This window comes from Muscardinus avellanarius (assembly GCF_963383645.1).
Source record: "Muscardinus avellanarius genome assembly, chromosome: 1".
Lineage (NCBI taxonomy): Eukaryota > Metazoa > Chordata > Mammalia > Rodentia > Gliridae > Muscardinus > Muscardinus avellanarius.
This window is the reverse complement of record NC_137786.1, coordinates 233322364-233384867: the sequence shown is the minus strand read 5'-3', so window position 1 is coordinate 233384867 and position 62504 is coordinate 233322364. Positions and strand designations below refer to the sequence as shown.

The following is a 62504-nucleotide window of genomic DNA, read 5'->3' as shown; positions in this document are numbered from 1 at the left end:
GCTTTGGTTTCCAGTTTGCTAATAAAAGTATTTATTGGATCATTAGCCTTTATCAAAGGCATCTCTTCAAGTACCATATCTGCAAACCAGATAGTCATAAATGTCGTGTTTAGTTCTGAGACAGTTGTTTGAATGCTGAATGTTTGCTGCTTTATTCCATGCAGTTCTTCCTTATTCAGATTTACAGCATGTTTTGTTGTATGGGCACTTAAGCCCTGGTTTTTTAGCAATTTTATGTTTGAAAGGAAGACTTAAGGAGTTAAAACTGGCAATTTTCTGACATATGTAAAATCCCTCAGGTGGTACCTGAAAATAATGTTTCCCACTTCAGGAAGTGTATACCAAAAGTGTTAAAATGGCAAGAATGATTGCTAGTAACTAGAGTGTCCAGTAGAGTCGAAATGCATCACAAGAGCTCTCTTTTCCATGGTTTTCTTTGTGCTTTGAAGTTGGGCATCAGTTGAATTGGAGCCCCAGTAACAAGGTTAAATTGAGTTACCAACTGATCTCAGGGTTCCTGTGTATCTCATCTTTGGAATGTGTAGAAAACACATATACAGGAATTTGCTCTTTTTAGTGAAGTGAGAAGCAACTATGGCATGAACGTGTGATAAGTTATATCCTAAATGACCATGTCAGTAAGACTTGCGGTTTTCCGAGACCATTGTGCAGCCATGTGTGAAGTAGATAAGCTTAGAGCCTGTGGAGTTTGCCATTAATTTTTACAGCTGGATCTACCATGAGGTGAGATGATAACATCTGGAGTAAGTTGGTATCAGTCTTTCAGATAACATGTTTCTCTCAAGTTATGTTTTAAAGTTACATTTAAATTAGTATATTGTGACCTTTAAAGGGTATTGCCAGGGCATTTAAAAAGTGAATTTTAACTGCCAGCAGTGGTTGTTCAACTAACCTCTTTTTAGTGATGACTTTTAAAGAAACTTACCTTCCAGGTGTGAACCTCAAATGGACTGAATAACCCTGAGTTGGTTGCAGTCCCAGGAGCCTGATGTTAATGAGGCTGCCAGGATGAAATACTCCAGAACTGTTGGGGATCCAAATTCGGGTCTCACCCTAGCAGAACTGATTCAAGAACGTCACAACTTTTGAAGTCGATTGGCACAGATCAAGACCAAGATTTGGCCCTTTGTCTGTAATAAGTAGAGGAACTTGGTGTGAGTTAACTTTTTTTTTCCCCCAGCCATTGGTGTCTGGAGTTCCCATCATCAATGGAAGATTTAGAGAATTTTAGCAGTGATTTCTTTTGCTTTAGCAAGGAGGTTTGGTTAGGGAAACTACTGGAACTAGGGTTCTAAATCTGTGAGTGTGGCATGTAGATACACTGACCATTCCTTGAGACCCTACCCTTTATGACTGTCTGTTCTGAAAATTTACTAAGAAAGATTAAAATGAAACAGTGCACTTACAATAGTGTAGTTGGGCCGGGCATGGTGGCGTATACATGTAGTCCCAGAGACTCAAAAGAGTATCCATATAGTGAGATCCCCTCTTGTAAAAAAAAAAAAAAAAAAAAATAGAGCATTTGGCCATATTTGAGATCTCAACATCTTTTGATTTTTCTGGACCCCAAAATTAAAATTGTAGTTCTTGATAATGTATGTATGTCCTTCAATGGAGCAACGGTAGCCTATCACAGAGGTTGTTTTGCTTAAAAGATGGATAAGGAAGTGAAGTTGAATTTCTCACGAACACAGCAGTCTTCCACCTAGATTGCATCTTGTCCTATATAGAGCTATTATTAGACTCCTAGGTAATTTTGTGGGATGTAAGTTTGATGCAGTCTGACTTGGTTTTGTTTTTTTGTTTTTTTGTTTTTGTTTTTTTCTCCCCTGGAATACAGGACGGGACCAGGGCCCGAGCCAAGCTGCTCCCCAGGCATTGTGTAAGCCTCTTGTGTTGTGCTCTCTTTCAGGTAGGATAATTGCGGACTGAACCCTCGGGCTGCGGTCATATATGAGAACTTGCTCCGCGCGGTCCCCTTTGCCGGGATGTTTCCATTGCTTCATGTTTCAGTAAACAAAGGAGTTTGTGACCAACTATGTTTTCTTTCTTAATTTAATTCTTCTAAGTTGACTTTTCTTTCCTCCTGATACTAGTCTTTGTAGCCTTTCACTCTGTTCTTATATTCTCAGCCTGTGAGCAGCCCTAGGTAAGGATTATGCTGGCACCCCCTTTCTCCTGTACAGTGAGCCCCTCACACCTTGCTTCCCCTAGGCGTTGAACCCTTCTCCCTGCCTCCCTGCAGCATTTCCTTTCCCTTAAAATGACCATGTAGTGGCAAGCAGCCTTTTGCTCTTCTGTTAGCTTTGGACTCTAACATTGAAGCTAATCTTCTGAAATTGCTAGGACCATTGGGGGTTTTGTTGTTTTGTTTTTGTTTTGTTTTGTTGTCTGACTGTGATCGTGGTACAGCATTAGCTGAAATTTGGCCTTGTTTTAACTCCACTCCCATTTTCTAAATTTTTTTTGACAAATAAACATTTCTAACAGTTAAAAATATCTTGTCTATTTTTTGTCACCAGTATTTTCTTTCCTAATTGTACTCAAGCTAGCTACTGAATTCACATAAACGGATGGCTAATTTATGGATTTATTCACTTATTTTGGTGGTATGGGGGATTGATACCCCCAGCCCTATTTCTTTTTGGAACAGGGTCTCACTAAGTAGCTGAGGCTGACTGCAAACCCGGATCCTCCTGTCTCGGCCTCCCAAGTACTGGGTTTACAAGCATGCACCACCATGCCTGGCTTGGATGACTAATTGAGATGTAGAAGAAAGGAATCAGTGAAGTGAGTATTAAATATGGCTTCAGAAATAGGTGGTAGTGAGTTGGGCATGGTGGTACACACTTGTAATTCTAGTGCATGGGAAGCTAAGACAGGAGGATTACAGGTTCAAAGCCAGCCTCAGCAACATAGTGAGACCCCATTTCCAAATTTAAAAAAAAGACATAGCTGGGCATGGTGCGCATGCTTGCAATGCCAGTACTTTAGAGACTGAGACAAGACATCAGGTTTGAAGCCAGCCTCAGTAATTTAATGATACTGTCAGTAAAGTAGCGAGACTCTGTTTCAAACATTTATAAAAAGGGCCAGGCATGGTGGCGGTTCACAGACAGTCTCAGCTATTTAGCAAGGCCCTTTGCAACTCAGTGAGACCCTGTTTCAAAAAATAAGAGGCCGGGTATGGTGGCACATGTTTGTAATCCCAACATTTGGGAGGCGGAAACCGGAGGATTGCAGTTCGCAGAGAGCCTCAGCTACTTAGCCAGGCCCTTCACAACTCAAGTGAGACCCTGTTTCAAAAAAAAAAGAAAAAGACTAAAAAACAGGACAAGGGGTATAGCTTTGAATGCCCCTGGGTTCCATCCCCAGCACTGCAAAGAAAAAAAAATCTAAAAAGGGAAGGCCTGGGTTCAATCTCTAACACCAAAAAATAAAAGAATGAAAAGAATAGACATTTAAGAGCTAGGCCTGGTGGTGCATGCCTGTAATCCCAATACTTGGGAGGCTGAAGCCAGGCATGGTAGCAGAAACTTGTAATCCCAGCATTTGGGAGGCTGAGGCAGGAGGATTGCAATTTGCAGACAGCCTTAGCTATTTAGTGAGGCCCTTTGCAACTCAGCAAGACCTGCTTCAGAATAATTTTTAAAAGCTGGGCATAGTGGCGCATGCCTGTAATCCCTGCACTTGGGAGGCTGAGACAGGAGGATTGCACAGGTTCGCCAGTCTCAGCTACTTAGACCCTGTTTCCAAATAAAATATAAAATAGTCTGGGAGTATATCCCGGAGGTAAAAAGCCCCTGGGTTCCACCCCAAGTACCACCAAAGGAAATTTAAAAATAAATAGGGATAGGGGTATAAGCTTAGAGGTAGAATGGCCCCGGGTTCCATCCCCAATACTGCAAAAAAGCAAAACCCAATACTTGGGAGGCCGAGGACAATCAGGTTTAAGGCCAGGCTCAGCAACATAGTAAAACCTGTTAAATTGATGTAACAAATGGTATAAAATGGTAATTGCTGAGCCTGGCATGGTGGCAAGCAAGGTTATAATCCCAATATTTGGGAGGATCACAGGTTCACAGCCTCAGCTACTTAGGCTCTCTGCAGCTTGGTAAGACCCTGTTTCAAAATAATCAAAAATAGGTCAGGGGGTGTAGCTCGGAGGTCAAATGTGCCTGGATTCCATCCCCAGACCCACAAACAAAACAAAAAAATACCCAAGTTTAGAGAGATGGGCAATTTTTGTAATTCTTTGTGTTTCGAGACTGAAAATTTTAGCTGGATGTGGTAGTGGATGTGCTTGTAATCCCAGTACTTGTGAGGCTGAGACAGAATTACAAGTTAAGGGTAGCTTCAGCTATTAGGCTCTCTGCAATGTAGCAAGACCCTGTTTCTAAATAAAAAAAAATAAAAGAGGGATGGGGGTATAGCTTGGAAGCATAATGTCCCTGAAGTATAATCCAGTACCAAAAAAAAAAAAAAAAAAGATTGAAACTTTGAGAATATTTCTTTCTTGAAATACAACTAATTAGTATCCTACAGAGTGAATGTTTGCACAGAATGAGGCCCAAGGGGATGTCCCGAGTCCTGTTTGGAAGAGGGAGGAATAATACCTCAGGCCTTTCACCTCCTTGAATTACTTCCTGAGCAGTCAGCTGTTTGGGGCAGGGTTCTTGGCAGCCACCCAAGCAAGGTCCAGCCATAGCAGCCCCATTCTGTGATGCATAAGGGAAAATAAACCTTACCCTGATTATTGGGTACTGTGGATTAAACTGGGACATTCTACCTCCAAACTACACCCGCAGCCAATTTTTATTTTGAAACAGGGTCTCCCTGAAATGTTAAGGCCAGCCTCAAACCTGCCACTCTCCTTTCTCATTCTTTTTTCCATAGGCATGGCTTGCAAGCTAGCCCCACCCTGATTTAAATACCACTGGGGGGATAGGAGTGTGAGAATGCCCTGGGAACTAGTGCCAACAGCTCCCCTAGGGCCCAGGAGAGGCACAGTCCTAATGAGCTCTGCCTCATCTCTACTGGCCAGATTCAAGTATCAAACTCCAGTGGCCCTTAGGCTGAGACATACAGTTACTTTAGTACAGAGGAAAGTTTGGGGCGGGGCTGGGGATACATAACATAAGGGAATCTTCAGAATCTAGGTCACACAACCCAAACATGGAGGCACATACCTCTAATCCCAAGTATTCGGGAAGCTGAGGCAGGAGGATGGTAAATTTTAGGCCAGCCTAGGCATTTAAGACCCCATCTCAAAATAAAATTAAAAAGGCTGGGGTTGTAACTCAATGGCAGTGCATCCCTGGGTCTGATCCCCAATACTGCAAGAAAAGAAAAAGAAAATCCAGGTGAAAGGTACATAAAGGCAAGGAAATTGGTTATCATCTGAATGGGGAATATGAGAAAAGCAGCTGGTGGCGCATGCTCGTAATCCAGGTACTTGGGAGGCTGAGACAGGATTGCAGGTTCACATCCAGTCTCAGCTACTTACTGAGGCCGTCTGCAACTTAGACGCCATTTCAAAATAAAGAAAAAATAGGGCTGGGGGTAATTTGGAGATAGAATGGCCCTGTGCTCAATCCCTAATACTGCCCCCTCCAAAAAAGAGAAAAGCAAAACCCTGACAATGCCTCATTTTCATTGTCCTGAAAACTATGGCCATCTTTCTTTTCCCCTTGAAACCCCAAGTCTCTTAAACAGGCCTTTGCGAGGGATATCTACGGGGCTGCCTAATGCAAATGCCAAGGGAGGAGGGGCCTGACCCTAACATATTCAAAAGATCAATAAAAAGCCAATGTAGTTAGTACAGCTAAAGCAGAGAGAAATTTTGTTTATTCTAAACCAGGTTAGAAGCCACCAGAGGGTTTTGAGCTGAGTTACGACATCTGGTGTGTGTAATTTTTTCTTTTTTAATGGTGCTGGGGATTGAAAACACGGGCATTCTAACTGAGCTACACCCCCATCCCTATTTTTTTAAATCTTTTATTTTTTGCAGTACTGGGAATGAAAGCCAGGGGCATTCTACCTCTGAATTACACACCCAATCCTATTTTTTATTATTATTATTATTATTATTATTATTATTATTATTATTAGCATGTCTAGGGATGGAACCCAGGGGCATTCAACCTCTGAGCTATACCCCCTGCCTTAATATTTATTTATTTATTTATTTATTTATTTATTTATTTATTTATTTATTTATGGCAGGTCTAGGGATGGAACCCAGAGGCATTTGACCTCCGAGCTTACGGCCCCTGCCCTATTTTTTCTTTCTTTTTTGGGTGGTACTGGGGATGGAACCCAGGGGCCTTCTACCTTTGGGCTACAATCCCAGACCTATTTTATATTTTTTATTTGGAAACAGGGTCTCACTAAGTTGCTGAGAGCCTCACACTATAGTAGCTGAGGCTGGCTTTGAACCTGTGTGATCCTCCTGTCTCAGCCTCCCAAGCGCAGGGATTACAAGCGTGCGCCACCACGCCCAACTTTTTCTTATTTTTTGAAACAAGGTCTCACTAAGTTGTGAAGGGCCTAAGTAGCTGAAGCTGTTCAACCGCAATCCTCCTGTCTCAACCTCCCAAATGCTGGGATTACAAGCATGCACCACCACACGCCGGCTGGTTATTCTTTATTTTGTGGGGTGTGTGTGTGTGTGTTACTGGGGGTAGAACCCAGGGCTTTTCTACCTCTGGGCTATACTCCCAGACCTATTTTATATTCTATTTGGAAACGGTCTCACTAAGTTGCTGAAAACCTAAGTAGCTGAGGCTGGCTTCGAACCTGTGCATTCCTCCTGTCTCAGCCTCCCAAGCGCTGGAATTACAAGCTTGCTTTTGAAACAGGTTCTCAATGAGTTGCAAAGAACCTAAGTACCTGAGGCTGTTCGCAAATCTGGATCCTCCAGTCTCAGAGTGTGTGCTACCACGCCTGGCTTATTTTTTATTTTTGGTGGTACTAGGGATTTGGTAGAAATCCCAGGGGATTTCTACCTCCAGGCTATACTCCCAGGCCTATTTTATATTTTATTTGGAGACAGGGGGGTCGGGTCTCACTAAATTGCTGAGAGCCTAAATAGCTGAGGCTGGCTTCGAACCTGTGCGAGGCTCATGTCTCAGCCTCCCAAGCAGTGGGATTATAAGCATGCGCCACCACGCCCGGCTTATTATTTTTGAAACGGGGTCTTGCTAGGTTGATGAGTCTCACTACTAGCTGAGACTATCCTTGAACCTAGAATCCTCCTGTCTGAGCCTCCCAGTACTGGGATCACAGGAGTGTGCCACCAGATTCAGCTTGGTGTACTTTTTTTCTTCTTGGTACTGGGGATGGAACCCAGGGGCATTCTACCTCCAAGCGACACCCCCAGCCCTATTTTTTTTTTTTTTTTTTGGTGGTACTGGGGTTCCTGGAAGCCCTTCTACCTCTGGCTACACTCCCAGACCTATTTTATATTTTTTATTTGGAAACAGGGTCTCTTAAGCCAGCGAGGCTGGTTCCAAACCAGCGCGATCCTCCTGTCTCCGCCTCCCAAGCGCGCGCCACCACACTTGGCTAGGGAGGGACCTCAGTTGTAGAGATCGGGGTGATGGTGGCTCTTAACTGAGCTGCCAGAAATGAAGGTGGACAAGTAGAGCCAAGATTATCTCACAGGTTGGATGTGGGTTTGAACTCCAAGGTTTTTGCCAGAGCATTCGAGGGATAGAATTGGCCATCATCTAAGAAGAAGGGAATCCAATAAGGTTATATGGTAGGAAGAAGGTGAGAAGTTCAGTTTTAGCCGAGTGTGGTGGCTCATGCTACTAATCCAGTACTTGGGAGGCTGAGACAGGAGGATCTGAGGTTCATACCCAGCCTCAGCAACTTAGTGGGGCCCTCTGCAACTTAGTAAAACCTGTTTCAAAAAAAGAAAAAAGCTGTCTTAAATAAATCCCCCCTTTTTTTGGTGGTACTGGGGTTTCTGGAAGCCCTTCTATCTCCAGGCTACACTCCCAGACCTATTTTATACTTTTTTTTGGAATCAGGGTCTCTTAAGCCAGCACACCTGGCTTCGAACCTGCGCGATCCTCCTGTCTCCGCCTCCCAAGTGCGGGATTAGAAGCGTGCGCCACCACGCCCGGCTACATTGCCTCTTTTTTCCGGTACTGGGGATGGAACCCGGGGGCATTCTACCTCAGAGCTACACCTCCAGCCCTATTTTTTAATCATACCAGCCCAACAGGTGGCATTTGAACCCACTTGGTCACCAAGAGTAGGTGGAGAGGGGCATGGATTATGACAATAATCTGAGCTCTGAAGCCTTCCATATCAAGAGTCAGAGAGGGCCAGGTATGGTAGCACACACCTGTAGTCACAGTGCTTAGAAAAGGCTGAGACAGGAGGATTGCAGGTTTGAGGACAGCACACAATAATTTAGTGAAACTATTTTAAACTAAAAAATGAAGTAGAGTTGTAGATGTAGCTCAGAGGTAGATCGCTCTGGGGTTCAATCACCAGTGTCACAAAAAGCTGGGGAGGGGGGAGATAGCAGAGAGGGGAAAAGGAACCGAGAAGGAAGACCAAAATGACTATGCCCTAACTTTTAAAATTAGAAAAACTAAGCCGGGCGCGATGGCGCACGCTTGGAATCCCCACGCTTGGGAGGCTGAGACAAGAGGATCGCACGGTTCGAAGGCTCTCAGCAACTTAGTGAGACCCTGTTTCCAAATAAAATAGAAAATAGGTCTGGGAGTATAGCCCAGGGTAGAAAGCCTCTGGATTCAACCCCCAGTACCACCACCAAAAAAAAAAAAAAAAAAATTAGAAAAGCTAGCCGGGTGTGGCAGCTTACACTAGTAATTCCAGTGTTTGGGAGGCTGAGACAGGAGGATCACGGTTCCCAGCCAGCCTCAGCTACTTAATGAGGCCCTTTCCAACTCTGTGAGACCCTTTTTCAAAATAAGGAATTAAAAAGTAAGGCTGGGGGTGTAGCTCAGAGGTAGAATGCCTCTGGGTTCCATCCCCAGTCACACACACACACACACTAAAAAAATAAAAGTGGGGCTCGGGTTATAACTTACAAGAATCTGAGCTTGATCCCAGCACAGAAAGAACTAGGGAATCTTGCTTTCCCCTCCCACACCGCACTCACTCATTAGTGGCCTTATTCTTAGGGCCCTTGCTCAAGCTGTATGTGGCAGTTTGGCTCTGGAGCGCCCCCTAAAGGCGCACGTCGAAGGGTTGGTCCCCAGTGCAGCAAGTTACAGAGGTGGGATCTTGGAGCGTGATTGGATCAAGACCGCTCTGACCTCATCACTGGGTTAACCCATCACTGGGTTTATGAGTGGACTGTTGGGAGGTGGTAGGGCCTAGCTGGGAGGGAGTCCACTGGAGGTGCACCCTGGAAGGGTGTTTATTGTCCGAGGTCCCTTCCTAGCTCTCTGCTTCCCAGTGGTCATGAGTTCAAGCACCATTTCCACACTGCACCCTTCCACCATGACTTTGGCTTTGCCTTGGACCCAGAAACAATGGAGCCAACCAACCATGGACTAAAAAACCTCTGGAACTCGGCCAAAACAAATCTTTCCTCAAGTTATTTTCCTCAGGTATTTTGTCACATCTCCTAAGAGCTGAGAAACACGTTATTGGTCTACCTGGAGCTCTCCCCAAACACCTGTTTGGCATCTTATTCAAGTCTGCTCAAGTCTCACTTTTCTAGAGGCCAGCCCTTGCTTGCCACAAAAACCTGGGCATGCACGCACACACTGAAGCGCTTCCCAGCCTCTTAACTGTCCTGTTTTTCTTGGATTTGTTTGGCTCTTTTCTGTACTAGAGATTGCACCCGGGGACTGTACCTCCACGCTCTTACTGATTTGAAACAGAGCCTTGCTATGTTGCTCAGGCTGGCCTCAAACCTGTGTCTCCACCTCAGCCTCCCAAGGTACTGGGATTACGGCATGTGCCACCCCAAGCCAACTCTATCTTGTTGATAAAGCCGCGTGTGTGTGTGTGCATGTGCGCGCACGCATGCACTACTACTGGGGATTGAACCTTGAATCCAGGACATTCCACCTGTGAGGTGCACTCCAGCACTTTTTTTAAAAAACAGGGTCTGGGATGTTGAGGGCCTTGCCTAAGTTGCCAAGACTGGCTGTGAACCTGCTATCCTCCTGTTTCACCTCCCAAACACTAGGATTACAAACATGCTCCACTGTCCCCAGCTACAAAGCTTAATGCCTTAACACAATTTACTGTGTGTTGTTTGTTCTGGGTAGAATGTAAACTTCAGATGAAGAGCTTCCACTGGTTTGGGTCATGAGGACAAGATGGAGAAACCACACAACATTAAAGACAATGGGAGGGAACAAGAAATAAGCCTTAGTATTTGTGTGTATGCACACTAGGTGCTGGGATTTAACCCAGAGGAATTTTGCCATGAGTTACATCTCCAACTTTTTTTTTACGTTTTGCAGTACTGGGGATGGAACCCAGGGGTACCCTATCTCCGATCTTCAACCCCAGCCCTGTTTTTTATTTTGAAACAGGGCCTCACTAAGTTGCAGAGGGCTTCATTACGTAGCTGGGGCTGGCAACAAACCTGCAGTCTTCCTGTCTCGCCCCCCAAGTACCAGGATTACAAGTGTGCATAACCATGACTGGTTTTATTTTTTGTCTTGAAACAGGGTCTTACTAGGTTGCTAATAAACGTCTCACTAAATTGCTGAGGCTGGCCATGAACCTGCCACCACAGCCGCAAGGCGTGGCCCAGCTGTGTTTTATCTTTGAGCTATTTGTTCCTTACCCATTTCTTAGTAAAATGTTTCTAGTTTTCCATTTGCCACTTTGAAATTACCAGATTCTTTGTTACATAAAATATGTATTGCCAGCTGGGCATGGTGGCACATGCTTGTAATCCCAGCATTCGGGAGGCTAAGACAGGATTGCAGTTCAAGCACAGCCTCAGCTACTACTTAGTGAGACCCTGTACAACTCGGTGAAACCCTGTTTCAAAATAAAGAATAAAAAATAGGGCTGGGGATGTAGCTCGGAGGTAGAAAAGCCCCTGGGTTCCATCCACAGTACCGCAAAAAAGGGGGAGTAAAGAGAAGAGGGGGAGCCGGGCGTAGTGGTGCAGGCTTGTAATCCCAGCGCTTGGGAAGCTGAGAAAGGAGGATCGCACAGGTTCAAAGCCAGCCTCACCTACTTAGTGAGGCCCTCAGCAACTTAGTGAGACCCTGTTTCCAAATAAAATAGAAAATAGGGCTGGGGGTGTAGCCCAGAGGTAGAAAGCCCCTGGGTTCCACCTCCCAGTACCAGACAGACAGACAGACAGACAGACAGACACACACACACACACACACACACACACACACACACACACACTAGGGCTGGAGCTGGGCATGGCGTATGCTTGTAATCCATGCATTTGGGGGGCTGAGACCTGAGGATTGCAAGATTGCGGTTCAAGGACAGCCTCAGCTAATACTTATTAAGGTTCTTTGCGACTCAGTGAGACCCTGTTTCAAAATAAAGAATAAAAAATAGGGCTGGGGGTGTAGCTCGGAGGTAGAATGTCCCTGGGTTCCATCCCTGGTACCGCGGGGTGGGGGGGTGGGGGGGACTGCAGCAGGGCATGTGGCAATCCCAGTACTTGGGAGGCTGAGACAGGATTGCAGGATCACAGCCAGCCTCAGCTACTTCATGAGGACCTGTTTCAAAATAAAGAATAAAATATAATGCTGGAGGTATAGCTCAGAGGTAGAAGGCCCCTGGGCTCAATCCCCAGTATCGCAAAAATTCAATTTTTTTAGTCTAGTTAATATTTACCATGGTTTTCATTTACTTTATGATCAGTAATTCAGCTCTGAACTCTTCAAAGGAACACAAAAGTACATTATGTTCAAATACATCGTTTTATCTTTGAGACCTGTCCTCCTTTAATTAATTTCTCCTGCTTTAAGGCTGCTGTTTTCCAAGCCCACTGCGGAAAAAGTCCCAGGACCTATTACCTTCATCTGGGAAATCATTCCCTCAGCATGACGTTAAGAACTCTAGAGTGCTAAGCACACAGAATCCAGTGATGTGAAAGGACGCTAATACCTACAGTGCACACCTCTCATTATTCCATCCCTTGGGATCTATTTTTGTACCGATACAGCTCAAGGGTAGAGTCTGCTTCAGTTTAGCACTCACCTACGTCAACCCCAGTTTTGAGGATGCCTGAACAAACCTTTGTCAAAGTCAAGTCTAACAATATCAGTGTTGTGTGTAGCTGAGCGGTAGAGTGCATGCTTGGTTTGCATGAGGTCTTGGGTGCAGTTCCCCGTAGCAAAAACAGATTAAGCCTAATATCCCATCAAATCCCCACAGCACTCTCAAAGTCCTTTGACCCTCTCTCCAGAGTGTAACACCTTCTCTTAAATTGTACTCCACTTCGATAAATAAACCTTATTTCCCCTCTTAAAACAATATATTCTCCCTTAAAACAACTTCCAGAATACAGCCAGGCGTGGTGGTGCACACTTGTAATCCCAGCATTTGGGAAGCTGAAGACAGGAGGATGGTGGTTCCAGGCCAGACTTATATACTTAGGCCTTAACAACTCAGTGAGACCCTGTTCCAAAATAAAGGATAAAAAATAGGGCTGGGGTGTAGCTTAGAGGTAGAATGCTCTGAGTTCCATCCCCAGTACCACAAGGAAAAAAAAAAGAAATTCCAGAATGCTTTAAATCAGTGTGTTGAATTTACTTGTCTCGCCAGGCATAGTGGCACACACTTGTAATCCTAGGGTTCACGGCCAGCCTCAGCTACTTAATGAGGCTCTCTGCAACTCAGCAAGACCATTTTAAAATGAATTAAAAAGCCAGGCGTGGTGACACACTCTTGTAATCCCAGCATTCGGGAAGCTTAGACAGGAGAATTTTGCAGGTTCCAGCCCAGCCTCAGCTACTTAGGCCCTTTGCAACTCAATGAGACCCTGTTTCAAAATAATAAACATTAGGGCTGGCATGTCGCTTGAGGTAGAATGCCCCTGGGTAGAATCCCCAACACCACCAAAAAAAAAAAAAAAAAAAAAATTAAAAACAGAGCTGGGGCCAGACGTGGTGGCACACGCTTACAATCCCCAGGCTTGGGAGGCAGAGACAGGATGTCACAGGTTTGAAGCCTGCCGCACTGGCTTAAGAGACCCAGTTTCAAAATATAAAATAGGTCTGGGAGTGTAGCCCAGAGGTAGAAGGGTTTCCAGGAACCCCAGTACCACCAAAAAAAAAAAAAAAAAAAAAAATCAAGCTGGGGGTACTGCTCAGAGATAGAATTGTCTTGTAAGAATAATTTTAGAGCCGGGCGTGGTGGCGCACACTTGTAATCCCTGTGCTTGGGAGGCTAAGACAGGAGGATCATACAGGTTCAAAGCCAGCCTCAGCTACTTAGTGAGGCTCTCAGCAACTTAGTGAGACCCTGTTTCCAAATAAAGTTTAAAATAGGTCTGGGAGTATAGCCTGGAGGTAGAAAGCCTCTGGGTTCCACCCCAGTACCACCAAAAAAAAAAAAAAAAAGTAATTTTAGAGCCAGGCATGGTGGTGCAGCAAGCCTGCAAGCCTGTAATTCCAGTACTTGGGAGGCTAAAACGGGCAGATCACAGGACTGAAGCCAGCTTTGACAACGTAGGCTCTCAGCAACTTTGACAGACCTGTTTCCAAATAAAAAGTGCCAAGGTAGCCAGGCATGGTGGCGCACGCTTGTAATCCCAGCATTGGGGAAGCTGAGACCGAGGATTGCGGTTCTCGGACAACCTCAGCTATTTAGTGAGGCCCTCTGCAACTTTGAGACCCTATTTCAAAATAAAGAAATAAAATAGGGTAGGAGTATAGTAGCTCAGAGGTCGAATGCCCTGAGTTCCATCTCCAGACCCGCAAAAAAAAAAAAAAAAAAGTGTAGCTTGAAGGTAGAATGCCCCTGGGTTCTATCCCAACCCTACAGTAACTTTTTTTTTGGTGGTACTGGGGTTCCTGGAAACCCTTCTACATCCGGGATACACTCCAAGACCTATTTTTTTATACTTTTATTTGGAAACAGGGTCTCTTAAGCCAGCATGGCTGGCTTTGAACCTGCGCGATCTTCCTCCTCCTGTCTCCGCCTCCCAAGTGCAGGGATTACAAGCGTGGCGCCACCACGCCTGGCCCTACAGTAACTTTTAAAAGCTGCCAGCATAGTGGCACATGCCTATAATCCTAGTACTTGGGGGGCTGAAACAGGAGTATCACAGGTTTGAGGACAGCCTCAGCAACTTAGTGAGACTGTTTCCAAATAAAACAGGTCTGGGGGAATAGCATGAAGTAGAAGGCTGCTGCTAGGTTACATCCCCAGTACCAAAAAAAAAAAAAAAGCCCAGGTTTAATCTACAATGTTACTTCAAATTATTAAACTCTGTGTGGTGGCACATTCTTGTAATCCCAGCATTTGGGAGGCTGAGACAGGAGGATCCGGGTTTGTGGACAGCCTCAGCTACTTAGGCCCTTTGCAACTCAATGAGAACCTGTTTCAAAATAAAGAAAAACAACAACAACAAAAATCTTCAGCCAGGCTTAGCGGTACATGCTTTTAATTCTACTTGTGAGGCTGAGACAGGAGGATTTCAGGTTCACGACCAGCCTCAGCTACTGAGACCCACTGCAACTTATTGAGACCCTGTTTCAAAATAAAGAATAAAAAATAGGGCTGTGGGTATAGCTCAGAGGTAGAACACCTCTGGGTTCAACTCCCAGTACCACCAAAAAACATAATTTTTTTTTACTGACCATCTCCATCTAAATGGAATTCTGACCAGGTTTCTGGTCTCCTCTCTAGGAGGACAAATACCTTAGTTTCCATCTTTTAAAACCTGCCAACCCCATCAAACAATGTGTGAAGGCACACTGGCACATGCATGTAGTCCTATAGTCTTTGGGAAGCTGAGACACAAAGATTACCAGGTTCCACGTAGACATAACTATCCTATTTCAAAATAAAATGGGGCCGGTGATGTAGAATATCCCCGAGTTCAATTCCCAATAACACACACACACACACACACACACTCGAAGAGATGGAGCTGAGTGTGGTGGTGCACACTCGTAATCCCAGCATTTGGGAGGCTGAGACGGGAGGATCACAGTTCGCCGACAGCCTCAGCCACTACTTAGGCCCTTTGCAACTCAGTGAGACCCCGTTTCAAAATTTAAAAAATAAATAAGATATAGGGCTGGGGTGTAGCTCAGAGGTAGAATGCCTCCAACTTCTATCCCCAGTACTGCAAAAAAGAAAAAAAAAGAAAACCCACATGGATGACCCCTTATTTTGGCAGAAACATGGGACTTCCTCGTACCTGGCAATTGTCCTTCCTCCCTGTTCATTAACTGCTGGGTCCTTTACACTATCATCTCATGGGTGCTAAATACAAGCTAAGTACTGAGCTAGTGGGACCATTCAATTACTCTCTGGAGTTCAAGGGATCGCAGTGTCACTGGCTTGTGGAGCTGCAAAACGCTCTGGGGTGAGCCACAGCTTTATTTTTCCTTATTGCATGAAAAGTGAAAGTTGACCCCCCCCCCACCAAGCTACTTCCTTCTCTTAGACCTTTTCTTGGAAACAAGTCAAGCTAGACAGATGTTGCCTGGATAGCCGGAATGGTAGTCATTGGAGGAGGTAACTAAACACATCTACATCATTAAACTACTATTAAACAATTTTATAATAGTGGTAGACCAGGGAAGTCTTCTGAAATAAGGCTGCCTGCCTGGGTTCCATATAACTTCTCCATTGTCACTTAAAAGAAAATAAAGTGGTGTTATACTTTACACCTTTCAACCCTTTTCTTCGAGATACAAATAAAGAACCCAGAAATAAGCCCAAGTAAGAACTCTCTCAAAGCACACATACCCTAAGTTGAAAAACCATTTATTTCACCGGAAAGAAAAAAAGTGATCCAACTCTATAGGTCTAAGCCTTTGGGCCAAAAGAAACCCAGGAGCAGTGATACTCCCACGGGGCGTTCCCCAAACCAACACCCACTGGGGGCAGGAGGCAGGGAGGAGACAGCATGGCCTCCACCACAATCTCTGCGTACAATGAGGTCTGCTGGGAGAACAGAACATGGACGGGAAGCTACAGAAGTACTGAACAACAGGAAGAACAGGGGAACGGGCAGGAGAGGAAAGGAGGAGGTCTGAACTCAGCAAGGTAAATTAAGGTCCACGGTTCCTGAGGGACTGAACGCACAGAGCCGAGAACGTCCCGGAGACGGGGTACCGCGAAGGGTGTATTCTCATGCACAACTGCAGCTCGGAATTTCAGCCCACACACATCCCACCTGAAAGAGAGCACAATAAGGGGCTTTACAGCAAAGCTCAAAAGGGCTTTCCCACTTAATACTTCAAAAAACATTTTTACAACGTCGTTAACTTGGCACTTGTTTTATGTTTACTTCTAATTCCTCCCAGTATCATAATAATCTCAAAGTGAAAAAAGCTTGAAGGCCAAAGAGTAATTGGAAAGGCTAAAACAATCCCAGATTAAGGCCTCAAAGTTAACAGTGAATCTTCTTTCATGACTACAGGCAAAGACATTCCAATGGTTTAGATGGTAAAATCAGCATTCCCCAGAAAAGGTAACTCCACATCAAAACCTGTCATCAGAGAACAGGAAAAAAGGAAAGGTTCCAATTAGTTCTATAGAGTAAAGTCAGTATGTTTCAATCAGGGAGTTACTGTCAAGGTCCAAATTAAAAACCATTCAAGGTCTAGATAAAACGTAGGAGCATCAACTTGACAAGTTCTAAAACTTGAAGGCATTCAATTCTCCCTCAGGAAGAAACTGACTCTTCAAAGGTGGTGCTGGAGGACATGTGTGAGCTATATCGAGCCACTCGAGGCTCACTTCTTACCCAATCACACTTCCTAGCTAACGAGTACCCATCAGTTATTTCCAATGGACTTGGAAAAATCACTTATCTTCTACCCTAACTGAAGATGACAAAATATCAACCACACTGTACTAGGATTCAGGATCAACCCGGGATACACAGGGACACAGGGGACTACTCAAAACTAAGGGTGTTAAGAGTTAGCCTTAAGCACAATAGTAATCTAAAAAAAAAAAAAAAAAAAAAAAACTAGAGCCCACAGCTGGCAAGCATCAAAAGAATCTATTCAAGTAGAGCCAAATGATCATGAGGCTCAAAATGTTTGGTAGAGGGAAAAGCCAGAGGACTCACAGTAGAGCTGGCAGCTCAAGAATATAAAACGTCCATAACTAGTGGGAAAATGAAGGGAGTGGCCTGCTTATGGCAAAGCTCCCAATCCTGGACTTCAACATCCAAGAGAGTAAAATTAATAGGCATTTATGCATACAAGCATATTACCATATGCCTCGAGGAAATGGAAGATGACCAACCTAGCACTGCTGTGGGAAGTTAAATAACTGAACAAAGTAATGGTCCTTATAGGACAGATTCAAAGATAGCAACAGAGTGTGCCCTCTTTTCAGGAAATGAATCTGAGCTGAGCAGCTAAGCTGGAGTCCATATCCGACTTCCTTGCTGAACTTTTATAAGAGATATTTTCTATTCTCTCTGCTCTATAAAACAAGGGCTAAACTGTTCAGGAATGCCATAAATACGCTTCAAGATTAAGATGAGATCATTTGGTAGTCTTCATAGTAATGAGGGCCTCAGCAATGATGACTACTTAACTGTAGTTATGGACCTTGTCATAAGAGGTCGTATATCAGACCTTTCACATAGCACGAAACACAAAGGAACCTTGAAGATCTTAGGAAAGACACACACCTAGGAAACTCAACAAGGCTCTGAGTAACAGCACCTGAGTGTGAATGGCTGGATCCCAGGACCAGTTCAATTTTATCAAGTAGGTGTGACCCAAGATTCAACACCACACCAGTCTTTGTTTTTTCAGACACAATCAGATTGACTCCCACTACCAGGAGCAGTGGAAAAATAGCTGAGGGAGGGCCGAGGATGTTTACTTACTTCTAAGTTAAGCACTTAGTGCCTCTCAAACCCTGAACCGTACTAGTAACTTCACCCTAACCCCGCAAAAGCAAGCAAGCAAGCAGGGCAGCCTAACTGGAGCCCTTTAGGCTGCAGGAGAGATGGCAAAACCACAACAGGGAACACCCCACACCGCTCTCACCTCAAGCTTTAAAAGGCCGAGTACCGCGCCCGATCCGCATACTGCTCCCGCTCATACCGGGCCATGTCGTACAAGGAATTCCGCGCGGCTGCTGAAGCTTGGGACAACTCACTCTCATGCCCGTAACCGTAGCCCTCTCCAACAGTGGGGACTGGGGCTGTAGCGCGACGCAGGGGGCTCCGATCCCGCCCGTAATATGAAGTGGAAGCTGCAGTAACGGCAGCAGCAGCTGCTGCAGCAGCAGCAGCTCCTGAGGTCGGCAGCAGGTGTCTATCGTAGGGATCGAGAGAGTTGGAGGTGAGGTGACTGGCCATGGCTGTGTTCTGGACTTGTGGCAGCTGGGACAAGGTCTGCTCTGCGTAATTATACGCAGAGGCAGCTGCCGCCGCTACTGCCTCATAGGACCGGGCAGCACGGCAGCGCTTGTAGTAGGCATCGAGCGCTCCGTATGCGTTGTTGTAATACAACGAATCCCCATAGCTCATGGTGTAAGGTGTACGCACTGCTCCATATTGCTCATTATACTGCTCGGTCAAGTCTGCCACGCGGCCCGAACGATCTATTGGACACTCTTTGGACCAGTGCCCCTCTTTCCCGCACCGATAGCAGCCGCTCTGGTCTCCCATCCCGGGCGCAGTCCTAAGCCGGCTGGTGGACAACTGCACGTGCATTCGTTTGCCTTGAAGAAACAGACGCAAGAAGGGTTGCTATCACTTAGTCATAGCCCAAACCCCTACCCCAGCCACTGGTCATAGCAGTGGCTCTACCTAGCAGGACTCATCACTGCTATAAGGATTTTGTAAGGCCCAACATGTAGGTTTAGTATGACCTGATTTCTAGTGAAAATCATTAGATAAAAGAAATGTTACAGCTAAAACACCAGTTTACTGAAGAAAGAAACTACTCTTGCTCAAAACTTCTCATCCACTGCCAAGTTAATGTGGGCAAAAACCTACTCCAAACAGTGGCCCAAATTAAAATAAACTCAAAAGAAGTAAAAGTTCTCCATAAGTTTCTGCCGCTTTCAATCGTTACTATCAAGACTGATTCCATTAAGCAGGAGAATGTAAAGGCCAAATCCCCCTTTCCCCCAAATCAAGGAAAATGTAATGAAAGATAAAAGTTACCATCACTGAAGAGTGATCAGGATTTGATCCAGGGCTGAACATGGGGGGAAATTTCAAGCTAGATCTTCGAAAACTCACAAATTGGGGAGCTTGGGGGTAGCACAATAAAAACTGAACGAAGGGCCAGGTGTGCTGGCAAACGTTAGGAGGCTGAGACAAGGAGAATTCAGGTTTGAAGCCAGCCTCAGCTACTTAGTGACGCTCTCAGCAACTTAGTGAGACGCTGTTTCCAAACAAAATATGAAATAGGTCTGGGAGTGCAGCCTAGAGATAGAAAACCTCTGGGGGTAGCTGGGCGTGGTGGCGCACGCTTGTAATCCCAGCATTCGGGAGGCTGAGACTGGAGGATCGTGGTTCGCAGACAGCCTCAGCTACTTAGTGAGGCTCTCTGCAACTTAGTGAGACCCTGTTTCAAAATAAAGAATAAAAAATTGGGCAGGGGGTGTAGCTCGGAGGTCAAATATCCCTGGGTTCCATCCCCACACCCACAAAAAAAAAAAAAAAAAAAAAAAACAAAATAAAACCCCTGGGTTCCATCCCTAGTACCCCCCCCCAAAAAAGGAAAAAAAAAAACTGAAGGAAGGTCTTCTCCCGTAACTGGTTGCTTTAAATTGCATGTTATGATAATTGTTCTAATAAGATTTACAATCCAACAACTTACTTTAGCAACCCTCTGATAGGTCAAAGGAAAATAGAACAGGCTGTTCACAATATGCCTCAATTTTTAGCAAAATTAAAAATTGTGGAAGAGAAGCCAGGTGTGGTGGCGCACGCTTGTAATCCCCGTGTTTGGGAGGCTGAGACAGGAGGACTGCACAGGTTCAAAGCAAGCCTCAGCTACTTAGTGAGGATCTCACCAACTTAGTGAGACCCTGTTTCCAAATAAAATATAAAGTAGGTCTGGGAGTATAGCCTGGAGGTAAAAAACCTTTGGGTTCCACCCCCAATACCACCACCCCAAAAAAAAGTGGAAGAAAAGGAAAAGGAGAAAAATGGAAAGTGAAGATTAACTGCTAATGCTAGTGGACCCAAGTATTCATAGCAGGAATAAAATATTCTCTCTCCACTTAAGACTGTAAAAGTCACACTGGGCGTGGTGGGGCACGCATGTAATCCCCACTCTTGGGAGGCAGAGACAGGAGAATCATGCAAGTTCGAAGCCAGCCGCTGGCTTAAGAGACCCTTTTTCCAAATAAAAGTATAAAAAATAGGTCTGGGAGTGTAGCCCAGAGATAGAAGGGCTTCCAGGAACCCCAGTACCACCAAAAAAAAAAAAAAAAAAAAAAAAAAACCCACAAACTGTGAATGTCTAAGAACATGTACCTAATGCTATTTTTCTTTATACATCATAATTTATACCCTGAAAGTGAGTAATAGCACTTCTGGAAACCTAACAAAAGAAAACCATAAAGTTTCTTGGAAAAATTTAAAGTTCTAAATCTCTTCACATAAGCAATTTCTACCTACAAAAACTACCAGTTTACTGGTAAGCAAAAATTCAGAAGGGATCAAAATCTAGCAATACCTTCCCAATGCAACTCTCTACACAATGTGCCCAAATATACAGACATCAAAGAGGTGAACAATTGGCACCAAGAGCCAACAGATGGGTTCTCTAATTAGAGAAAAGAGTAAATACATAATTTTACCTGTATAATTAAAGTTAGGTTCTAGGCTAGATATGGGGATGAAGGGAACAAAATACCAAATATAACCCCAGTTTAAATGTAACTGCCAGCCAGGCATGGTGGTGCACGCCTGTAATCCCGCATTTGGGAGGCTGAGACTGAGAATCGCGGTTCACCTACAGCCTCAGGTACTTAGTGAGGCCCTCCGCAATTTAGTGATACCCCGGCTTCAAAATAAATAATAAAAATTAGGGCAGGGGATGCAGCTCAGAGGTCGAATGCCCCTGGGTTCCATCCCCAGACCTGCAAAAAAAAAAAAAAAAAAAAAAAAAGTAACTGCCAGGCATGGTAGCCCACGCTTGTAATCCCAGCATTTGGGAGGCTGAGACAGGAGCCTCTGGGTTCTGTGGCCAGCCTCAGCTACTTAGGCCCTCTGCAACTTAGTGATACCCTGTTTCAAAATAAAGAATAAAAAAAAGGTTTGGGGGTGTAGCTGGGAGGTTGCATGCCCCTGGTTTCCATCCCCCATACCGCCAAAAAATAAAGAAATTAAATAAATGTTGTAGCCGGTAAATTACATCATTAAGCCGGGCGTGGTGGCGCACGCTTGTAATCCCCACGCTTGGGAGGCAGAGACAGGAGGATCAGGCAGGTTCGAAGCCAGCCGCGTGCGCTGGTTTAGGAGACCCTGTTTCCAAAATGAAAATGTAAAAAAATAGGTCTGGGAGTGTAGCCCGGAGGTAGAAGGGCTTCCAGGAACCCCAGTACCACCAAAAAAAAAAAAAAAAAAAAAAAATCATTAAAAGAACTAAGGCAAGCCATGGTGGCACACACTTGTAATCCCAGTACTTGGGAGACTGAGACAGGAGGATCGAGGGTTCATGGCCAGTCTCAGACCCTGTTTCAAAATAAAAAGAATAAAAAAGCCAGGCTTGTAATCCCTGCGCTTGGGAGGCAGAGATAGGAAGATTGTGCAGGTTCGAAGCCAGCCAGACTGGCTTAAGAGACCCTGTTTCCAAATAAATAATATAAAAAAGAGTCTGGGAGTGTAGCCCGGAGGTAGAAGGGTTTCCAGGAACCCCAGTACCACAAAAAAAAAAAATAAAAAATTAAAAAATAGGGCTAGGGCTGTAGCTCAGAGATAGAATGCCCCTAGGTTCAATCCCCCACAAAGCGCGCGCACACACACACACACACACAGGCAATTAAATACCTTAAAATTCTAGCTTGTGTTTGGTATTTGCCCAGGGGCCATTTTAACATTTGAAAGAGGAAAAAAAAAAATCAGAGCTGGACTTGTAATCCCCGCGCTTGGGAGGCTGAGACAGGAGGATCGCACAGGTTCAAAGCCAGCCTCAGCTACTTAGTGAGACTCTCAGCAACTTAGTGAGACCCTGTCTCCAAACAAAATACAAAACAGGTCTGGGAGTGTAACCTGGAAGTAAAAGGCCCCTGGGTTCCACCCCCAGTACCACCACCCCCCAAAAAAAATTCAGAGAAAACAAGTGCAATCAAAAAATTAACAATGCACATTCAAGGCATTTTTGAAAGGTCATTAATAAATGCCTTGATATAAGAATGTGTCAACTTGAATGCCAGGAAAAAACACTAAATATTTTAAATAAGTTGGGCGTGGTCATACACACCTGTACTTCCAACCTGAGATCGTGGTTCGCAGCCAGCCTCAGCTACTTAGTGAGGCCTTCCACAACTTAGTGAGACCCTGTTTCAAACTAAATAAAAAAAATTTGAGCCGGGCGTGGTGGCACACGCTTGTAATCCTCGCACTTGGGAGGCTGAGACAGGAGGATCGCACGGGTTTGAAGCCAGCCTCAGCTACTTAGTGAGGCTCTCAGCAATTTAGCGAGACCCTGTTTCCAAATAAAATACATTTTTAAAAAAAGGTCTGGGAGTATAGCCCAGAGGTAGAAAGCCTCTGGGTTCCACCCCCAGTACCACCCAAAAAAAAAAAAAAAAAAAAATTAAAGGGTAATGTTGGTCTCAGTAGAACACACTTGTACACACACACACACACACACACACACACACACACACACACACACACACGGAAAGCTAAGGCAAAAGGACTGCTTAAGCCCAAGCGTTTCAGGCCAACATAGAAAAAATAACAAGAAATCCCCCCCAAAAGAAAAAACAAAAAAGAGAGGCTAAGAGATGTAGCTCAACTGTAGAACACTTTGTTTAGAATATGAGAGGCTTTGGGTTCCATCCTTGGCACCACCAGGAAAAAAGAAACAGTAGGATAATGTGAGGGAAATTAGTGAAAAATAAGCATAGAGTTCAGATAAATGAACTAGTTTTAAGAATGTGTCCTGATAACACAGTTCTCCCACTTGTACGTAGATGCTACGAGTACACACTACTGTGATCAAGTTAAAATGTGGGAGTGTTAAAAAAAAAAACAGGCATCACATAGCCCTCCTCCACAAGAGTTCTGCTCCCAATTAAGTTGTTGACAAAATAACTCTTAACTTGCCAATTAAAAAAGGAAAGCAACCTATACCTGGGAGACCTATGACACTTTTCTTTAATAATGCACAGTAATACTCATGACACAGGGCACTCATTACATGGGGAATGATGATTCAGCCTCCAACTCTAAAACAGGTCCAATTTAAGGGAAACTAACACTAAAGATGGCAGTAAAACTGCTCTTAACAAATGTACCCAGGAAAAGAATCAGCCATTACGGTATACACGCTGATATGGTCAGAACATAGGTATGAAATACAGCCATGACTTATGGGACTTCACTCTAATTTGGAAGTTAATTACAAGCAAAGGGAAAAAGCTCTTCTGACAATGAGGACCCAAAAGGGGTGGGGGCAAAAGCTGAGTATAGCTGGCAATTCGTCATAGTAAAAATCTCCTAAGGGCCACTCTTGCCAAGATTTAGATCTTAAACCAAGAAAAGATAATACTTTCCAAAGAAAGTGACAATCTTTACTACCCATGCTGCCTTCCAACCCCCCCCAAAAAAACACAAAAAAACAAAACCTCATCTATCAAGACTTCAAAATAACCTCATCTAAGTGTTATTACCAGAGATGTTAAAGCCAGTCCATCCTCCAAATCAATTTTAAGACATGCCATATTGCCCAAAATCCCAATGTCTCCTCCCCAAACACTCCTAAAATCAGCCTTTAAATTTTAGATTGGTGAAGCAATAATGTAAAATCGACTAAAGCTGCTAACTTCAAAAACTATCTTTACCAAAAAATTAAGTGTTGGGGTCGGGGAGTTTAACAGAAAGCCTGCCCCTGAAGAATTACTAAAATTGGTTTTTCATATTTAAAATAAGGCACACTGGTAAAATGGGCGTGTGGTGGCACACGCTTGTAATCCCACTTGTAATCCCAGCCTTCGGGAGGCTGAGACCAGAGATCTTGGTTTGCAGACAGCCTCAGCTACTTAAGTGAGGCCCTTCACAATTTAGTGAGACCCTGTTTCAAAATAAAGAATAAAAAACAGGGCAAGAGATGTAGCTCGGAGGTCGAATACCCCTGGGTTCCATCCCCAGTCATGCAAAAATAAATCAGTAAAATAAGGCACACTGGTAATATGGTGCAGAGGCAATAAATTCAGAGCAAAACACTCTGCAATGTGCCCTATTTACAAAAAAAAAAAAAAAAACTGGAGGGCACAACTTCAAGAGGAAAGGATTTTTTTAAACAGAAGCACAAAAGCCTTTATGGGCTCCTGCTAAAAACCTCCTCCCCCGACCTCCAAAACTTCAACTTACCTAAAGCCCCTAAACCCCATGCATTCTATTTCATATTAAGAAATCCATCACCCATTCTTAATCTACCACTAGCCAACCAACATATACCTCTACCTCAAAACCCCTCTTGGCCAACTGCTTTCTGCATAGCCTTGTGTTCAGCTCTACCCAGAGAGTGGTTCACCTTGAAACTCTGTGTTATCTAGGCCCCTGATGGCCTCCACTGCATCCTCTGCCCGCTCCATGTGTACAAAGGCATAATCTTTCACGATGTCACACTCAATGACTGGACCATACTCTTCAAACTTGGCCCGAAGCTCCTTGTTGGTGCAGGTGGGGCTGATGTTGCCCACGTGCAACTTTGTAGAGGTTTTGCTCTTATTCTTGCTGGCTTCCACATTAATATTCACCCCATGCAGCTTGTAGTGGTGCAGGTTGCGTATGGCATCCTCAGCTGCAGTTTTGTCTTCTATGTGCACAAAGCCGTAGTTCTTAATGATGTCACATTCTAGCACCTTCCCGTACTGCTCAAAGAGTGAGCGGATCTCCTGCTCTGTGGCCTCCCGGGGCAGGTTTCCAATGAACAGCTTCACCATCTCACCAGTCTGAGAGAGAAGAAACGAGATTTCTAACAAAAGAGCTTAGGCTCATATTAGCTTAGGCGCGCTGTGCGCGCGCACGCACACACACACACACACACACACACACACACACACACACACTACACCTGCCATTTTCTTTACTCTAGCACATTTTCAAACAATTTTCTCTCACACACGTCGCACTCATATCTCCACAAGACAAGCAATGGGGAAATGGGAGCGAAATGAGGAGGCCTGCTAGAGTACCTGCCATAGAACCAGAACACGTCTGTAACAGCAAAGTCCCTGGCAGACAAAGGGTTTAAGAGCTGGATACCTTCAAACAGGAAGGCGAATTAAAGGGGAAAGCATAAATGAAGATCTGGGGATACTGAGCGTTCTGTCCACTATGAGAAAAAAAATCAGAAGTCTAATTACTGGGCTTGCTGAATGACAGTCAAAACTAAGACCCGGCTCTTTCTCTTGTAACCGCTACTTCTAGAAAAGTGGGCCTTCTAATAGCAATTTTAGGGATTTCTTTTGGAAGTAGCGAACCCGCGACTGGGACCAGACAGCGCGGCATATTCAGCGCCGGAAAAGTGTTGGAGTCGGGAACGTTTCTTCTCAGGGACCGTCCTCCTGCCTCCTACCGAATGGAGAAATGCCTGGCCAGAGGGAGACTTCAGACTCACTTAAGCAGGAACAATGTCCCAAGGCCCGAGAAATTCTCAACACGGGCGTGTAAATGCTACGTCTAAGGAAACAGGATTATCTCGGTAGAATGCCCGTGGCGGAAAAGCCAAGTGGAGTAGAGGGCAGAGTGAAAAGAAAAAAAAAAAAAAAAGCAAGGTATTCTCCAGCGGGAGGCGGTGGGGGAAGGGCTGCTTAGCTTACCGCGCAACGGGAGGACCGAGGGCGGCCCTCGGTGACCGGTGCGCGGGCCGCACCCCACTAGGGCACCCCGACGCCCAAGGAAACGAGAAGAGATTTAACAAAGCAAAAGGAAGGAAGTGGAAGGGCTCAGAGTCTCTCACCGCACGGAAATCAGCAGGACCTCTTCCTCGAGGCGCGGACGCTTCTGACAAAATGCTAAAATGGCGGCGGCCGCAGCAGTGACTCTGGGTAGAGAAGGGGAGGTGAGCCTACCCACCGGATTGGCCGTTCAGTAAAGTGAAAGGCGGGCGTTCCCGAAGATCCTCTTCCTGACTGGTTACCGCGAACGCCAATTACCTGAGAGGCCGGGAAGAGGTGGAAACGTCAGTAACTCCGGAGCTTTTAGGTGAAAGCCAATGAGCACCAACCTACAGAAACCGAAGCCACTGATTGGGTAAGGGGTTGGCGTGAGGGAGGAACTACAAACGTGGGCTTCGCCGGCGCGGGGTGGCCCGCCATTAGGCGGGGCGAGCGAGGGCTTTGGTGTGGCAGTCCGTAGCTTCGTGGCGCCAATTTTTTAACGCTTCCATATTTCGCCACTTCCACGTGCAGGCCCTGACGGCATTCCGCGCCCCATTTTGCCCTCTACTCCAAGTTTCTCCCTGTAAGTTCCCGAACGCCAACCTCGCAGCCTGGATGCTACGAAAAATAGCTTAGGCGGACACAGGCGCCAGGTAAGAAAAATAGCGAATCCCCCACCCGAGAAATCAACTCTTCGGAACAGTCATTTGCACTGTCGCCTTGAAAGCCCGGAGCTCTCCTCAAACTAAAACTCCTTGTAGGTAGTAAAAAGAACTCTGAAACGAACAGTGGCCCCAGTTTCAACTAACGTGTAATGGCCCACAAGCAGGCCTGGCCGAGAGTGGCATTATCTGGAAGTAGACCCCTTGGAAGCAGCTTCCCAGGGTCTAAGATGAAGAACCGTCTCTGTGTGACCGTGGATACTAACAACAGACCCCCACCCCGCCCTGAGAAAAAACGGGAGCAGCAAAGTTTTTTGTTGTTGTTTTATTTTATTGGGTGCAACCAGAGCGGTAAGTTTAAACCTCCTAGAACCGACCTCAGAGGGAAAAGCATTGTCACAATCATCTGTAAACAAATACAATCAAAACATTCTTCACAGGGTCCAGCTGCCTCATCACATTCCTTCTCACCCTTTGGCTGCTTTACATAATCCCATATTCATTGCGCAAGCAATTTCAGTCAAGACCCTTGGCAAAGCAGCTTTTGAAGAGGGAGTTTAAAAAGGGAAACGTGCGAGTGCTGCATGGAAGAACTTAAAACACGAACAAAACAGTGCTTAAGCAGTGAATTGTTTGAGGACAGGGATCATCAGGAGTGGAGATGAAACAAATAGAATGCACTACCACCCAAAGCAGCCACAAAAGAGCAGAAGAGAGAGGAGTTTGTAAAGCTAAAGTAAGTACTGGGGGAAAGAATGGGTTTAAAAACCCAACATGATTCAGAATCCGATGGTAGAAAACTGGCCAAGAATTTAGGGTGGAAAGGGGTAGGTAGGGTCCTAAAATGTCAATATGACATTTACAGACGTCACTAATCTTGGTCCTTTTCATTTGGTATTCTGATGCACCTCCAAGACTGACTAAAGGCCACAGATCAGTAACGAAGAAAACCAAGTCTCTATTAGTCTGCTGCACATGCCCAACCTAAGGGACCCAACATCAGATTATTACAATTCAATCTGCACCAAGAAACACAAATGGTACAGAAATCCCCTTCAGTATAATCGTCCAGACTTTGCCCCAAAAGCCCTGAAGATAAATTATTTTTTCCAAAATAACAAAGCATGAATGAGGTCAACTAGCTGTGAAACTACAATCTCTGAAGGTCTGATGGGGAGAAACTGGAAATAAAATCTTAAAATCACAATTCATGCCAGTATGCAGATGCCAAGACTACTTGACCTCCTTACTATGCCGGCCCAACTTAATTACTTGATTTGTTTCTGAAGCCTACTGGATCCTAGTTATATGAATCACATTAAATCACTCTCCTTTTTTGGTACTAGGGATTGACTCCAGAGACATTCTACCCCCAAGCTATACCCCAGCCACAGTATCTGGAAACAGGGTCTCACTAAATTGCAGAGGCTGGCTTCAAGCCTGCAATCCTTCTCATTTTAGGCTCCCACACATCCAAGCTCTGCTCCCAAGCTTTTATTTTTATTTTTTTATGGTACTGGGGGGTGGAACCCTGGGGTTTTCTACCTCCAGGGTACACCCCCAGCCCTATTTTATAATTTATTTGTAAACAGGGTATCATTAAGTTGCTGAGAGCCTAAGTAGCTGAGGCTGGCTTCAAACCTGTGTGATCCTCCTGTCTCAGCCTCCCAAGCACTGGGATTACAAGCCTGCACCACCACACCCAGCTCTTGCACAGGCTTTTAAAACTCCTTACAATTGGGGAAACAAATACAAATACTGCTACAGTGGGCAATAATACCCTACCTGATCCGGTTCTTGCTGGAATCTCCCATCCCTTCAATCACTCCCACCCTTCCAGAACTTACTGGTTTTATTTATTGTCCCAAACTCAAGGTAAAGGTGCCTGGCTGAGAGTGGTGGCGCCCGCTTGTAATCAGCTACTACTTAGGCACTTAGCAACTCAGTGAAACCCTGTTTCAAAGTAAAAAATAGAAAATAGGGTTGGGGGTGTACCCTGGAGGTAGAATGCCACGAGGTCCCACAAAAAAAAAAAAAAAAAAAAAAGGCATCCCCTGCTCTAACCCTGCCCTGAAACTCTATCCCATGAACCCATCCGTGCTGTTTTTCCAAATACTACTACTTGAAATTCTATTTGCTCATTTCCCATCCTTCTCTTGTCCTGGCAAATATTTGTTCTTACTACATACTATGTTCCCAGTGTTATAACTGCACCTAGTAAATAGATGACACTCAAATATTTGTAGACTAAGTGAAAAGTAAATGCATGAGTTAACTCTTGTTGGGTGGGGGGAGTAGTAGTAGGGATTTAACCCAGGGACCTTTCCACCAACACCCACCCTCTTTTTTTAAACAAGGGTCTGACAAGTGCTGGCCTCATCAGTAATCCTGGCTCTGCCTCCCTAATACTGGGTAACCCTGGTGTGAAGCACCTCATCCAATTATGAATTAACTTGGATTTTTTTGTACTAGGAAATCAAACCCAGGGCATTCTACCTCTGAGCCACAACCCAGCCCCATTTTATTTTTTATTTTGAAGCAATTTTGCTAAATTACTGGCTAGCCTCAAACCTGCAATTCCTGTCTCACTCTCTCAAATACAGGAATTACAGGTATGCACCACCATCCATGCCCTGCTATGAATTAACTATATGTGTGTGTGTGTGTGTGTGTGTGTGTGTGTGTGTGTGTGTGTGTGTGTATTGTGTATGTGTGTTACTGGGGGTGGAACCCAGGGGCTTTCTAACTCCAAGCTACACCCCCAGCCCTTTTTTTATAGTTTACTTGGAAACAGGGTATCACTAAGTTGCTGAGAGCCTCTAAGTGGCCGCGGCTGGCTTTGAACCTGTGCGATCCTCCTGTCTCAGCCTCCCAAGCACTGGGAGCACCAACAAGCCTAGCTTATATGACTTAAACTTCTTGATAGCCCAATGAGAGGAGTAAATCTAGATTTTCAGTCAGTATCAGGTTAAGAACTTGAACATAGGGCTGGGGATATATAGCTCAGCGGCAGAGTGCTTACCTACCACGTACACGACCCTAAATTCCATCCCTTGCACTGCAAGAAAAAAAACAAAAAATCAAAACCTGGACACATATACTGAAAACAAGCATCTTTACTCACATCACCTAGGACAACTTTCCAGGCTCCCTCAAAGAAAAGCAGGTGCCTCAAAGCCAAAGAGAACCCTGGAAAACAGCTTTGATCACTTCGACAATTGCAGCAAAATGAAACTTTTAGGTATAGAGGTGTAGCTTGTGTCTTCACAACTGATGTTTGATTGACTGATTGATTGCAGGCCTGAGAATGGAACCTAGAGGTATTTGGCCTCTGAGCTACACCCCCTGCCCTATTTTTTATTCTTTATTTTGAAACAGGGTCTCACTAAGTTGCAGAAGGCCTAAGTAGCTGAGGCTGTCCTTGAAACACGATCCTCCAGTCTCAGCCTCCGAATGCTGGGATTGCAAGCATGCTGGGATTACAAGCGTGAGCCACCAGTCCGTTTTTTTTTTTTTTTTTTTTGGTGGTACTGGGGTTCCTGGAAGCCCTTCTACCGGTATACACTCCCACGGGCTACACTCCCAGACCTATTTTTTAACATTTTTATGTGGACAGAGTCTCTTAAGCCAGAGAGGTTGGCTCCGAACCAGCGCGATCCTCCTGTCTCCGCCTCCCAAGCCCGGGGATTACAAGCGTGCGCCACCACGCCCGGCCCATCTTTGTTTTTGATTTTGAAACGAAGTAGCTGAGGCTGGCCACAAACCACGATCATTCCTGCAGTCTCAGCCTCCCAAGTACTAGGATCACAAGCCTGTGCCACCACACCCGGCCTCATACTGAAGGGTCTGTTTACCCCAAGGTTATCTTTGTGTGTGTCTGGTATTGGTGATTGAACCTGCCTGAGGCATTCTACCTCTGAATTATACTCCCAGTACTATTTTTTTAATTTTTATTTTGGAACTGGGTCTAGCTAGGTTGGTAAGAGCCTCGCTACTTGATGTTCTCAAACCTGTGGTCTTCCTGTCTAGCCTCCCAAGTATTGGGATTATAGGTATGTGCCACCTTGTCCAGCTATTCCAATGTGTTTTACTATGACAGGATTCAAATGTCTCTTCTTTACCCATTACCCCAACTAGAGTGACACTGAATGGAAAATTTCAAAAGCACCTTGTCTGAAAACACCGTAGACACCCTTTTAGTGATTTTTTTTTCCTTTTTTTGAGATAGGATCTCATGGCCCATGCTGGTCTTAAACTCCCAAGCTCAAAGGGTCCCCCCACTTAAACATCCCAAGTACTGGGACTACAGGCACATGCCTCCACACCCAGCCCTTTTTTTTGGGGGGGAGCGTCGGGGGGGGTGGTACTAGAGATTGAAGCCAGAGGCATAACCTAGCCCTTATATTTTCATTTATTTACTTATTTTTGTGGTACTGGGGACTAAACCCAGGGACACTCTACCTCTGAGCTATACCCCCAACCTTACTTTTTTATAATACTTTATTTATTTATTTTGGTGGTACTGGGGGTAGAACCCAGAGGCTTTCTACCTCTGGGCTATACTCCCAGACTTATTTTTATATTTGATTTGGAAACAGGGTCTCACAAAGTTGCTGAGAGCCTAAGTAACTGAGGTTGGCTTTGAACCTGTGCCTCCAGTCTCAGCCTCCCAGGCGCGGGGATTACAACTTTTTTATTTTGAAACAGAGCCTCGCTAAGTTAAAGAAGGCTTCACTTAAGTTGCTTGGCCTAGCCTCAAACCTTTGATTCTTTGTTCAGCCTCACAAGTACTGGAACTACAGATGTAAGCCATCATGCCCAGTTTATGCTCAACCATTCTGATGACTTTTTATTTGCTGACCAGGCTACCACGCTAAGAGGTAAAGAACTTCTCTGAAGTCATGCAGAAAGCTGATTATCAGAACTAAGATGCTATGTACTAGCTGCAAGTCTCCAACAAATGGGGTAATATTATATGCATACAATTGATAAATGAGACAGCCTAGCTTCTTGGAAGTGACAGACAAATCCACATTTAGGAGTAAACACTGATATTAGTGAAAAGTACTCAGACATGAATAATCTGTTATTAGCTCCACACCCTTAGGGGTGAATGTATATAATTTACACTTCTAATAAGTAATTGATTCCTAGTCCAGAAATGTTAGTCTGATAAAGGCTTAAATTCAAAGCCAGTAATCTCCAGGTATATTCACAGGGAGCCAGGGAGCCACTGAACAGGCTTCCCAGGCCTCTGCTGGCATGGCCTTGTGTCCAGCTCTATGGAGTGGTTCACCTCGAAACTGTGTTGCCCTTAATGCTCCTTCTTTGGTTTAATAGCCTTGCTTCTCCATAGCCACAAAAATGTGATCCCAGGTCACAGAATAGTTCTGGAATGGCTTGGAGGTGGCCAAAACTGGTATGGTATAAGAGCCTAAGTTACTCCCAGATCCCACTCACTGAAAAGATTCACTGTAATCCCAGCTATCTAGGGAAGGCTGAGGCAGGAGTAGGGGGGTTACTGGGGTTTGCTTAGAGTTACAGTATCCCTGGATTGAATCCTAGTACTGGGGGGGAAAACTGTGACTCATATGTGCTACACACTTACCGCCTACATGCAAAGTCTCTGCTCAGAGCTGTGTGTTCTACCTGGAGGCCATCCCAACCCTCCCAGGATGCTGAGTCCTCTTTCTGAGATGGCTAACACTTAATGAAAAGTGACTCTATGAAACCCTCTACCTGCCACAAGTTCTCCTTTCACTGCCCAGCACTACTAGCACAGCATTAAGCTATAAGCAAAGCCCCAGATGGTTCAAATGGCTGGTTCATAAAGACAGGCATTCCCCGAGCTTGGGAGGCTGAGACAGGAGGATCACACAGGTTCGAAGCCAGCCTCAGCTACTTAGTGAGGCTCTGGACAATTTAGTGAGACCCTGTTTCCAAATAAAATATAAAATACGTCTGGGAGTATAGCCCAGAGGTAGAAAGCCCCTGGGTTCCACCCCCAGTACCACAAAGAAAAAAAAAAAGGCTGGTTCAATTCCTTGTAACATGACTTTTCTATTGTGCTGGGGATGAAACCCACTTAAAATCTTTTTTTTTTTTTTTTTTTTTTTTTTGGCGGATCTGGGGATGGAAACCCAGGGGCATTTGACCTCCAAGGTACATCCCCTGCCCTATTTTTTTTATTCTTTATTTTGAAACGGGGTCTCACTAAATTGCAGAGAGCCTCACTAAATAGCTGAGGCTGTCCGCGAACCGCGATCCTCCGGTCTCAGCCTCCCAAATGCTGGGATTACAAGCGTGCGTCACCACGCCGGCTTCCTACTTAAAATCTTACGTGACTTAGAGCCGGGCATGGTGGCGCACGCTTGTAATCCCTGTGCTTGGTTGGGAGGCTGAGACCGGAGGATCGCGCAGGTTCAAAGCCAGCCTCAGCTGGCTTAAGAGACCCTGTTTCCAAATAAAACATAAAATAGGTCTGGGAGTGTAGCCTGGAGGTACCCCTGGGTTCCATCCCCAGTACCACACACAAAAAAAATCTTATGTGACTTTAAGAAGTTATTTAACCTATAGCCTCAATTTCCCTACTTAAGAGGTGGGTTTAAGCTGAGCATGATTGTGCGCACCTGTAATGCCACTACTTGGGAGGCTGAAGCAAGAGAACAGAAATACTGAGGACAGCCTCCTCAGCAACAGTTAAGAACCTATTCTAAAACCAAAAAAAGGGCTAGAGGCGTAGCTTGGAGGTAGAAAAAAAAAAGTTGGGCATGGTTGCACATGCCTGTAATCCCAGTATTTGGGAGGCTGAGATAGGAGATCGTAGGTTTGTAGTCAGCCTCAGCAACTTAGGAAGGCCTCCACAACTCAGTAAGACTTGTTTCAAAATAAAAAAAAAAATAGAGCCGGGCGTGGTAGCACACGCTTGTAATCCCAGTTTGTAATCCCAGCTGGAGGCTGAGATCTGGAGGATCACGGTTCGCGGACAGCCTCAGCTACTTAGTGAGGCCCTCTGCAACTCAGTGAGACCCGGTTTCAAAATAAAGAATAAAAAATAGGGCAGGGGGAGTAGCTCGGAGGTCAAATGCCCCTGGGTTCCATCCCCAGACCCGCAAAAAAAAAAAGTAAAATAAAATAAAATATGGGCTGGGGTGTAGCTCGGATGTAGAACAGTCCTAAATTAAATACCTAGCACCAAAAATAAAAAAGTATGTGTGATACACACACAACACACACAATATACATGCATCAGAAATTTCTAAATCTATGTGTTTTTTGTGTGTGTTACTGGAGATTGAACCCAAGGACATTGCTAACAGTTTTAGTTAACATATGAAAAGCACTTTTTGCAGAACTAGGGATTAAACCCTGGGGCATTCTACCTTTAAGCTACACCTACCAGCCCAACCCTCACTAAGTTGCAGAGAGCCTAAGTAGCTGAGTCTGGCCGCAAACCTGAGATCCCTGTCTTAGCCTCCCAAACACTGGGATTACAAGTGCACACCACATTTGGCTTCATACTTTATTTCGAAACAGGACCTCAGTCCAGGGCCTAAGTATCTGTGGCTGGCAGCAAACCTGTGATCCTCCTGCCTCAGCCTCCCAAGTACTGGGATTACAAACCTGTGCCACCACAGGTACTGTGAGTACTGAGAAGTACTTTTACTTTTTTTTTGCGGTATTGGGGATGAAACCCCAGGAGCATTCTACCTCCAAGCTACATTCCCACCCCTATTTTTTTATTCTTTATTTTGAAATTGGGTCTAAGTAGCTGAGGCTGTCCACGAACTGAACCGCAATCCTCCTGTCTCAGCCTCCCAAATGCTGGAATTACAAGCATGCGCCACCACGCCCGGCTTGAAAAGTACTTTTAACAGTGCTTTAGCACTACAACAAATGTTGAATGACAAGAATGGGGCAGGGTTCCTAACATCACACAGCTAAGAAACAAAGCGAGGATTCAAATTCAGGGAACCTGATTAAGTTTTCAAATCAAATCCCTTATCTAGCCAGGTGTGGTGGAGCAGGCTTGTAATCCCCGCGCTTGGGAGGCTGAGACAGAAGGATCACACAGGTTTGAAGCCAGCCTCAGCTACTTGGTGAGGCTCTCAGCAACCTAGTGAGACCCTGTTTCTAAATAAAATATAAAAATAGGTCTGGGAGTATAGCTTGGGAGATAGAAAGCCTCTGGGTTCCACACCCAGCACCACAAAAAAAAAAAAAAAAAAAAAAAAGAAAAGAAAAAAAGAAAATCCCTTATCTAAGTCCTGGGGTTGCCACATCCTCTTCTTCCTATCCTACCACTTGCCTAGCATTGCATATGAACTAGAATGAGTTCACTGAGGCAGATCCTGCCTTCTAAACTGGACATTTCTCTAGGTCAGCCCAAGAGCTCAGCTACTGAGCACTGCATTTCAAGCTTTTCAAGAAAAATACTTCAAATAAGCCAGGCACACACGGTGGCACACGCTTGCAATCCCAGTACTTGTGAGGCTGAGACAAGAGGATTCAAAGTTCATGGCCAGCCTCAGCTACTTAGTGAGGCCCTCTGCAACTGAGTGAGACCGGTTGAAAATAAAGAGTAAAAAAATAGGGCAGGGGGTGTAGTTTGGAAGTAGAATGGCCTTAGTTCTATCCCCAGTACCGCAAAATAAATATATGTATATATACTTCACCTAAACCCAATTTTAAGAATTTCTTTTTTTGTAGGAAACTCTAGACTCTACCGTGTGTGTGCAGTGCTGAGGATTGAACCCAGGGGTGTTCTGCCTCTGAGCTGCACCTCCAGCCCTATTTTATTTTGAAACAGGGTCTAAATTGCTGAGGCTGGTCTCAAACCTGCGATCATCCTGTCTCAGCCTCCCAAGTACTGGGATTACAGCACACCAGCTATGACCATTTAAAGGCACATACAGAATTTAGATAGAATATGAATATCCTATGTTATCCATCTTCTCTTGTTACCTAAATTTCTTTTACATATAGCATTGTAGTTCATAAATCTAATAAATCTATTAAGATTTGACCCATCTATGATAGTCCAGTGACATGGCTTGACTGGACAAAATAGCCTGGAGAACAGACGATGTAAGGACTTCAGCAGAGCTAACTAGGGGATATGACCAGAAAGGTGGCCTACCAGCAGAAGCTGGCCCCTCAGCGACAGTCCCATTACCTTCATTACAAAAGATGGGCCCCAGACTCGGTCCAGACAGAGTTTAAACAAACCTCAGAGAGCAGGCTGACAAGGCTAGAAACCTCTCTTTGTGGTCCTGTCCCAGGATTAGAAGCCAATTAAAACTTCAACAACAGCCGTTGTAGAGGTGATAGGTGTACTGTTGAATGTTCTAAAGGTACACTAAAAGCCCATTTTCCTAAAACATACAACAAATGTCTGTCCTCCCATTCACTAAATGTAATTTTCCCAGTTACAGGACCTTGGATATCAGAAATCAACAAAAATCAGAGTATGGGTGGTTATAGGATTAGCAAAGATAGCCTAAATTAAATTTAGAAAGGGGAGATTTCAAAGCAATCTTTAAGAGAAAGAAAAATGGCAAAAGATTTAGCTTTGTAGCCCCATCTGGCTTGCTAGTCTGAGGGCTGGGCAGCAAGTGCATCAGGACCTAAAGATGACAGGGAGTCAGAATGCTCAAATAGGCTACGTCACTCTGAAGAGTTGGGGCTACAATAACAAGCATCGCACTGGCCCTGAGAACCAGTAAGCTGTTTTTTTTTTGTTTGTTTGTTTGTTTTTTTGCAGAAACCGTGGGATTGGGACAGTTGGCAGAACTCTCATGGGAGAGAAAGGAAGATGACGGAAAGCCACCTTAACAAGGAAAGAATATGTTAAATGCTGAGCCCACAATCAGCCCTCAGTTTTCCAGGGCAATAATCAAAGCTCAGCTTGTTAGCTTTGCCCTCAGATCATTCCACAGAAAAGTAACAAGAAACCTATCAAACTCCTCTTCCCAAATCCCACAAAGAAATGAAAAGCAGCAGCAAAGCACCTGAAGGCAAAGCAATGAACAAAAAGAGAAGCAAAGAAAAGAGCTATGGCCCCGGTACTCCCTGAGATTACCCCCGCTGGCATCCACAAAGAACTCATGGTTTTAAGACAATGTATTTTTGCACACTGGGCAGAGGGAAGAGGACATCTGAGGCAAACTACTGTCACAGGCACGTTCACAAGAAGCTAATAAAGGAGGCAGAAACACCCCCCCTAGACTCTATTTAAATAGACTGACACACACACACACACCTCCCCCAAAGTCCCTTTGCCCCAGCAGGTTCCCAAATCAAGTCTCTAAAGCACCCTTTCCCAAAGGAGCATCAGTAGATTTTTCCTATTATCACCCCACCCAACCAGTCTTCTTTCACCCATCATAACCAAGCCTCCATTTTATCCTTTGTTGGAACTGCCATATTTTTGCCCAGGTCCTCGACCCCTAGCTCTGGAATAAAAGTACAGAAAGAATCCTTAATTCCTCACCCAATTCCAGCATCCCTATTTGGTTTTGCTTGTACCCTACCCCCTTCCCATAGTCGTGACACCTTTAAATATAAACCCAACAAGAAGACATGGAAAACTTTTAACACATGGGAACAGGGAAAGGAGTCTCAGGTGCTGTGATGGCCACGGTTGGCAGGACGCAGGAAGGACGCTCCATGGTGAAATTCAACAGGCGAAGTACCAGGACTCTGGCCAGAATGCCCCATAACTGCTTCAGATTTTTCTGCCCCCTTTCACCAACCACAGGGCAGTACCAGACAGTGACATCACCCTCAGCCCTCTATGGGTCCTTTCCAGGGCCCAGCCCAAGCACTCACTAGAGCCCACTGCCTAAAGGATACACTAGCCTTGTAAACACCAGGCAGCCCATTCCCCACTGCTTGAGAAAAGCCAAACCCCAGAACCACCCTGCGAGAGCACGGGCTGTTTCTGAACTGGTGAAAAGTCAGGGAAAATGGTCGATCACAGGCAGAGGAAGATGGGCATCATTTGCTGCATTTGGTGCAGTCAAGCTGAAGACTTAGGGAAGTCCAACCACTTAGTCTGGACCCTCCCGTCCTAAAGATGCCAGGCTAGTCAGGCAACGATGCGTTAAATGCCCCTGGCAGCAGGGAAATCATTCTAATTCCCACATTCAAGCCCCTTTCGTGCACCCCTGGGTTCTTAGGCTGCCTCCCCTTTGCCTGGCCTGTCTTCCTGGATGTCAAACTGGCTCCTCTCACACTGAGTGCAATCAAGACAATGACAACCAGGTTTCCAAACTGCAAATCGCCCCAAGTTTTATTTGTAGTCCATACAAAAGGGGAAAAAATAAGGTTTTCTAACACCACCTACTTGGGGAGATGGGGAATTGGGCCTATGCCACTCACCATCGGCTAGAACATCAGTGGTGAGCAGGGATTTGAACACATACCACCTGACTGTCCCAACAGGATCTCAGCCTCAACAGAGTCTACAGAGGAACAGCCAGCGCCCGACTGCTGGCACAGCTTGGCAGCAGGAAATGGTTCCGCTAACCTTTTCCTGGCCTCCCTCACATCTAAAAAGAAAAAGGCGCCGCCGACCTCAGTTGCAGGTTGCTTTCCCATCCAGACGACCTTAAATATCGCGCACAAAAATAAAAGGGAGCCAGGAAAAAATAAAAACAAAAGGAACTCCCATTCTGGGGAGTCAGGGTAGGGGGAGAAACCGCAGATCTAGAGCCAGTAGCAAGATGTGCTGCTGAGGCGAAGGAACAAAGTAGGTTACTGCCAAACACTCAAAAGGATCATCTCCTGGGGAAGGCCCACATGGGAGAGGGAGGGGATGAAAAACCGCAACTGGGAGAGGTATGGGCCAGAGTGGTTATAACCTGGGTCTGCACCCTACCTACCTCTCCTCTCCCTCCCTCCCTGTGGTGCCCCATCCCCAGGATGGCCCTACATGCGGCGCTGGTAGCCAGAGTGCATCTGAGCTGCCCGCAGGTAATCATTATAGGAGCCCGAATAGCGTGCGTAATCGGAATGGGCATCGGGCAGGCGACGGTAATCCAGCGAGGACTTTGTCGGCGAGCGGCGGAACGAAAGCTGCGACTCTGATAAACGGCGGTAATCAGAGAGCTCGGCTAAACGCCGGTCGGAACCATACCTAGTCGAGAGAAGAAGACAGTTGGTGAATGAGACAATTGAGGGGAGGGCTCCAGGTGGGCATGGGGGAGATGCCAATGGGGACAGGGAGGGTGTGATCAGATTGGTCTCCAACAGTTTGTTTTCCTTTTGTCAGAAGGCTCATCCCCTATCCAGGCCAAGAAATCAAGCCCGGGCTCAACTCGGTGGGAAACCAAGCCTTCCACTGAAGCCCCTCCTTTCCAAACTGACCAAGTTAAATTTTGGTCTACGGTCCCAAACCACAAACTATCCCCACCCTTGGGCCCTGCACAGAAAGCCCTTGGTTGTTTATCAACAGAACGGCGGACAAAAGCAAGGCCCTCAACTTCCCACAAAGTGGACGCACCTCATAAACTTGCCTTCAGACAATGAGTGCCAAAGGGACTCTCTCACCCCACCCCCACCAAAGCCGGGACAACCACGTAACGGGCTTAAGAATCCTTGAGACGTGGGAAAGGCTCTGAGCCACAATCCTGCAGGCAGTGGCTCCAATGGCACCTGGCTAACCTAGACTGGTGACACTTTTCCCGGCCTAACTCCACCTGAACCCTGGTGACCAGAAAAGTTCACAGACACCAACCCCCTTGGCCTCTGCACATCCCATGGGAATAAAGAAGACCGAGGGAGGGGGCCAATGGCTCCAGTTTCCCTCCCATGCCAACCTCAGCCCCTTGCCCTAAGCCCCAGCTGGGGGCAGAGGCAGGGGGGCATACAGTACCTTTTCGACATGGCGACAGCCTTTTTGTAGGGATCGTCGTAGCTGGCCCGGGGTGGGGAGAGGCGGGTACGCTCATAAGGCGGCGGGGTGCTGTTGGCGTTGGCAACGGCCCCCTGGGACATGGACAGGTAGGCTGCAGACGGCTGACCTGCCCCATCGTAGGCATTGCCCGGCTGGCCACGGTAGGAGGCGGCAGCCTGAGGATGCTGCTGGGCAGCATAGGAAGCAGCCAATGAGGCTGATGACTGAGTGCGGTAAGGAGCTGCCAGGGTGGCAGAAGGCTGAGCCCCATAGGCAGCTGCGGCCCCATAGGAGCCAGTGGCCGCAGCAGCCGACTGAGCCCCATAAGAGCCCGATAGGCCCATCGATGCTTGGGCCCCGTAACTATTCAACTGGGTCTGGACAACTGGCTGGGCCCCATAGGAGCCAGCCATTGGAGTAGTGGCTTGTGCAGCATAGGCGGCTGGCTGGCTGGCATAGGCAGCAGCTGTGGCTGGCTGTGCCACATAAGCAGCAGGCTGGGAAGAGTAGGAAGCAGCCTGTTGTGCAGCGTACGGGGCAGACTGGGCATTGTAAGAAGCCGAGGGCTGGGCATTGTAAGAAGCTGCCTGGGCTCCATAAGCTAGTGAGGAGGCTGCAGACTGGGCCCCATAGGAGGCTGCCTGAGCCCCGTAGGAGCCTAGGGAGGAAGCTGCTCCCTGAGTGTTGTAGGAGGAAGCAGCTGCACGAACCCCATAGGAAGAGGCAGCCTGGGCGCCATAAGAGGATGGCTGGTTACCATAGGAGGCAAGGGAGGAGCCCTGAGCCCCATAGGAGTTGAGCGAAGAAGCTGCAGCTGCCTGACCGCCATAGGAGGAGAGGGCCGAGGCCGAGGGCTGGGCTCCACCATACGGGCCGAGCGAGGAAGCTGCGGCAGACTGGGAGCTAGGGCTAGCCAGCTGGCCCCTGTAGGGGGCCCCAAGGGAAACCGAGGGCTGAGCGCGGTAAGAGGCTGCCTGGGCTGTCATGGGCTGAGTCCGATAGCCGACACCCAAAGAGGCCGAAGGCTGGGCCCTGTAGGCAGCACCCAGTGACACTGAGGGCTGGGCCCGATAGGTGGCTGGCTGGGCGGTCAGAGGTGCCACATAAGAGGCTCGAGGAGGTGAACGGCGCAGGGGGCTGCGGTCGCGACCAAAGAAGGGCGGTGTGGGCTGACGGGCTTGCCCATCAAAACCACCAGTGCTGTTGCCAAAAGCCTGTTGGTAGTCGAAGGTGGCAGAAAAGCCACCAGTTCCAGGGAATGCCGTATCCCCAGCCCCTGGTTTCTTGGTCTTGTCCCCAGACTGGATAGCCAGGCCAGGCCCCTTCTTCTGACCCTTGGTTGAGAGTTCCACGTTGATGCGCTTGCCCTTCACTTCTTTGCCGTTGAGCTGCGCGATGGCGGCTTTGGCATCTGCTTCCTTCTCCATGTGAACAAACGCGTAGTCTGATAAAGCAGCAGACAGAGGGTTAGCGATTAGGGGGGCAGGGCATGCTACCTGATGGGTCCCAAATTGGACACAACAGCACCCAGCTGTTGTCAGCTACCTCCAGGGCTCCAAACCCTCCTTCTCTCCAGGAGTGTGCCCTAAAACGTGGCTCCCATAAAACAAAGCTGATTGTCCCAAGAAGTCACCTTCACAGAGGCCCTTCTCCCTAAGCTTCCCTTTCACCCTGCCATCTCACCCAGCTCCCTGGTCAGAGAAGGAAGAGCAAAGATGAGCTGCAGCACAGGATAAAATCTTCACACCAACACACGAAGCATTCCTGAACCTCAATCATTCAGTGTTCTCAAACAAAGCTCACCAAACAGTACTCACTCCCCACCTCTGAGGTCTAGCCCTCCAACACTAGAATGACCACTGACATTTTGACAAGAATCACCTCTCAGCCTAGGCTGAATTAAGGCAAGAGAGTTAGACTGCAAAGAACAAGCAGCTCACAAAATTCTTCCAATAAGATTTCCCCCTTTTCATATTACTTCCCAGTTTTCAAAGCACTCTTATGCACAGGACCTCACTTAGGCCTCACAACAATCCTGTGAGGTGGCAGGACAGTCTCATCTCCATTTTATAAGTGGACAAACATGCTCAAAGTTTTTATGTGGCTGGCCTCAAATCAAAGTTCATTAATGCCAGCACCAGTCTCAGCTCTTCAATACCCTATGCCCCTTTGCTACACAATCTATCCCTGACCAAGTCAATGTGTAAAGCCAGATTGCGTGGCGTGACTAAAAATACAACCTTAGAAGGGGGAGAGCTAGACTATGTATGCCAATGATTATGGAGATGGAAATAAAGCCCCCTCCCACGAGCCATGTTACATCCTCTACCATTTCCTCTTTAAGAGACAGAGGTGTACCCGACCCTTTGGGCTTCTGTTCATAGAGCAGACTTTTTACAACAAAGATCTGGTTTATCAGCAAAAAGCTAAAATTATTGCAAACTAGCAAGTTACCTCTGAGGTTCTCACTGGACACTTGAATGAGCTGTTTTGGGAAGAGGATCTATGACAGAATGTTGATCTCAAAACTCTACTAATCTACCACATAAGAACTTCAGGAGCTGGACGTGATGGCGCACGCTTGTAATCCCCGCGCTTGGGAGGCTGAGACAGGAGTATTGTTCAGGTTCAATGCCAGCATCAGCTACTTAGTGAGGCTCTCAGCAACTTAGTGAGACCCTGTTTCAAAATAAGAATAAAATATAGAGCTGGGGGGGTATAGCTCAGAGGCAGAATGCCCCTAGGTTCCATCCCCAGTACCACAAATAATAAATAAATAAATAAATAAATAAATAAATAAATAAAATAGGTCTGGGGAGTGTAGCCCAGAGTTAGAAAGCCCCTGGGTTCTATCCCCAGCAACACACACACACGCACACACGCACACACACACACACACACACACACAAAAGAAACCTTCAGGAGAGGGAAGAATGTCAAGTAATTCTTGTTCACGTCAATGTTCACAAAGCACAAGGGTGCGAGTAGTTATCTGCAGAGCAACAACAGAATCCTGTCGCTGAGAAATAAAGCCCTGTACTTTGGGCCTGTGGCTACTTTAAGAAGGAATCAAAGCCGGGTATACAGGAGGCTAAGACATGAGTTTGTGGTTTGCAAACAGCCTCAACTACTTAGTGAGGCTCTTCACAACTCAGTGAGACCTGCTTCAAAAATAAAAAGACTAGCCGGGCGTGGTGGCGCAGGCTTGTACTCCCCGTGCTTGGGAGGCGTGCTTGGGAGGTGGAGATAGGAGGATCAGGCTGGTTCGGAGCCAGCCTCACTGTCTTAAGAGACCCTGTTTACAAATAAAAAATATATAAAATAGGTCTGGGAGTGTAGCCCGGAGGTAGAAGGGCTTCCAGGAACCCCAGTACCACCAAAAAAATAAAAATAAATAAATAAATAAATAAAAAGACTAAAAAATAGGGATGGGGTGTAGTTCAAAGGTAGAATGCCCCTGCATTCCATCCCCCATATGGCAAAAAAAAATAATAAAAGTAGAAATCAAAAGCCAGGTGTGGTGGCACACAGCTGTAATCTTAGCATTTGGAAGGCTGAGAGAGGATCGCAGTTCATGAATAGCCTCAGCTACTTAGTGAGGCCCTTTGCAACTCAGTGAGACTCTGTTTCAAAATAAAGAATAAAAGTTGGGCATGGTGGTGCAGGCTTGTAATCCCCGCGCTTGGGAGGCAGAGACAAGAGGATTGCGCAGGTTCGAAGCCAGCCATGCTGCCTTTAAGATATCCTGTGGTGGCGCACGCTTGTAATCCCCCACACTTGGGAGGCAGAGACAGGAGGATCGCGCAGGTTCGAAGCCAGCCACGCGCGCTGGCTTAGGAGACCCTGTTTCCAAATAAAAATGTAAAAATAGGTCTGGGAGTGTAGCCCAGAGGTAGAAGGGCTTCCAGGAACCCCAGTACCACCAAAAAAAAAAAAAAAAAAAAAAAAACCACCTGTTTCCAAATAAAAAATATAAAAATAGGTCTGGGAGTGTAGCCCAGAGGTAGAAGGGTTTCCAGGAACCCCAGTACCACCAAAAAAAAAAAAAAAAAAAAAAAGAATAAAATATAGGGCTGGGGATGTAGCTCAAAGGTACAATGCCCGAGTTCCATCCCCAGCACCACAAAAAAAAAAAAAAAAAAAGGAATTAAAAGCTGGTGTGCTGCATTTGGGAGGCTGAGGCAGGAGGATCACAGTTCACAGACAGCCTCAGCTACTTATTGAGGCCCTTTGCAACTCAGTGAGACCCTGTCTCAAAATAAAGAATAAAAAATAGGGCTGGAGGTGTAGCTCAGGGGTAGAATGCCCCTGGGTTCCATCCCCAGTACCAAAAAAAAAAAAAAAGCTGTAATCCCACTACCTGGGAAGCAGAGACAGGAGGATTACAGTTTGCAGACAGCCTCAGATACTTAGTGAGGCTCTCTGCAACTTAATGAGACTGTTTCAAAATAAAAAACAGAGCTGGGGATGGAGCTCAGAGGTAAAATTCCCCTGGGTTCCAGCCCCAATACAGCAAAAAATGAGGAGGAGGAGGAGGAGGAGGAGGAGGGAGGAAGAATCAAGCCCAGTGTAGTAGTGTGTGCCTATACTCCCAGTACTTGAAAATAGCAACCAAAGAAAATGTCCTAATTTTAAGAAATTTTCATCCTGGATGCTCTAGCTGTTCCTATAGAAGTAATTTCCCTGGATTTGAAGACAATGCCAACTACCTCATGATAATAATAAATAGGAAGAAGTCCAAAGGATGGTATAACATGAAAACACCTGGGATAGGAATTTAAAAAGGCCTCAGTTCTAAATCTCAACAATCACTAGCTTGTTAGGTCTAGAATTTACTACCTCCCCATCTTACAAATCAAAGTTAGGTTCAAATGAGAAGACAAAAGTATCTTGTAAGGTATAAATAGCTACAGAATAAAGAATTATGATTCTTCAAACCTAAGAATAACCACAGGCCTATTCCTCTAGAAAGTATTATCTTTCAGCCAGGAGTGGTGGCGCACGCTTGTAATCCCAGCCTTTGGGAGGCTGAGACAGGAGGATCACGGTTTGTGGACAGCCTCAGCTACTTAGCGAGACCTTGTTTCAAAATAGAGAATAAAAAATAGGGCAGGGAGTGTAGCTCGGAGGTGGAATGCCCCTGTGTTCCATCCCCAGACCAGCAAAAAAAAGTATTATATATAATCTCTAATAATAAACACAATTATCATATGTACATACAAACAGAGCTAATAAAACAACAAAATGAATTGTCACAACTCTTTATCCTCAACAACTCTGAGCCTGATACCTTATTTACTGATTATGAAAAGCTAAGTGTTTCTTCTCACCTATCTATAGAGAACTAGTATTATCTCTGCTCTCTCATCTCCACTTTGGTTATTTAGTCAAAAATAGCAGCTGGCAGCCTAAGTTTTCTTTAAAAGCAGAGGCTGAGATGACTGACCCCAGGAATGGTAAGGCCACCTGCACAATGAAGTGGCAAGCAAAAAAGCCCATTGAAAATAAAGAGGAAGCCGGGCGTCGTGGTGCACGCTGGTAATCCCGACACGACATTCGGGAGGCTAAGACGGGATGGTCTTGGTTTGCAGAGTCAGCTGCTTGGTAAGGTCCTTTGCAACTCAGTGAGACCTTGTTTCAAAATAAAGAAGGTCAGGCGTGGTGGTGGCATGCGCTTGTAATCCCAGCATTCAAGAGGCTGAGACAGGATTGTGGTTCGCGGATAGCCTCAGCTACTTAGTGAGGCCCCTTGCTACTCAGTGAGATCCTGTTCCAAAATAAAGAATAAAAAATTGGGCTGGAGGTGTAGCTTGGAGGTAGAATGCCCATAGGTACCATCCCCAGTACCTCAAAAAATAAAGCAAAGAGGAGGTGGGGATGTGGTGGCGTATGCTTGTAATCCCAGCATTTGGAAAGCCGAGACAGGAAGATGGCTGTTCGCAGCCAGCCTCAACTACTTTGTGAGAACCTTTGCAACTCATTAAGACCCTGTTTCAAAATAAGTAATAAAAAATAGGGCTGGACATGTAGCTCGGAGGTAGAATGCCCCCGGGTTCCATCCCCAGTACCGCAAAAAGAAAGAGAGAGAGAAGAGAGAGAGAGAAAGGAAAGAAAGGAAAGGAAGGAAGGAGCAGTAAAAACATTTGGAGCTTGTAGGTAAGTGAACGAAGAGGGGAACAGACAACTTCCAGATACTAGGAGGGAGTACTATACTACATTTTGGATTTTATTTGGAGAGGCACTGGAACTAAATCCAGGGCATTCTACCTACAAGCTACACCCCTAACCCTTTATTCTTTTTTGTTTTGAAACAAGGTCTAAGCTAGGCATGGTGGTGCACACTTGCAATCTAGTACTTGAAGCCTGAGACAGGAGGATTTCAGGTTGGTGGCCAGCCTCAGCTACTTACGTGATGCCCTCCCTGTTTCAAAATAATGAAAAATAAAGCAAGGGATTTAGCTTGAGGGTAGACTGCCCCCCGAATTCAATCCCCAGTACCACAAAAAAAAAGGAAGAAAGAGATAGAGATAGAGAGAGAGAAATAAGGTCTTAAGGTTGCTGAGTTTCTCTCTCTACACTGAGGCTGGTCTTGAACCTGCGATCTTCCTGTGCCAGCCTCCCAGGTACTGGGATTACAAGCATGCACCACCATGCCCAGCTTCATTCCAGATTATTTTAACCACAAATTCCTAAAACCAGAATGAACTAGGAAAAACATCCAACAAAACCTCACGGGTTTATAAGAGCAACTGGACATCCTGCTGTCTACTCCCTACTTATGTAGGTTTTATTAAGAGATTAAGGGCTGGGCGTGGTGTGAGACAGGAGGATCAAGGTTCCAGGACAGCCTCGGCTACTTAGTGAGGACCTTTGCAATTCAGTGAGCCCGTTTCAAATTAAAGAATAAAAAATAGGGCTGGGGGTATAGCTCAGAGGCAGAATGCCCCTGGGTTCCATCCCCAGCACCGAAAGAAATAAAATAAAATAAAATAAAATAAAATAAAATAAAATAGGCGGGCATGGTGGCGTACACGTGTAATCCCAGCATTCTGGAGGCTGAGATGGCAGTGTGGACAGCCTCAACTACTTAGTGAGGCCCTCTGCAACTCAGTGAGACTCGGTTTCAAAAATAAAGAATAAAAAAAAAAAAAAAATAGGGCAGGGGGTGTAACTCGGAGGTTGAATGCCCCTGGGTTCCATCTCCAGACCCGCAAAAAAAAAAAAAAAAAAAAAAAATCAAGAGGCAGATGGGCATGGTGGAACATGCCAGTAATCCCATTACTTGTGAGGCTGACAGGAGGTCCACAGGTTCAAGAACAACCTCAACAACATAGTGAGACTCTTAGCAACCTAGTGAGACCACATTTCAAATCACAAATAGAGCCGGGCGTAGTGGCTGAGACCAGAGGATCACGGTTAGTGGAAAGCCTCAGCTACTTGCCCTCTCTAGAACTTAGTGAGACCCTGTTTCAAAATAAAAAATAAAAAAATAGGGTAGGGGGTGTAGCTTGGAGATCGAATGCCCCGGGTTCCATCCCTAGACCCCCCTCAAAAAATAAATGAGCTAAAGGTTTAGCTTGGAGGTAAAATGCTCCTGGGTTAAATCCTGAGTACAAAAACAAATGATCAAGAGGTAAAATATGCAGTGCTTGGGAGGCTGGGACAGAAGGGTCACAGGTTCAAGGCCAACATGCAGTCACTTAGTGAGACCCTCTTTCAAAGAAAAGAAAAAAGGGAAAATTTAGAAACAGATCAGGACTGGCAATGTAGCTTAGTGGTACAGCTCCTGCTTAGAATGTGCAAAGCCAAGCTGGGCATAGTGCCTCAAGCTTGTAATCCCAGTACTTAGGAGGCTGTGACAGGAGGACTGCTCAGGTTCAAAGCCAGCCTCAGCTACTCAGTACGCGCTCAACAACTTAGCGAGATCCTGTTTCCAAATAAAATATGAAACGGTCCAAGAGTGTAGCACAGAGGTAGAAAGCCCCTTGGTTCCATTCCCAGTACCAAATAAATAAATAAATAAATAAATGGAATGTGCAAAGTCCTGGCTTTGGTCCCCAGCGCTTCAAAAAGAAATGGAAAGAGAAAGGAAAGAAACACCTGAGATTTCATATATACAGTTCAACTGACAGCCCATATGAGCTATGTAACTGATAGTAGAAGAACTGATACAACTATAACCAAATAATATCAGGATGTTTCTAATTCCAATACTGAAAAAAATGACTATGCTGTCTGACTGACTCAAATGCAGCAAGATTAACTTATGCCCCATTACAGTAAAAGCCATACTCTGACCTAGTCAAGATGCCCGGAAACCCAACTATTCCTAGGACAACACCAAAACAGAGATCTGAATAACTCTAGAGACCCCTGCCTGTAGAGCTAGTTCAAGGAAACCACTGAAGAAAAATCACTACATTAAGAATTTTCTATGCAGAGACCCCTCTAGTGGTCTGGTAAGCATCAAAATCTTTCCAGGATAAAAGCTGTGAATTCAGAAAAATGAGTTTCCCCACTCTGATAAGACTAAAAATCTTTAACTGGAAACCAGTTAAGGCTCTATATAAGAAAAATGAAGATAAAAGAGAGATTTTCCTTCTGACTTTCTACAGAAGTCTGTAAATGGTTCTGAAGCTATTCATCTTTGAACACCCAATAGGAAATAGCTGGAGAGTTACCACTGTTGCTATGAAGATTTTTGCTCTGCAAATCATATCTCAGCAAATAACTGGAATAACCAAGTAACTATTTTTTTTTTTTAACTGTGAAATAAAACAGAGCCGGTTGTCCTGTACAATAGCAAGTTTCTGTGTTTTCAAAGACTTGACAGGGTTGGGGTGTGTAGTTCAGTGTAGGGCCCATACCCAGCATGTGCTAGGGCCTGGGTTCTTCCCCAGCACTATATACAAACAACTACAAAACATAACAAAAACCTTAGCAGCCTAAGAAATGACAAAAAACTATTTATAGAGCCAGACCTAGTCTCTTCTACATTCCCAACTTTAAAACCTCACCCGAAGAAATAGAACGGCATCAGTGAAGGCTATGATGCTCAATCTTCCCCATAATCCTTAAATCAAAGTATATCAGGAGTTGTTAGATATCAGCCTAAATACAAACAGTTAAGCACACCTCCCTGAGGAAGTCAACATATTTCTGTTAGTGAATGTTTACCAAAGGACAAAAATGCATAAAACTTTTCTTCTTACAAGGAATCAGCCAGAAACTCATGTGAAAGTATCACACATTTCACCCCCAGTGTCACATGGTACTGGTCCCAAGCAAATCAGGTAAAATTTTGGCTTTCTCTATCACTTGAGAGCAAGCTTCTTGACCATAAATTCGACTGTCCCAAGGTAACTGGATTCTAGATTCCCAATCTACTAGCCACCCTGCCTACCAACCACAAAAGAAACTTGACATATTAAACGCAAAACTCTTCATAAAGATTCATATACACCATCCATTTGCTGGCCAAAAAACCAATCAAAGACCCGCCCCACTCTTTTACTCTAAACAAAAGCAAAAGCCATGCACCATAAAGCATGCCTCACAACACCCAGCAGGAAAGCCCAATTCTGGATAGTCATGAACTTGCACAACCTAAGTTAAGGAAAATAAAATGCAGTATTAATGCAGAACAAGGACTTGTTCCTCGTAAGGGAATTGACCCTGCATATTTCCCCACTTATAGAAATGACAAGGAATGGCAAAAAAGATATGTCTTTCCAGTAGAACAAATGAAGTATCTTTGGTGAGAATGAACAAGCACCTGCACCCACATTCATTTCCTGTTCTCAAAACTTCTCAGGCAGGTTATGAGCAAGCAAGAATCCAACACCATAGGAGAACATCGGATACTCCAGGTGGCATCCTTAAAGATAGCATGGCAAAGTTAACTCGAATCTGGTCCGAAATGGAACTGATACTGGCCACGTACACAAGAGCTGTCTCACCAAATCTTACCAACATAAAAGATTAAGAACTTGGGGAATATGAACCCAAACTCTGAAAGTCACCTGGGTCCGAAAAGAAAGCCAAGCCTAAATTTTGGTGACACATTTTTTTTTTCTCAAAGAAAAGGTAAGCTAAGGATCTGCCCTGAGAATTAGGCTACTCAACAACTGAGTAAAAGATGTTCAGCCAATGTCTAACGAGGACCTCTTACACATCCCTCCTCCATGTCCCCCTCAGCCAAAATGCGCCCCCTTGCAAAGTCAACAAGCTTGTAAAAGTGTAACACTGTACTGGACCACCATCTTGGCAAGTAAAGGCTAAGCACAGGGAGCCTTCATAAAACGAACCTCCCTTCCACAGGCAAAAGGTCGGGATTTTCGGTTGATAGATGTAAAATCGAGCCCAGTTTGGGGAGGACATGTTTGAGGGAGTTAGAAAGCACAGAGCTGCCATGTCTAACCCACCAAATAATGAAAAGGCCAAAGTGGTTAGAAAGGGGCCCCTCTGGTGCTCACGAGGAACTTACACCCATGAGTGAACCCATGCCAGGCAAAACTAAAAGATCCCAGCCCGAGAAACGTCCAAGGGCCCCGTTACCTTCCGCTTGGGAGTATTCATCGAGAGGGAACACGAGGGCGGCCATGGGGCGCCAGCCCCCACCTTTTCCCTCTTCCCTCGCTCTGACCGACGTCTGCAGAGAAAGTGGGGGAGTGCCGAAATCCTCCCCGTTCCATGATCCGGCTTGTGCCCGTCACTTCCCAATTTCCGCTCGGTGCCAGGCCCAGGAGACCCGGGGAAGGCGCGCCCCCGGTACACTCGACGGTCTGTGGCGCGTCCCCGGACCCGTGGCTCGGCTCGGAGAGGCCGCGGCCGCCGCACCCACCCAGAGCCTCTTCCCCCGACTTGGAGAACAGTGCCTGGGGCGCGGGGGAGGAGAGTGGCTCTGCCCAAAGCGCCCCGCACGCCCGTGGCCTCGCTCCCGCGCACTTCCCCACCCTTCCCCACCGCGCCGAGACCGACCCCCGGGTAAGGGGCGTGGCTAGCAGGCCCCCGAGTGCCCCGAGCGCGCCCCCGCCCCGAGCGCGCCTCCATGTTACCTTTTACCACGTCACACTCGATGACGCGTCCCCGGCGCTCGAAGAGGCTGCGCAACTCCTGGCTCGTGCATGCAGCGGACACATTGCCCACGAAAATCTTCCAAGTGTTCAGCGGCCGTGGGCGCGACATCTCCACCACGAGCGCGCGCCCCGGGCGCAGCTCGTGGCCGTGCAGGGCCTCGATGGCGCGCAGCGCGCCTGCGTTCTCGCGCATGTGCACGAAGGCGAACTGTTTCATGACGGCGCAGCTCATGACCGTGCCGTAGGGCGCGAAGAGGGCTGCCAGCTCCTCGGGCGTCGTATCCGCTCCGTCGACATTGCCCACGAATATCTTCATTTTGCCGCCGCAGTCGCCTTCCCGGAGAGCCGGGACCGCACCTCCAGCGACAGGCAAAACGTCTGACCGACCGGCAGTCCTCCCCAGGAATGGCTGGCGACCGAGAACCCCGCCGCGCAGGCGCCCTGACCTAGCCAATCGGGACGCGCACCCCGCGCGCGCCACAGCCAATCGGGGAGGCCGAGAGAAGACGCAGTTAGGCGCCACCAATCCCAGTGAGCCTGGAGCCCGCCCGTTAGCGGATGGGGCGGGAGAAGGACGACGGCGCGCCACCAACCGCCGCGGCCGGGGGGAGGGGAGGTGGGGAGAGGAGGGGCGCGCCGAGGCTGCGCGGGCGGCCGCGGCCTAGTCAGTGCGGCGGCCTCGGGCCGCAGTCTGGCCCCGACCTGTGGGCCCCCTAGAAAAGTTCTTCGGTCGGGCCCGGGCCCCTCCCGCTTGGGCTGCTTAAACCCTCCAGGCCGAACCCACGCCTGGAGGTGGCAGTCGGAGTGTCCACGGGTAGGCCGGCCCGGCGGCAGAAACCTGGACGGACGCCCCAGTCTCTAGGGCCTGTGCTGGGCGCCCCAAGGGACCTGCGAGGCGTCTGCCCCGAGGGGCCTCCGTGCCAATTAACTCAGACCTCGCAAACGCGTCCCTGGGGGCTGCTGAGGTCCTAGTAGACTGCAGGCTGGAAAGTAAAATCCCATGTCTGCCGTGATGGAATTTCCAGTCTAGAAATAAGGAGACCTCTCTTGTATGCCCTTTTCCATTTTTTTTTTTTATTGTTAAATAACAAAACAGGCCGGGCGTGGTGGCGCTTGGGAGGCTGAGACCGGAGGATCGCACAGGTTCGAAGCCAGCCTCAGCTACTTAGTGAGACCCTGTTTCCAAATAAAATATAAAATAGGTCTGGGAGTATAGCTCGAAAGTAGAAATGCCTCGGGTTCCACCCCCAGTACAATAAATAAATAAATAAATAAATAAATAAATAAATAAATAAATAAATAACAAAACAGTGATCCCTGAGGAGGCAAAATTTGAGCCTTAAAAATGTTAGCCGGGTGTGGTGGCGGATGCTTGTAATCCCAGCATTCTGGAAGCTGAGACTGGAGGATCACGGTTCGCAGACAGCCTCAGCTACTTAGTGAGGCCCTCTGCAACTCAGTGAGACCCGGTTTCAAAATAAAGAATAAAAAAATAGGGTGGGGTGGTGTAGCTCGGAAGTCGAATGCCACTGGGTTCCATCCCCAGACCTGCAAATAATAATAATAATAATAATAATAATAATAATAATAATAAGTAAAGAATAAAAAAATAGGGCTGCAGTATAGCGTAGAGGTAGAATGCTCCTGGGTTCCATCCCCAGTACCAAAAAAAAAAAAAAAAAGGAACATGAGAGCTGGCATAGTGGCACATGCCTGTAATTCCAATACTTGGGAGCCAAGGGCATAGCTCAGAGGTAAAATGCTTCTGTGTTCAATTCCCAGGATCCCCCCCCAAAAATGGATCATGAGGCTCGGTGTGAGGGCCACTCAGTGTTAAGTTGGGTCCTGCACTCATGTGACTTTGTGTCACATGACCTCTGCAGGGCAAGGGAGGGGCTGAAACCCCCGCGAGAATTGGGCATTCCCGCGAGTAAACCCCCATCTCGCGAGATGCATGCCTTTAAAAGGAGAGCCCGCGTCCTCTAGCTTCGGACAGGCGCGCGGGCCCCACGGTGCCTCGCCCTGATCCCCGGGAGAGCCGTGCCATTAAAACTTTACATGCCACGTGTACCGGACCTCTCTCGTGTTTTTCACACTCCGCCGTACTCACTTATTTTTATTTTACTCGCATTTAATTTTTTATTTTACTTATCACTCAGGAAACAGCACAGAATCCACTAGAGATAAATGCAATTAATAGGGGACTTTTTGATGATTTTATATAATAGTTATGTGTTTTATAAATCACTTAATGGGTTTTTTTTATTTAATAGCTATGTATAACACACGCAAGTATTTGGAAGCCCGGCATGTGGCTCACACTTGTAATCCCAGTACTTGGGAGGCTGAGACAGGAGGATCGAGGGAAGCCTCAGCTACTTGTGAGGCCCTCTGCAACTTAGTGAGACCTTGTTTAAAATAAAGAATAAAAAATAGGATTGGGGGTGTAGCTCAGAGGCAGAATGCCGCTAGGTTCCATTCCCAGTACTGCAAAAATAAATAAGTAAAAGTAAAGTATTTGGTATAGTACAGATTTTTTTTTCTTTTCTTTTTTTTTTTTTTTTTTTTTGCGGGTCTGGGATGGAACCCAGGGGCATTCAACCTCTGAGCTATACCCCAGCCTATAAATTGCAAAGGGCCCCACTAAGTAGCTGTGGCTGTCTGCAAAACGTGATCCTCTGCAATCCTCCCTTCTCAACCTCCCAAATGCTGGGATTACAAACGTGTGCCACCATGCCTGGCCTGATGATTTTTGAATATGGCAAAAAATTGAGAGGTAGCACAAAAGTGCCTAAATTTTTTTTTATTCTTTATTTTGAAACAGGGTCTCACTAAATTGCAGAGGGCCTCACTAAGTAGAGGCTGTCTGCAAACTGCCAACTGCAATCCTCCCAAATGTTGAGATTACAAACCTATGCCACCACACAGGGTTTAAAAATGCCTAAATTTGCAAAGATTTCCAAACTGTGCTCCCTGGAGCTTCAGAGCTTTGGGGGGCCCTGCAACGAGGCTAAGATCTTTAGCTGCAGATCTACTTCTGCTCTGTGATTTTGTTTTTTTGTTTTTGTTTTTTTTTTTGGTGGTACTGGGGTTCCTGGAAACCCTTCTACCTCAGGGCTACACTCCCAGACATATTTTTTTTTAATATTTTTTTTTGAAACAGGGTCTCTTAAGCCAGCGAGGCTGGCTTTGAACCTGCAGGATCCTCCTGTCTCTGCCTCCCAAGCACGGGGATTACAAGTGTGCGCCACCACGCCCGGTGTGTTCTGTGGTTTAAAAACAAAATTTGCAGCTGGGAGTGGGGCGTGGTGGCGCACACTTGTAATCCCAGCATTTGGGAGGCTGAGACTGGAGGATCGTGGTTCGCAGGCAGCCTCTTCTACTTAGTGAGCCCCTTTGCAACTCAGTGAGACCCTGTTTCAAAATAAAGAATAAAAAATAGGGCAGGGGGTGTAGCTCAGAGGTAGAATGCCTCTGGGTTCCATCCCCAGACCCGCAGAAAAAAAAAAAAAAAAAATGTGTGGCGGTGCAGTTGTAATCCCAGCATTTGGGAGGCTGAGACAGAAGGATCATGGTTCACAGAGAGCCTCAGCTATTTAGTGAGGCCCTCTGCAACCTAGTGAGACCATGTTTAAAAATAAAGAATAAAGCCGGGTGCAGTGGCGCATGCTTGTAATCCCCGCACTTGGGAGGCGGAGACAGGAGGATCATGCAGGTTCGAAGCCAGCCTCTCTGGCTCAAGAGACCCTGTTTCCAAATAAAAATATAAAATAGGTCTGGGAGTGTAGCCCAGAGGTAGAAGGGTTTCCAGGAACCCCAGTACCACACACACACACACACAAAAAAAAAAGAATAAAAAATAGGGCAGGAGGTGTAGCTTAGAGGTTGAATGCCCCTGGGTTCCATCCCTACACTCGGGGGGAAAAAAAATTAAATTTAAAAATGTTTAAAAATTGGAAACCACACTAATAGTTGAGAAAAGAGAGAGCGGCTATTGAGGACCTTTTTTTTTTTTTTTTGGTGGTACCAAGGATGGAACCTAGGGCATTCTAACCTCCCAGCTAAACCCCCAGCCCTATTTGTTTGTTTGTTTGTTTGTTTGTTTGTGGGTCTGGTGATGGAACCCAGGGACACTTGACCTCCAAGCTACACCCCCTTCCCTATATTTTATTCTTTTATTTTTAATTAATTTATTTATTTATTTTGGTGGTACTGGGGGTGGAACCCAGAGGCTTTCTACCTCCAGGCTATACTCCCAGACCTATTTTATATTTTTTTGGAAACAGGGTCTCACTAAGTAGCTGAGGCTGGCTTTGAACCTGCGCAATCCTTCTGTCTCAACCTCCCAGGCCCAGGGATTACAAGCGTGCACCACCACGCCCAGTTTTTATTCTTTATTTTGAAACAGGGTCTCACTGAGTTGCAAAGGACCTCACTAAGTAGCTGAGGCTGTCCAGAAGATCCTCCTGCCTCAGCCTCCCAAATGCTGGGATTATAAACATATGCTCTCCCCAGCTCTATTTTCTATTCTTTATTTTGAAACAAAGTCTCACTAAATTGTGAAGGTCTCATTAAGCAGCTGAGGCTGTCCTGGAACCATGATCTTCCTGTGTCAGCTTCCCAAGTAGTACAATTACAAGCATGCCCCCTCTTCTTCCTCTCTTTCTCGCACTAGAGATTGAACCCAGGGTCATTCTACCTCCGAGCATTCCCAGCCCTATTTTTTGTGTGTGTGTGTGGTACTGGAGATTGAACCCAGAGGCATTGTACCTCTGAGCTACACCCTCAGCCCTGTTCTTTAGTCTTTTTATATTTATTTATTCATTTATTTATTTATTTTGTGGTACTGGGGATGGAACCTGTGCCAGTATTGGGAATGACCTAGGAAGATTTGGGAAAGCTCTGATTATTAATATATTTCAAAATAATTGGTATATTTCAAAATAGTTGTGTCAGAATGGCAGCAGACATGGGTAAAGAAAGGACTTGGTTTCTGCCTAAGACAGGCAGTTATTCCAATGTAAATTAACCTAGCTCAAAATAATTACCAAGTCAATAGAGGAGAGCTAGGACTTCTGCTTTCTAAAGAGATATACCTTTATAAAGAGATATACCTTTCTAAAGAGATATACCTGTTGAAGGATAGGGCAGGGTTTGACCTTGCCCTTCAGGAAAGGAGACACCTTGCCACACCTGGTTGGGGGAGGTACCTTACAGGGACGTTCACTAATCAGAGTCATGCAAACAAGATGGAGGTCATGGGTATAAAAGGCGAGTCCACGTGTAAGCCCTTTGGTGTATTCATTTCGAGTCACTGCCCCATGCCAAATGGGGCTGTATTTCTATTTTCTGTATTTCCATCTTTTAATAAACTTCTTTAAATTTTCAGCAACGGTCCAAGCTACGCATATTTAATCTTAGGACAAGAATCCACGGGTTTTTCTTCTGTTTGGGGTCGTTTTGGGATTTGTTATGGGTTGGGGGGTAAGTGTGTCCGGGGGCCCTAGCAGGGGTTCCCGGGGGAAAGTTTCTTCAAACCATATTCTCCCAATCCTTAACGGAACCCAGGGGCATTCTACCTCTAAGCATCCTCAGCCCTTTTTTTTTTTTTTTGTGGTACTGGAGATTGAACCCAGAGGCATTGTACCTCTGAGCTACATCCTCAGCCCTGTTCTTTAGTCTTTTTATATTTATTTATTTATTTTGTGGTACTGGGGATGGAACCCAGGGGCATTCTACCTCCGAGCATCCCCAGGCCTATCTTTTATTCTCTTTTTGAAACAGGGTCTCACTGAGTCACAAAAGGCCTAAGTAGCAGCAGCTCCTGAATGCTGGGACTACAAGTGTGCACCACCACGCCTAGCAGTCATTTTAATTTTTTTAATTTAATTTTTATTTTTTTGCAGTACTGGGGATGGAACCCAGGGGCATTCAACCTCTAAGCTACATCCCCAGTCCTTTTTTTTATTCTTTTGTTTTTTGAAACGGTCTCACTGAGTTGCAGAGGGCCTCACTAAGTAACTGAGGCTGTCTGTGAACCGTGATCCTCCGGTCTCAGCCTCCTAAATGCTGGGATTACAAGCGTGCGCCACCACGCCCGGCTAGTCTTTTTTATTTTTGAAACAGGGTCTCACTGAGTTGCAAAGGGCCTAAGTAGCTGAGGCTGTCTGTAAACCGTGATCCTCCAGTCTCAGCCCACTCCCCCCACCCCGCTATTTTATTTTTACTTTGAGACAGAGTTTTGCTAGGTTGTTGAGAGTCTCAATACTTGCTCAGGCAGTCCTTGAACCTTGATCCTCTTGCCTTAGCCTCCCAAGTACTGGGCCTACAGGCACGTGCCTCCATTCCTGGCTTTTTTTTTCCTTCTTAGTATTAGGAATTGAATCCAGGGGTATTATTCAACCTCCGATCTACACCCCTAGCCCTCTTTTATTTTGAAACAGAGTGTTTCTAGGTTGCTGAGGGTCTTGGTAAGTTGAGACTAGTCTTGAACCTGCAATTCTCCTGTCTCATTCTCCCACGTATTTTTTTTTTTTTTTTTTTTTTTTTTTTTTTTTTTTGCGGGTCTGGGGATGGAACCCAGGGGCATTTGACCTCCGAGCTACAGCCCCTGCCCTATTTTTTATTCTTTATTTTGAAACCGGGTCTCACTGAGTTGCAGAGGCCTCACTAAGTAGCTGAGGCTGTCCGCGAACCACGATCCTCCAGATCTCAGCCTCCCGAATGCTGGGATTACAAGCGTGAGCCACCACGCCCGGCTTCCCACGTACTTATCCTGGTGGGCCCCAAGCTTAAAGGATTTGACTCCTAGTGACAAAGGGGAGCCGGAAAACAAACCACACAGGTTTGGCCAAGGGAGCAGAGTCCAAGGGCTGGAGGCCGGGTCAGCAGCCATGAAGTGGGAGACAGGCAGGACCTGGGGATTGGAGCAGAGCCTGGGGCCTCAAGGCCAAGGCTAACTAACTGTAAAACCACAGCATGGTCTGAGCAGGTAGCACAGGGGCAAAGTTTATTGTCTGACAGCTCACCCTGCCATAAAAGCAGCTTTGCCAAGGATGGAAAGCCCGTTGCAGTCCAGAGGGAAGGAGTGGGGTGGGCTGGGTTTGGGGAAAGAATAGTTGAGTAGGGTGCCCAGAATCCAAGGCCAGTGTACTATCCCTGCTAGCACTTATTAAGAGTTAACCGAGTTAATTAAGATTCTTACTTGTGAGTAAAAATCAAGCTAGCCGGGCGTGGTGGCACAGGCTTGCAATCCCAGCATTCAGGAGGCAGAAGGAGGATCTTGATTCATGAACAGCCTTAGCTACTTAGTGAGGCCCTTTGCAACTCAGTGAGACCCTGTTTCAAAGTAAAAAAATAAAAAATAGGGCTGGGGGTGTAGCTTGAAGGTAGAATGCCCCTGGGTTCCATCCCCAGTACTGAAAAAAAAAAAATTTTTTTTTTTTTTTTTTGGTGAGGGGATGGAACCCAGGGGCATTCTACCTCCAAACTACATCTCTAACCCTACTTAATTCTTTATTTTGAAACACAGTCTCACTAAGTTGCAAAGGCCCTCACTAAATAGCTGAGGTTGGCAGCAAACCTGTGATCCTCCTATCTCAGCCTCCCAAGTACAGGGATTACAAGTGTGCGCCACCACGCCCGGCTGAAATCAAGCCAGATGAATTTTTAAAAGGGGAGCAAGCATGGGGGACACAGGCTTGTCTCTTGAATCCCAGGGCAGGAGGCAGCTGGCCTCGGGCAGGGCCCAGGTGGGGGACTCCAGGTGGCTAGGATTCTCCAGCAGCTCTTAGGTTTTCTCTGGGTATTTGCCTCCTTACAGAGGGTATCCTCCTCCTCAGCCAACTGGCTTTCCTAATACACAGCTGGGGAGGCAAGGAGAAGAGGGCACCGGGGTTCCTGTATTCCCAACCTCAGGGAGAAACTAAAACTAGGTCCACTCTGATTTCTTTGGAAAGCAAAGCCCCGCATAGGCCAGGGTATTCCGGTCCAGTCAGCCACAGCAAGGGGAAAGGGGGGCCATACCCAGAGTCACGACTACCGCAGCTCTTCATTCTGACTCGGAGGAGGAAGAGAGGTCTCGGGGTATGTGTAAATATGAATCCAGGTTGGTTTGGCTTTCGAAGCTAAGTGCGCCCCTGGGGAGGTAGGCATTCTACCTCCAAACTATACCCTATCCCTATGTATTTAATTCTTTATTTTGAAATAAGGTCTCACTAAGTTGTAGAGGGCCTCACTAAGTAGCTGAGGCTGTCCGCAAACTTTGATCCTCCTGGGTCAGCCTCCCAAGTGCTGGGATTACAAGTGTGCACCACCACGCCTGGCTCACCAAGCCCTTTAAGGGACACAGAGACACAAACAAAAAAGCAAAGTTTCATATGAAAATAGAAGTTTAATTTGCCAAGAGAACCTCACAGCAACCCCTACACGCCCTGTACCTAATTTTCTTAGGCCTGGGCAAGCACGGCCCCTGGCTCTTCTTCCTCCTCTGCAGATGGAAGGTGCTGAGCAGGGAGGACAGAACAGAATGAGGCGAGACCCTGCTCAGAGGTGGGCAGGGGGCTGGGCCGGGTCCTTTCGGCCCTTGCCAGCGATGGGCCGGCCTCGCTCCTCCCAGATGGTAAGGCCATCGCAAGAGCAGATCTGCTTGGGGTTCTGGAAAAGGCCAGCAGAGCGGGCGATGATGCCACAGGCCAACCTGGGGAAGGATGTGTAGTCAGCACTGGCCTCGGGCACCGCTCCCCGGGTTCCATGTGCACCACTGGCAGGGCACAGCCGCCTGCTGGGGCAGCACTACCCACCTTTCCCCGGAATTTCCCGTGATCTTGGATAAGGGATGGCCACCTCGGCCCAAGTCATCTTCTCCCTCGTCGACAACCAGGCTGCGGCCAATCACATCCCACACCTTGGAGGGGAGACAGCAGCCTCAGACCCACTGTACTGATAGGAGGAGCCCCGCCTTCTTCCCACCTTACCTTCAGCAGCTCATCCTCTATCCGGAAAATGGCTCGGCCGTCAGCACCAGCATGGACATTGCCCAGGTCTCCATGGTGCTGGAAAGAGACCGAGTGGGGAAGAAAGGCACATGGGGCCACACTGCTATCTTCTGGCTTCTCAGCAGCTGATTTCCCTTCCCACTTCCCTAAACTACCAATTTCTTCCTGCAGGTAGAGTCTGGTAGGATCAAGGGATGGTCTGGGACCTCAGAAGGCAATTGGACACTCCCTCCCTAGAACTAAAATTCTGGGCAAAATGCCAGCACGCTGAATGTGCCAGCATCCCCTTCTCGCATGGTCATCCCGCTGGACCAGACTGCTTTGCCAGCTTCCTTAGCCAAGTTCCAGCTTCTTTCCAAGGCCAGCTCTCCAGCCTCCTGCTGGCTCTGGGAGCCCTTGGCAGGCTTCAGTTCCCTTAGGCCTGAGTTGGCCACACTTGGCTTCTCTGACCATAGTGGCAGCCAGCATGTCTTCCCTGACTTCCAGCCTCAAAGAATAGGGAGAAGAAACACACAAGGGAAAGTGCCTAGCCTGACTCCCAAAGCTGGCTCCACCCACCCTCCCCCTTGAAATTACCAAAAGGTACCCGGGCATGGTGGCGCACACTTGTAATTCCAGCATTCGGGAGGCTGAGACTGGAGGATCGTGGTTCACGGATAGCCTCAGCTATTTAGTGAGGCCTTCCACAACTTAGTGAGACCCTGCAAATAAAGAATAGCCGGGCTGGTGGAGCACGCTTGTAATCCCTGCGCTTGGGAAGCGGAAACAGGCGGATCGTGCTGGTTCGGAGCCAGCCTCGCTGGCTTAAGAGCCCCTGTTTCCAAATAAAAAAAAATATATAAAAAATAGGTCTGGGAGTGTAGCCTGGAGGTAGAAGGGCTTCCAGGAACCCCAGTACCACCAAAAAAAAAAAATAATAAAGAAAGAAAGAATAAAAAATAGGGCAGGGGGTATAGCTCAGATGCCTTTGGGTTCCATCCCCAGACCCTCAAAAAAAAAAAAAAATTACTAAACAGTGTCAAAACACAGCTGGCATGGCGGCACACGCCTGTAATCCTAGTCCTTTGGAAGCTGAGATGGGAGGATCACAGGTTCAAGGACAGCCTCAGCAACACAGGGAGACTCAGCAATCTATTGAGACCCTGCTTCAAATAAAAAGCTAGGTGTGTCGGTAAGCCCAGTACTTGGGAGGCTGAGACAGGAGGACCACAGGTTCAAGACCAGGCTCAGCAACTCAGCAAGGCCCTCAGCAATTTAGGGAGACCCTGTTTCAAAATAAAAAAGAAAATAGGGCTGGGGGCTAACTCAGAGGTACAACATCTCTGGCTCAATCCAATAAATGAATATTTATTCATTTATTTATGTATTTACAAATAAATATGTAAGTAAATATGTAAATAAATGAATAAATAAATAAATAAGCCAGGCATGGTGGCACACACTTGTAATCCCAGTACCTGAGAGGCTGAGACAGGAGGATCACAGGTTTAAAGCCAGCCTTGACAACTTAGTGAGACGCTATTTCCAAATAAATAAAATGAGGCTAGGGGTTTAGGTCAGATGTAAAATGCCTCTAGGTTCAATCGCCAGGAGCACACACATGCACACACGCACACACCATAACAGATCTACTGAGCACAGCTGGGTATGGCAGGGATACATGTGCTCCTCACCCTCAGAGACCCCAGACATAATTATAAACAAAGAATATGGAGAGTTTGGGGTGACAGGACCTTACTGGTAAGCCACAGAAACGTGTGCAAACATATCATCCACAACCTGACACATGGGCAAAATCAAGTGCCTGGGCCAGCGCAAACCCATCCGCAGGGCCGTGCTGCTCAACAAGGAAGCACTCGGGGCGAGGTGCGGCTGGAGCAACAAGAAGGGCGGGGGCTGCCTTGCCTTGCTGTCCAGAGGGACATCTGCAGCTGACACCGGGCACTTTTTGCTCTGCCACCCTGTGTGGGAGACTTTAATTGTAGAAAGGTCAGGTGGGGAGGTGCTGGGGCCATGAGGAGAGTCTTTGGGTCAGGGCTGGGGAGTAGGCTAGGCAATGGGGCTTAAGGACATGACCCTACCGGGGTCAGGGACAGGAAGCCTTTCCAGCCTTTGCTCTCAGCATGCAAGCAAGATGGAACTGGGCCAGACACGCCTTGAATGTCATACCAAGAAGCTGGGCACAGCCTGTACCCTCAGGCACGAGGGGCCAGGAAGGATTTTAGGCAGGAGTATGGCATGCTTTCACTATGCCTGGGAGCAATCCCTCTAGTGTCAGTGTGTGCAGAGGAAGCACTAGAGGGGTTGGGAGAGAAGGAAGCTTAGAGACCATTAGGAGGTAGATAGGGGAAACCAGGCTCCAGACAAATTCCCACTGAATTAAATTCTCTCTGAGCAAAACCATGACAGCCTTGGCTGCTGAGCTCTTGATTCCTCTTGTTTAGATATCAGGGCAATTTGGGTCCAGTCTCTTGGGGCAAAGACACAGGTCACAAGGCAGTCTCTTCAGAAGCACTTCTGCTGTGTCAGACCTGCAGGGCAGTCTTCTCCCCTGACTCTACCATTCGCCCTCGCCCTCTTCTCCTGCTGAGCACCTGCCCAACATCTTTCAAGTCTCAGGGACACAGACAGCCGGTAG

The 62504-nt window shown here is 46.5% G+C and overlaps 2 protein-coding genes across 3 annotated transcripts in view; both read right to left on the bottom strand.

The window, feature by feature from the left end:
* Nucleotides 1-18208: 18208 nt before the first annotated feature.
* On the bottom strand, nt 18209-51186 carry LOC308264715 (RNA-binding protein 14; the record flags this gene model as incomplete). 2 transcript variants are annotated; one of them, XM_080698163.1, is made up of 3 exons in its annotated part: nt 18209-18879; nt 24882-25293; nt 50839-51186. In XM_080698163.1, 3 exons carry the CDS (start codon nt 51184-51186, stop codon nt 18209-18211), a joined length of 1431 nt encoding a protein of 476 aa, XP_080554289.1. The 2 variants fall into 2 exon arrangements, with proteins under 2 accessions (XP_080554289.1, XP_080554288.1); XM_080698162.1 differs by lacking the exons at nt 18209-18879; nt 24882-25293 and adding exons at nt 38826-39033; nt 39772-41236 and having other exon boundaries at nt 50850-51186.
* Nucleotides 51187-59414: 8228 nt separating this feature from the next.
* The window catches only part of CCS (copper chaperone for superoxide dismutase), a gene marked incomplete at both ends in the record, with an annotated part of 13616 nt that continues 10526 nt past the window's right edge, over nt 59415-62504 (bottom strand). Inside the window, 3 exons of the mRNA XM_080718854.1 lie at nt 59415-59568; nt 59672-59775; nt 59846-59923. Of these exons, the coding sequence (XP_080574980.1) occupies nt 59415-59568; nt 59672-59775; nt 59846-59923 (336 nt within the window). The remainder of the gene's footprint in view (nt 59569-59671; nt 59776-59845; nt 59924-62504) is intronic.